Below are 60,948 nucleotides of genomic sequence, written 5' to 3'. Positions count from 1 at the left end.
AAACATCATGCACTGACTTTATTCTGCATGATCTGCAATCATCAGCCTGTTGTGTTTCACTTACTTTATGGTCATCTTCATAGCTTGGCTTTTATTGCCCTTTCACAGTACCAACAGCTGATGGTCATTTCAATTTTTCAATATTTATTCTTCAGTGTTTGTTCTTACTCTATTGTGTATTTATTCTACAGGACAAATGGGAAGAATCATTCAACTACTTTAAATAAGCCATGAAATGTAAATGTTACAAAATATCAAAAGGTAGCAGCGTAAAGGTGAATTTACAGGTTTTTAGTCACGTGAATAAGGGTCTTGTAGTGGCCTATTCCAAAGTATGTTTTACAGTTGGCGTGGCAACACAGCAGCTGCTGTTTAATAAGCAAAAGTGAGGTGTGCAAGAGAGTGACGAGCATGTCCGGGTAGAATATGTCAGATCTTGGCTGTAGTTTCCATGCCATGTGGCAACCTCATGTTGGAACAGTGGATGCGGTCTAAAAATGAGCTAAACGCTCTCAAGTTTAAGCAGCTCAGATTTAGGCAGAACCATGAATCAGAGTGTGGTTTATCCTTCTAAACATTATGCGTCACTAAGGAATTAATCCAACAGAAATCATATTCTTCCATTCTTCCATTACAAATGGAATGAAATTAATTATCGCCACTGGACTGATGTGGAAGATTCATACAGAAAGCATGACTGTTCGCTGCGGATTAATGGTCGAAGTTATTTGAGATGAACACAACTTTGAAAACAAGATTCCATACACCATAACATGGCTCTGCAGCGCTAATCTAACCACCAGACATATTCTGATTTTGCATTTCTGTGCTAAATGTGGAGCAACAGTGTCTCTAAGGCAGGATGAAGGCTTATGGAAGACACACTGGAACAACTGGATGTACAAGAGCAGGACAAGAAGCTGAACTTTGGACTTGAAAAAAAAAAATCATACTGGATGTAATGAAACTTTAATGAAGTTATGCAGAGATAGCAAAAACAACAGCTTGTTGATACAATTAGCAATTATGATTTTTTTCTTTCTGCAAATGTTCAAACTCTGGACCATTCATTGTCATTTTCTATTTGTTTATATTTATAGTTTATCCTCCAATACTCAATATGGTCAATTTCTTCACTATTGTACAATGTACAATCATCAACAAGTCCAGATACAGATTGGGAATTGTCCAAAACTAAAATTAATTAGGAATTATTTGCCATTTTAAAATGCTTCATAATCCACTGCAGTCTTTAATCTTTTGGTAGCAAACGTGAGGTCCACTTGTGACATTTGTGTGGTTTTATGCACCAAAAAAGTCATAATTAAATTTCTGCACAACCGTTTTACAATGCCTTATCATCTTATTATGGCTGTTTTTGTTACTGTGCCTTTAAGCCTTATGCATGTTAAGGACCTGCTTTGTATTGTGCCTCATTCAGAAAACAGTCCCCTTTTTCTCACTGCATCCCGCCGCACCGGATCTCTCTGCTCGCTGCTGGTGAGCAATTCTGCTACTGTACTGAGCAAATCTGAGGTACTAAACAATCTGATACGCCGTTTGCTGTTGCACAGACGCGTACAATGATACTCAGATACAGACATGTGCTCTTTATGCTTTTATTACTGTTTAGAATGCATAAGTCATTCACACAAGCTAGAAAGTTCACAAGCTCTCTCCATCTCACTAGCAAACAAGCTACCTTAGCTAGTAACCTACGAGCTCTGCATGATTTAAATTTTGCCTTCCACTCAAACCACGGAAACTTCATCCAAACAAACGTCTTCCCTCCAAATCCTCACTGTCAACAGCTCTGAATAAAAACATTTCATTATTATGGAAAAAATATCAGTGATTCAGTGAAGAGAAAGAGAGCTGCTGATACTCTACTCTCTGAGATTGTTGAGTTTGGCGTTCGTGATGAAGGCCAGTCAACCCTTGCCTGATTGGCTAAATGCAGTGCGGAGGCCGCATTCATTTGCATGAAAGTTGAAATCTGCTGACATTTTTCGCTGTACACTGAGGCAGATACTGCCACATCACAACCCATCACGCACCATGAGCTCTAGAGCACGATCATTTCAAACAGAATAGGGGGAGCTAAAGTGCCGTAGGCTGAATAGGCAGATATATGTAAATGCATTGGTTTTCATGACATCACAAAACATTTTAAAACTTTAACAAATGTCTGCATACAACATTAAACTCTTTTATTCCATAAAGCAAGGAACATTTGGTTTTGCCTGATTTGGGCCCTTTAAACCTAGTCTTGAACTACTGATATTGAAAATTTCTAATCGTCAGAAAAATATTTCTATTTTATTTGTTTGTTTTTTTGTTTTTTTACACTGTCAAAATGCCAGTTACCATACCACATTTGACAAACTAACCAACAGAAATGCTGCAAGATGACTTGGAATAAAATCCTGTTACATTTATAGTGCAGTGTTTAAGATTTAGTGGTATCTAGTGGTGAGGTTATAGATCGCAACCAACTGAATACCCCTCACTCACCCCTCTCTCTCTCTCTCAAAGCATGTAATGGAGCCTACGGTGGCCTGACACATGCTCTAAAGCCAGTGTTTGGATTGTCCTTTCTGGGCTGCTGTAAGAACAGGGCAGCACAACATGGCGGTCTCTTTTGGAAAAGGACCCACTTCCTGTGTAGATATGAAGGACTGATTAGTCACAAAACATGGTTTTGTATACTATATTCCATTTCTGCTAATAGATCCCCCTAAATCCTACACTTTGCACCATTCAGGACTAGCTTCCCATTTGCAATGGTAATTCTTCACTGATGATGAAATTTTGTCCAAGATTAGACTTAATTTATGTCGGGGAAACCAGGACCAACTTACATTAAAAGTTAAGGATGTTTTTTCTTTCTCCTGTAAAGCCGCAAATTCTTAAGTAGCATTCAGACAAGAGTTGTCTTACATTGGAAGATGATGTCCTAAAAGTCAGTTTTTATGCACTGTGCATTCAAGTTTACTAAAATAAAATTCAGTATTGTGCAAAAGATACTACACTTCAAAAAGAAAGTAATTTTTTGCAGTGATGCTGAATGTTGGCTCTACATTCCCAATGACAGTAATAATGACACACTGCATTCCCTTAAGACAGCCATGGATGATTTAACAAAATTATGATTAATTTAAATGTTTGAACATGTTTTCGACTTGTTAGCTCCTGAGGTTATTGCAAACGGAACCTCTTTTTGGTTTGATGTTTAAATAGTCACTCATCACTGTAATTTATGTTGAGATTTCTTATGCCATTTGAATCGATCATGAGTTCTGTGGTAACATCACCCCTCCTCCCCACGTAAAACAAATCCTGTCCAAATAGAACTTCAGCCTAGAAATTTCCACTAAATTTGTGCAAAAAAATCCCCAGAAAATGTCTTTCTTTGAAACATATTTGGCAATATCCATGTGTTCCTGTGAAATTCCTCATGCATGAGACCACCTACTAAACAAAACATTCCCTTTACTGGGAAAACTACACTTACAGTGAACTGCTGATGTAAAACAAGATCATTGAAAATAGTGGGAACTTTGAGTCACAGGTCTGCCGTGTAAATATCATTATCCTCTGAACACTACCTAAAACGTCTGAACAAATACTGACATTTAGATCATATTTGTGTTTCCTAAGGGAAAATAATCCAAACACATGACAAACATACCGCAACAACACCAGGGTCACTGGCACTTCCAAATGTTTGCTGACCGGAAAATGGCTCACGCCTTAAAACATGGAGCCCCCAGCATATCTCAACTTCACAATAAGCTTACAACTCCAAGTTACAAATGGGTTACTTCCTGCACTATTTCCCTCTGGGCTAGATAAGTTTAAAACACAAGATAGTTATGGTTAATTCTACCAAAGTTAAGTTTAATGCAAGATTTCAAACTAGTATCATACTAATCTTATTACTGTGCTCCACATATAGGCTACCGGTTCTCTCAGGACCGCACAGATGGCTGTTTGTAGAAAATCTCCATTCACCTAATGCACAAAGCAGCCGTTTTGCTTAATACGTCACAACTATGTGGAAACAGTATAATTAGTCAGTCATCAGCTCTAGGAAAGTACTGTTCCAGACCCATTTGCCTATTTTGTTATGCTTTTGAAACTTAAAAAGCAGAAACACATAAAAATGTTTGCTCCCCTTACTCACTGCTGACTGACTAATTACCCTGTTCCCTCTTCATGTCTGACTGGTTGGAAAGAAAAATGGTTAACTTGTGAATGAGGTAAACTGAGACTTTCTCTTATAAAACTGTCCAGCTCATCACTACATAATGTTAATCAAATCAAAAAGTAAGAACTTATTGTATCTGATATTTTCTGGAAACTCTTCTGGACCTAGAAAAGAATCCTAGGCATGCCATGCGAAACATGTAGGGACACATATATTCGCTTACTGGCCACAGTGAAAGAGAGGGAAAAGGTTAAGAGGAAGATCAGAGAAATGGTGTCAAGCTCCAGGGCATCCACCTGGAGTCAGGTACACCATTCCTCTCCTTATTCAGCTTTCCATCTTTCCAGTTTTGTGTTTAAATGTTAGCCAGCAACACTTTTGACATTTCACACCTTTTAAAGAGAAATTATAGTTATACTACTGTAAATGTTCAAAAGTCTGTAGACACCTACTCTTACAACATTTCTGTCATTGCAACTCATCTGAAATGTGTTCAGTGAAGAATCATTACTCCAACTCATCTGAAAGGTGTTAATTGGAGCTTCATGACAAACTCATCCCATGTGTTCAACTCCAATGCATCCCCAAAGTCTTCAGTGTAGTTTTATCAATCCAAGCTGATCCCCAAGGTGTTCAGTGGAGTTTAACAAATCCATGCCAAATCCCAAATATGTTCAATGGAGTTTCAACAGTCCTGATCATCTAACGTGTGTTCAATGAAGCTTCCTTCGACTCCAATTTATCCCAAAAATGTCCAATAGAGCTTTATAACTCGAGCTCATCCCAAATGTGTTCCATAAAGCTTCACAAATCCAAAATCTGTTCAATGGAGTTTCAACACCCCTGATCATCTGTGTTCAATGAAGCTTCCTTCGACTCCAATTTATCCCAAAAATGTCCAATAGAGCTTTATAACTCGAGCTCATCCCAATTGTGTTCCATAAAGCTTCACAAATCCAAAATCTATTCAATGGAGTTTCAACACTCCTGATCATCTGTGTTCAATGAAACTTCATTCAACTCCAATTTATCCCAAAAATGTCTAATATAGCTTTATAACTCTAGCTCATCCCAAATGTGTTCCATGAAGCTTCACAAATCCATCCCAAATGTGATCAATGGAGTTTCAACACTCCTTATCATCTAATGTGTTCAATGAAGCTTCATTCAACTCCAATTTATCCCAAAAAGCCCAGTAGAGCTTTATAACTCTAGCTCATCCTTAATGTGTTCTATGAAGCTTCACAGATCCATCCCAAATCCCAAATGTGTTCAACAGAGTTTCAACAGTCCTTATCATCTAACGTGTGTTCAATGAAGCTTCCTTCAACTCCAATTTATCCCAAAAATGTCCAATAGAGCTTTATAATTCTAGCTCATCCTTAATGCGTTCTATGAAGCTTCATCACACCAACACATCTCTACAGAGTTTCATGTGGCTTCAACACTCCAATCCTATAAATGTTCAACAGAGCCTCATCACTCCAGCTCACCTCAGTGTTCAACTGTGTTTTATCACATTAATATAGGGATTGCATGAATGGGTGCAGTTTGAAAGCTGTATCTGCAATGGAGGTGCCTTAGTTAGCTGAATTAATTAGTTAGAAGGTGTGTCTAGAAACCTTTGGACAGTGTAGTGTATATTGGCAGAAGAGGCAACATCACCTGACAGCAATTTAAGTATCAACTTGCTTCATCTTGCTAGGAGAATACAAGCCTTAACATAATTCCCATATATGTGCAATAGTGGTTCTCACATGTTCTCACACTTTTCTTAAAAAAAAAACTTAAATGATGAGGGCTTTTTGGCCTCTTAGTGAGCATGACCATTACAGTATAGGAGACTGCAATGTACAATACTCAGGTGTTTTTGATCTGCTTCAATTTATTTCAATACAATTTATGGCCTTTGCTGTCCAGTTGTTTTAAGCTTCCCCTAATGTCTTGTTACAAGCTGCAGTTCTCGACATTCTGGTAAACGTTCAGACTAAAACCAAAATCTCAATTAGCAGTGCTAAGCTGAGCAAGCCTTTGAAACCACTTATTTTTTTCCACTGAAGGATGGTGCAGTGTCATGGTTCAAGGCTTTATTACAATTTAACTGATATCAATTTGTACGAATTTCTTCCAGGCTTCTAACATACTTTAGATAAGGAAACAATATATTTCTAAGGCATAGTGGCCATGATTTGCCTCAACGCTAATTCTTGAGAGTTTTGTCGTTTTCCTGGATGCAGTAAGCAGTTGACTTAGCCAGCACTCATGCATCATATCTTTACAAAACAGCACAAAGTTCACTCCCATACATTCCCAGCAGCATTAGCTACTTGGCTATACAGAACCAGCATTTTTGTGTATATATCTGTTTGACTCTTGTCCAAGAGAATCCAAAAGTTCAGGACACTGTAGAGAGAAAATTAAACGATGATAAACAAAACAAGCAAAGTGGTAGCCCTGTCTGAGTTTCCTAAAACACTGGAGAAAGACAAGCTCTCTTCAGATGATTTACAGGCCGTGGCCCTGGCTGCAAGATGCAGCACCTATCAACACAGAGATTTAAACTGGCTGGATTGCAGTGCGGCGCAGTCAGGGGCTATTTCACCCCTTATTTATTTAAATTCCAGTTTAAACGACCATTAAGTAGAAGTTATTAATTTTTCAGGAGACATTTAGGAGGAATTTAGATATAAGACCCTTCAATAATTTGAATCAGATGTGCTGATGTCAGAATTTCACAAGTTCTTGAAATGACTGGAATGCACAGAGAAGTCAGGAAGTGAATCTGTGTTTTTCTAACTGTATTCTTCTAACCACACTTATTCCTCACAAACCATTTTAAACAATTCTCATGGATTTCATTGGTATTTGCACAGTGTTGCACTCTCTTTTAAAAGGTATTAAACTTGACTTTTTTGGGTACATTGTCCATTCCAAACATTTGCACGTTTCCAGTACATATATAATTGTAAAATGTTTTAATGCAGTTTGTTTGTTTGTTTTTTTGTTTTTTTTTAGTTTTTTTAGTTCCTGTCTTGACTAACATTTTTCTATTTAAAATTTTTATAAAAAGTTTCAAACATGTCTCCTTTCCCCTGAAAGCAGTGTACCTTTAGAAATCATTCAATGTACACAGTTGCCCTTAAGGACCATGATTTACCTTTGACGACGTTTACATTTTTTGTCCTTTCGGGGTACGTGTACACTACCAGTAACTTTCCAAGTGTTTATGCATGTAAACAATCAAAATCTCTTTTTATGCTGTGATCGCTCTACAAATGAAGCATGCAAAAAGTATGGAAACAAATGTGGCTTATCACTCACTCAATGTCAACAGCTTTACTGCTGCCTGTAGTATAACTTAAGAGTAACTGTGTTCTCTCTCCTGTCTGCTTGTGTATACACTGCACAGAACCATACGTTGCATGCAAAGCACAAAATATTTAACTCTGAGCAGGGACTGATGTCAGAAAGTTCAGGCAGCTCCAATTTGGTGTAGATGTCTGTTGCGTTGGTTAGTCATGCACGCCCTACCCCAGACTAAAGTGCTAAGACACTTTCTGCTACCCACCGAAAAAAACTCACGGTTTAAAAGTGACGTCTGATGCCTCCTGGTCGGCACGATACAGAAGAACGCAGAACACTGTCATTATGCTGTTTCTGCCAGATCAGTGAAACATTAGGGTTATTAGAACTATCCAAAGACAAAGGTGGGGCTGAGTCAGTGCCATTACTCTCTTCATACAACCCATAAGGCTTTAGAGTACGTTTACACTTCCATACTATATGTACTTCAATCCAATGTGTAAACACAAGCATGACCCCAAAAAAACTAATCTTGGTTTTGAAAATGAATGTGAAGCCAGTAATTTTCCATGTTTTGTTAATAATGTCAAGGCAGAGTCACGTTGTTACACGTTGTATCTGTATTAACATTACTACATATAATCCTCATGGTACACATCATGTCACATAGACACTACTATTATAAAAGACTAAGAATTTTCAGTGGTTAACTCCTCTTGGATGGCTTATCACAAATATATAAATTGATGTGCATCAAATGTGTTAGTATAGCACAGATTTTTCCATTAAAAACAAGGCTTTCTCAAAAAAACGTGTATGCCACAAATGAGCTTGAACCCATGGTTCAACACACAAAACAAAAAAATGCTAATAAGCATTATGATGTCTTGACTGCAAGCACTAACAAAGCTGCCATAATGTTTCAGATGTTTTGACTGTTTAGGTACCTAAAATGAATAAATGACTGCAGCACTGACAGTCTCCAACTTATATTCCACATGTATCTAATAAACTGTCAAATGTGGTTGTAGTCGCTTTCCTTGTTTGTACCAAAGGCTAACGCTAGCTTAGCGAGCCAAAAAAAAAAAAAAAAAAACAGCTTGACAACATAGGTTCAAATCCAGCTTACTGAAGCTTCACCAACACAACTACTGAGGGGTGAAGACTCAAATCTGAGACAGTAAATCATAAATAAATGTCAAAACTTGAGCAAAAATGAGTGGGAAAAAAAAATCTGTTATAAATACAGGTACATTTTCTTTCATCAAAGTACAAACAATGTAAACATACCCTCAAAGGTACAACAGTGGTCCAACTGTATACCTTAAATATGTTTTTCCAGGTGAAAAGTATTTGTATCTTTTCATAACCTGATGTTTTAAAACAGAACAATAAAATAAAAAGCCTGGAGACGAGACGGGGTGTGTGGAGTCAGTACAACTTAGAAAATATAATTTCAATGGATTATGGTACAGTTATATTCCCTGACTAAAGGTACTGAGATGTACCCTTGAGGGTCCCACCCCGGTGACAAGAGGGGAACTGCCCCAATGACAGTTTAGTACCTTTTTTTCCCTGAGAGTACGGCACTGCAAATTTCTGCTATTGCCCCTATGGGATTTCAGTAGTACGTTATCACTACGCAATTTTTTTTTTGGCTCTTCTAGATTAAACAGACATTTGAAAAAGTTCCACATTTTATTTGAAGCTAACAGACACATCATATTTTCATATTTTACCTTGTAGCAGTTTCACAGTGGCTCAGAGACCTGGCATAGAGCTGCTGCTGTCCATTTCTAACATGTCAAACGCATTATTAAGCCATATGGGACATATCATTATTACATAAAAATACACTTGAAGATGCCTTTTGGAGATTAATGTGGACAGTGCCCATGGGAGAACTACAAATCGACGAGATGTAATGTGCTACAAGAGCGGTGATTTTGTGCATTCATGCAGCTGTATCAAAATGCACTGCTTTTAAAACCAAAAATTAATCTTTCTTTAGGGACAAATTTGAGCAAACAATATTTGCCCAGTATAGATTCATATTGTAAAAGTTTCCACTCAACCCTCTGACCACTGAGCAAATCTTAAAACATGCAAAACAACAATAATAATAATAATAATAATAATAATAATAATAATAAACAATGTTTATTCATACAGCAAAGTGCTTCACAGTACAAAGTAAAAGGAAGAAAAGATAATCAAGAATATAAAAAAAATAAATAAATAGCAGAAAACGTATATATTAATAAATACAATTATAAAGCACAGGATAAAAGTGTAAACAAAAAAAAACAGTAAAAAAAAAAAACAACACAAACAACCAATGTATAGTTTATAGATGTCAATCCTTGGTGTAAAAAGAGTAACAGTGCAAGCAGGGAGAACAGAGTGAGTGAACGGGAGCAAAAGTAGGAAACACCTGAGTACCCCGAACAAACTTGTTTTGTGGACACAGATCATAATATAACAAAATGCCTACCGTGTCGTGCAACCTCAACGTTTTCTATCACATGGCCATTTTTAACAAGCCACAACGTATGCAATACAAAAAATATTTGCAAGAAGAGCAAATAATGTTGTGACAGGGTTCATTTAGGGAACTGCAATGTAAATAAACACAGAATGCAGTGATGTCCAAATAATTTAAACTGTATATTTAAATGGAAATAGTACTTAGACAACACAGCAAATGTAGAAACTGAAAATGTTATTGTTTTTTGAAACTTATAGGCCCATTTTCAACTTGATTCAAGTAACACTTCAAAAAACTTTGGACAGGGGCAACAAAAGGCAGGTAAGGTTGTGTAATGCTTAAACAAAAATGTTGGAACATCTCACAACTAATAAGGTTAATTGGCAACAGATCAGGAACATGACTGGGTATAAAAAGAGCACCCCAGAGAGGGAGTCATTCAGAAGTAAAGATGGGGAGGGGTTCACATTTCTGTGAAAGACTGCGCAAATAGTGCAACAACGCAAGAGTAACGTTTCAGCAAAGAACTTGAAGATTATCATCATCTCCGGTTCAGAAGATCATTAAAAGATTCAGGGAATCCAGAGTATGCGTGGGACAAGGCCAAAAACCAATACTGGCTGGCCGTGATCTTCAGGCCCTCAGGCAGCACTGCATTAAAAACAGATTCTGTAGTAGAAATCACTGCATGAGCTCAGGAACACTTCTCAAAACCATTCTCTGTGAACACAGTTCGTCACTGCATCCACAAATGCAAGGTAAAACTCCACCATGCGAGGAAGAAACCACATATAAAAAGGATCCTCAATGCTGCTGCCTTCTCTGGGCCCAAACTCATTGAAAATGGACTGAATCAAAGTGAAAAAGTGTCCTGGGGTCCGATTTTTTTTGGAAATCATGGACGCTGCTTCCCTTGGGCAAAAGGGGACTGTCACCAGCGCACAGTACAAAAAGCAGCATCCGTGATAGTATAGGGATGCATTAGTGAACATGGCATGAGTGACTTGCACATCTGTGAAGGCACCTTTAATGCTGGATGATTTATACAGGTTTTGGAGTAACATATGCTGCCATCCAGACGACGTCTTTTCAGGGAAGGCCTTGCTTATTTCAGCAAGACAATGCCAAACCACATTGTGCACGTACAACAGGATGGCTCTGTAGTAAAGGGTCCGTGTGCTAAAACGGCCTCCAGATCTGTCACACACTAAAAACATTTAGCACATTATAAAAAAAAATATATATATATATATATGTGACAAACGAGACCCCAAACCTTTGAGCAGCTGAAATTCTATATCAAGCAGGAATGAGAAACTTTTCACTTTCAAAACTACAGCAATTTGTGTCCACAGTTCCCAAACGCTTACAGAGTGTACTAAGAAAAGATGAGACACAGTGGTATACTTGCCCCATCCCACCTTTCTTGAAACGTTGCTGGCATCAAATTCAAATTGGGCATACATTTTTCCAAAAACAAAATCTCAGTTTCAACATTTGACATGTTGTCTTAGTACCATTTCCAATTAAATATAGGGTGTGAATGTATAAATGTATATACTGTTGACAGATTATCCCTTGTTTAATATAAATTTATTTGTACATAGCAGAGAGGATTTTTTTTCTCCTTACATAGGTCCCTCTTGTCTCTATACTTTGTGTAGATTTTGTGTATATTTAATATATTTCAGTTTCAGTATTTTCTTGTATTTTTATTTTTACTTTGTTTACTTTCTGTAGAGTGGTTACCTGAACCTCGCCACAAGCATTTCAAGGCATGAATGTCCTAAAATGATGTGCAAATGACAAATAAACTTGAAACTTTGAAGATCTTTGGGAGGCTGGGAGGTGTAAGGACACCCGGACCAGGGTGTGGAGAGTTTTCCTTGTATTCTGAAAAACATAAATCGCTCAGCTTTCTAGCCAGCATAAAAAATTAAGGAGCACTTTCGCAAGAGCTTTTCAGTCTTTTTTTCCATTCTTGAGTCTCCCCTGGTCTCTTTCATCTACTGAGAAAAGACTTCTCAGGTAGGCTGGCAGAAACATGACACAGGTGAATCTTATCAGTTATTCAGCCTGCTGGTTCGGCATGACTATGATAACTCTCCGTCCTGCATGCTGCTTGACAACAGCCCCTCCGCCACATAGGGTTTAAATGATTTATGCCTTATTGCATTCTATTTTTGTTTACATTTTTTCAGAGCGTCCCAACTATTTTGGAAACGTGTTTAGTAGACGTTTTTAACTTGCAAGCCAGCAAACATCCAACCGACACACTTCTTCCAGCTAGTTTAATTTTATTTCACCGTCTTCAACAACAAAAGATGTATTCTCATTAGACAACAGCTTGTAGCAGAGAGTATCCCAGAAAGTGTCACTAATGGCAGCTCTAAATGCTAAAGTTTGCTACAGCAGTAGTAACACTCCTCTGTAGTGCGATTATACGCAGGACTAAACAGCTGCAGTTTGTAACCATCAGTATTTCAGTGAATTACTACGGCAGTGGTAAACTACAACACTACAAAACTAACTCTTGTACCGTACTAATGTTAATGGCTCAGTGCTGCATTTATGATGAGAACTGTCATAACACTTGGAAGAGCTTCACTGATGTCCAGGTCAGATACGACTGCCTTACAACTTACAAGGTCTGGTTTGATTGGTCAAGCCAGGCGTTACAATTTTCCCTAATGCCAATCAGCAGAGGACTGCCATCTCCACTTATGCTAGACAATCTCTTGTTATTTGGAGCTAGAAAGTGGCTCCTGCACACAGAGCCATATCCTGAATTCTTACATCTGATCGGCTCACTGTGTGAATGAATAGTATGACCCTTAAAAGGTACATTTTTATGTTGTTATTGTCCATTTTTAGAATTTTGGGATTACAGATTACATTACATTGGACCTTATTCATCCAAGTTGTGTAAAACACAGAGCACAGATTTGATCAGTTTTAATGACGTACAAACTACTCTGCATCTGATACATGAAACCTTTGTACGTCAGGAAAACGAGCGGAAATTCGGGCACAAATGAACCAGCTTCAGTTTCTAAAGTCAAGCACCAGCCTAACAGCACCTCATTTACATATCATTTACATGAAGCCCACCCTAATTCATGAATATATTTCGACAGGAACCAATAAAAAGAATAAATGCCAGTGAGTGTGCTACTCCACCTACTGACCAAACTTCATAGCGTTAAAATTACGACCAATGGAAAGCATAAAATGTGAAAACAAATGTATTTTTTTAAGGTGATGTGATTGTGCGGTGTGATTATTTTCCTAAAATAAATTAAAACACTGTTATTGCAGCGTATGAGATGCTTCAGCACTAGCTGTGCCTTGTTTTTTGGTTGTCGTCTATAGTATATAACAAAAAACAGTGTAATAAAATGGAACATAGAATAGTTTCAACCTTTGTTTTTACCACTGCGCATGTAAAATAAATACATATATCACATTTATGGCATTTGGCAGACGCTCTTATCCAGAGTGACTTACAATTTGATCATTTTACACAGGTAGGCAACGACGGTGTTAGCAGTCTTGCCCAAGGACTCTTATTGGTATAGTGTAGGGTGTTTACCCAGGTGGGGACTGAACCCCAGTCTACAGCATAGAAGAGGTGTTACCCACTACACTGTACCAACCACATACACTTTTCGTACTGGTTTGCCATGTGCACAAATTATTAATATTATTGTTGGTTTCTACTATGATATTTTATATTGTAGAGGACACTGATAATTGGCTGGTTAAATCAATAATTTTTTCAGGTTGTTAAGCTTTTACACTCAAAATTACACACACTCCCACCAGACATGAGTTTGATCATACAGACATGCCAAATGAAACAATGAATAACAAAACTGTGGTGAAATCTGTGTGCACTCATTTTACAATCAGATTTGATCATATGCAGCTTTGATGAATAAGAGCCACTGTGTTTAATACAATTTTGTGTCATATTTCAGAGTCCACCCCTACTGCTGGTCCAGGCAATGCAAGTTAGCTCTATTTTTGGCTGTTTTTACTACAAACCCAGGCCATTTTTATCTGGAAAATGTATAAAAACAAGCAACCACACACACAAACATGTTCAGCAGAATCTGAAGCATTACCAGATGCACAGCTCAGACTGAATTCCCAAATATACCGTTCTGACAGTCTACAAAGATTTACGACATGCAAGTCTTCTGTAAGATTGGCTTTTATGAGGATTCCTTTTTTTATTTATCATATCACTCTGTTTGGGGTATACTGCAGCCTTGGGATATGATTTCATTTGGTTTAACTACAGCATAAGGTAGTGATGTCATGCCTGCATGTATGAACTTTATGTTTGCTCCGTGGGCCCCTTCAGGACATGCTGGAACACATGTGTTGTTCTGTACTGAACAGGTAAATGTAAAGCATGTGTAGACAGAAGGGTTAAATTTCCTGAAGTGGGTGCCTGAATAGGCCGCTTTGTCTGTAGGGAATATTTTGCTTATCGTTTGATTGACAGATGCTGTAACTAATGCTAAACACAAGTCCTGTCATATGGGCTCGCTAACGCACACAGCAGATACAACACAAAACATAAGGCCTCGGACATCCGCAGCAGTTTCAGAGTTTTGTTTCAATAGGAGAAGTTTAAAGCATCATTTCTCACTGATCTCTGCAGCTAAAACTATTCCCCTAGAATTACATAATCTCTGTGTGTCTTTATGTAAAGCATTTTGAATTGCCCTTCTATATGAAATATGCTATGTAAAGTTGCCCTGCCAATAGTAAACTCAAATGCTGTCACTGCCATAAAAATTCTGTAACTTTTTCATTATTTATTAATTTAGTTATTTGCTTATTTGTTTGTGAAATGTGAAAATGTATCATTTGAAAACCTCAGATGTCCTTTATACTGCGTGAAAATTGAATAATGAAATGGCACAAAACTCCTGGAAGTAAACTTTAACAGTAGCTTACATTAAAGTTTCCCCTTCTTCTATGAGGTTTTCTTATGGAAGCAACAAACTGTGCGCATTAATGAGATGCATAGTATAGGAATGGGACCGAACCAGCTTTGTGCCGCCACTGATACACTAAACAACACTGATACCTACTAAATGTAGCACTGCAGAATAGCTGAGTTTGCACTTTCTACTCTTCATACTTCAGCTTCCGTCACTGACAGATTTGTGTGAGTTCAGCACCTGCTCCAAGTGTGTTTCTAGAACATTGGACAAGCGCAAGACAAGTAAATAAGCCTTATGTTCACTAACGCAAGCTATACTTTATAGACACTCGCACAGTCTCAGTCAGTGTTATTGAGGCTGCAGAGATGAGAAAGTTCCAAATAGGAACTTTAATTTGCTGCTGTGGTGATGATCTTATGTAGGCCATAGCTGTGGCGCCATCTGCTGATTTATTTGTGAAACACTGAGATATACAGATCAGTTGGTAGTGGAGAATTTCAAAAGCTCTGTACAGCACATCATTCTCCAATTATTTGTCTTTTCGTCCTCTAGGCCTAATATAAAAGACATGAGTGTCAAAAACCGTCACCATTAAAACCTCAAACAAGATTAAATATCCTTACTTGACTAAATCATATGAAGTGTCTTATCCTCATGCATGTAACAATGTTCTCTCCAGGAAGGCAATATTTTCTGGTGCAATCTCCAATTTCAAAATACACATTTATGTAATGATAGTCATTTTGGATCTTAAATCTGTCTTTAAAGAGCATTCTGACTACACCCAGACAGATTCAGGGCTTTCCTACGCAATTGTTGGTTGACTACTGGTCAGATGTTAGGCATGCGGGCCAGAAGAGGGCAAGATGCTGGACAGCTTCATATGGTTTTGCCTTGTGTCTGTATTTGTGGGCCAATTCTGGCGTGAATGTTGTGGACCAACAATGCAGTTGGGCCGGATTTGGGCCACATGCATTAGTTCTACACGCATTACAGAAAGTGGGCCAGATCTAGGCCGAGTACCCAGACGTACGTCGAGCCAGAACAAACCCAAACATGTGACGCACAAGCGGGCTAGATAAATTTTGCTAACAGGGTAGTTTTGAAAAGAAACACTTTTGAAAGTAAAATATATGTTTTCCATCCCTGTAAAGAAGGGATGGAAAACTAAACTCTGCATTAAAGCAGATCTCCAGGAGGAGCGTTAGTGACTACTGCTGTAACGTGAGCCTTGTACACATACAAAGTTATAACCTGTCTCTTTGATTCAGTTTTGCACACTGCAATAAAATTTTGGTTTATCAAAAGTGTTCTTACATGCAGAGTTGTCTGCTTGTCATGACCCGATTTAGCATTTATAAACACTCACTGGCCACCTTACCTTGTATCTGCATGCATTGTCCATTTGATCAAATCCACTTACCATACAGGTGCACTTTGCAGTTCTAAGTAGACTGTAGTTCATCTGTTTCTCTGCATCATTTGTTATTTCCTCCTTCCAAAGAAAGAAGGGAGAAAACAGACAAATCTCATCACTTTCATGTCTGAACATTGATCACAGCTCATTTTTACTAGTTAGCTAAAAGCAGTTAACTTAAGATAAAAGCTAGTTAACTAATATTTGCGCTGGAATAAGGTTAGTGAGCAAGATACCAGTTATTTCTAAAATCTCAGCATTTTCATCTTTGCTAAAATGAGATAACCAAGCTGTCCAGCTAGTGATAAACATTTCTCCAGTTTACACTTTAACCTTAAAGGTGACATACTCATCACAGTTAATATGCTACAGCATGTAACCGTTGCACAACGGGAAAAATCAAACAAGAAGCTGGTGAATAAGCAGCCAACTTTAGCTTTGTCAAGATTAAAGTATAAAATTATATAACTAACGTATTAAATGTAACCGTAGAGCCTAGCCTGGCTAGAGTAGCGTCAATTAAGCTAGCTAACGCCAGCTAATTAGCCATATATATCAAGTTACAGCATGAATATCAACCGCTTAGGGCAAACGGATAAACGTTATAGGCAACATTTCGTCAAAATAAACAAAACAACCTTAGCTGTGTTGTTACCACATCAGATACCTATCCTGCTAACCGGCTGGAATATAATAATAGTCAGCCAATAGTTAGCTGTTGTATGTCAGAGACATACAACAGCTAACGTTAGCGTAGCTAACCTAACCGTTAACAAAGCGGTTAGCTGTAGCTAAGTTACAGCAACTTTGTCATTTAGATAGCAGGGGTTTCTTTTTAATCTGCATATGATAAGTAAAATTAAGAGTGTAGTCTCTGAAATGGCTAATCAGGTACTCAAAACAGCATTAAAGTTGTGGAGTCCGAGTCCTGAGGACCGTAACTGCTGCATCACTTAAGGTGGAACGGGAACATTTGTTAATTGATTTAACCCCTAAATTGCTATAAATGTAGACTTTTTACGGAGCCCTGCTACGGAGCACTACGGAGCCCCGCTGGTGACATCCTGTATAAATAAAAATAATGCGTGGCCACGACTTAGTAAGGCGTGGCAATGAGATGATTAAGTCGTGGCCACGCCTTAGTAAAGCGTGGGAATGAGACCCTGATGTGTGGCCACGACTTAGTAAGCCGTGATCTCGTTCCCACGCTTTACTAAGTTGTGGCCACGACTTAATCATCTCATTCCCACGCCTTACTAAATCGTGGCCACGCATTAGGATCTCGTTCCCACGCCTTACTAAGTCGTGGCCACGCATTATTTTTATTTATACAGGATGTCACCAGCGAGGCTGCGTACTTTTTTTCCTTCTCTACACGTTGTTTTCTCAGATATATACAGGGTGTCCCAAAAAACTGACATCATTTGAGATGTGAATATCTGGGTAACTACATGTCCTGGGCAAACGAGATTCATTTTCATATTCATTTTGGACTCCTTCGGGAGTGCTCTCTAGCGTTTGACAAACCTGGAAGACATTACTGAGAGGAAGTTCTCCTCACTATGCATTCTTTGACTAAATGCACCTGCTGGACATGCATTCTCACAATTCACTGCGCAAACAGTCTGAGCCGAGGTGAACCAAAGTGTCGAATGGAACTGTCGTCAATGGAGAGGTCTCTACTCACACGGCTTTAGCAAACTGTATTTGGTAAACCATAGCTAACACAAATTCGAAGGGGTTGGCACAACCTTACTTTGCAGTGTTGTTATGTTCAAGTTGTGGACTTTCTTGAGGTCTGAATTATTAATAAAGTGGATCAAAAGGCTTTCAGAACTGTCATTATCTATTTTATTTTGTGCAAGCCTGGCTACTTGCTCACAGTGGTGGTCCTGTGGGGGTCCTGACCATTGATGAATGGGGTGAAGAAAGGCTTCCAAGGCATATGAAGCATCACCACAACATTTCAAACTGCTGCTAACACAATGTCATTGCACAGCTCAACACATTTGGAGGAGAACGCTTACTGCCCGTTCTGTTCAGCATGATGTTAGCTGAGTGGTTGCGGGGAGAGGTAGGGCTGAGTCCCACCCACCCAGAGAGAGCGAGGTCAATTACACTCGCAAGGCCATGGCTGTGGCATCGCCAGAGATTGAGTTTTCGGATCTCTTGACGATAAGGCCAACAGTTAGATGGTTGCAGCACTCGGGTGCCCTTAAAAAAACTCAAAAACATTTAAAATCAACTTCTGACGTTCTACTTTTTACAATTTTTACAGTTTTTACAGTGTAAAGTCATTTTTGTCTTTTCCTCCAAAACGATGGAGGTTGTAGCCTGGTGCATGGATCCTGAAACCAAATGCATGGTGCACCCTTCCACTCACTGCAACAACATGTTGTAGCTTTAAGGCAAAAATAAACATGCTCTGAAAATTTATAGGCATCTTAAAGTAGAGAAGAAATTCCTTACAAGAGCAGGACTCTTAAATTAACTGACTCTGTTGGCAGCAAAATGTGTGTCATCTGACTCTGAATATTAAAGTGTCTCTTTATGATTTAGAGTCTGTTGAAGAAGCACGTAGGCTTCAAAGTTTTGTTTAAAAGCCTAGCATTAGGTTAATTGCTGATGTTGGGTGATAAATATTGATGCTTATTTGAACTGATCAGACCAGACTGATGAACTTTTCTACTGGCAGATTCTGTTTTTTTCTGGCCTTGACTGTTGGATGTCTATTAAAGAGAAAATAAAAGCTGTATAAATTCATTCTAGACAGCAGTGGGCCCGTCTGAAGTGATCATAATTTGCAAAATGTCTGGGTAACATGTGGGCTAAGTGTGTTTTGGAGTTAAAGCACAAAGCTATCACATTTTACTAATGCTGGAGCTAGTGGTGTATTTCTTTTTGTGCCAACTATAGTCTTTGAATATGAGCACACAGTGTGCTAAGGACCTTGCTGTGGTTCAGCTGATTGAACTTGTTTTAGAGATTCAGGCTTATCAGCTGCGCGTAAAACATTCTAAAAACAAACCATAAAGACAAACACATAATTTAAATGCAAACGGCTGAGCTCTAACCACAGCATGTTACAAATTAACTCACTACAACCAAACTTAACCACAAACTAAACTCGAATTCACTGACAAGGGACGAACAGGCATTAACAACAGTTGTAAATGATTCTAACTCCATTTATGTGCACAACAGCAGGTGACAAACTAAGGAATGAACCCTAAACTGTTATTAGTTTTTCTTTAGTAAGTGACATGCAGAAGAGCATTCTATCAGAGTAAATCAAGTATGAGAGAGAGTGGCTTATTCTATCAATGCACCCACATTTAAACTACTGGGATTTTTTGTTGCTTATAAATTCTAGTTTCAATATTCGGGCCTATTTTGTTAGAGGGTTGGTACAGACCGTCCAATCTGAGCCAAACCAATTAAATTAGAGCTCATTAGAAATCAAAATGAACCTCAAAATACACGCCTTATGGATGCACTGATATGACGTGCAGAAGAGACTGGAATACAACAGTGCTTCTCCTGCGCTGGAGTGGGATTTGTTTTCAGACTGGAAGTTACATGATGCAGACCAGCCTACCCCAAACTCTGTACACACAAACACACACACACACACACACACACACACGCACACACACAAACACACACACGCACACACACACATGCACAGCATTGCTTTAGTTTAGTTTAGTTTTTCTAAAATCTGTGCATTTTCATCTTATTTCTTATTCTTGTTTTATTCTTTATATGCTACATACTTGGAGAAAAAAGATGGTTCTTCAAGGGTTCTTTTGTAAAGACAATGGTTCTATTTAGAACCATGAGTTGTATGTAGAATCATTTGCATGCTTAAACGTTTCTTTGCATGGTGAAATGATTCTTCAGATTGATAGAGAATGTGTTGTATATGGTTCTGTATAGAACCCTTTTAAAAATGGTTCTATATAGCACCATAGAGGGTTCTGCTATTGTTAAGATGTCAAACTTGTAACGGTGGAAGAATCCTTTTTGGTGCTATATAGAACCATCTTCAAAAAAGTTCTATATAAAAAGTATTTTAATATTATTTGCCTTGATTTCTTGATCACTCCTTTTGAGAAAAAATAAAAATATTTGAACTTTGTTACTGATGGTAAATGATTTCTCAGTCATTGCAAAATCATCTACAATTCTAAAGCAACTTTATTTTTTTTTCTTTAAAGCAAGATGAGCATATTAGAATCGTTTTTATACACACATCTGCATGCAGATTAATTATACAGCATTGAATGCATTGATTCCAAACTTTTAAGCAAATGTGTCTTCAAACTCTCCAGAAGATGGTGCCTCATTTGCAGTTATTAATCGGAATTGGGAACAACACAAAGATTAATTGAGAAAACCTTGTGACATAGAGTGCACTCTTGTAAGTGGAGTTTGTTAGTCTGTCACCTGCCAATTTACAAAGACTGATGAAGGATATATATATATACACGTATGAATGAATACATATCTGACCAAAAAAGTGATAAAAACAAAGCAAACCTCATATTTTTAACTGTAAAAGTTAGAAGTTCCAAACATGCTAAACATTTGTACTTAGAGCAAATGAACAAACAAAGAAAGAAATAAACAAAATATTAACTCGTGATTCTTTAGATCAAAATGTGTTAAAGAATATGACAATACATACATTCGATCAGGTGTGTGCAAACTTTTAACTGAACTCTTATTTTGACAGCACAGCACTTATTTCGCAGCCCGGCTTTATGTGATCTATATATCATAATGCGGTGCGAATCAACGGCGAATCAGATTTGTAGATCAGCGAATTTGCGAAGCCCGCCGCGTTGTCCGCGGTGTCTAATGTAACGGCAACAGAGTTTGATTTCAGTACGAGCCCTTCAGCTGTCAGATACAGAGCGGACAGAGAAACTGCTGGCCAAGCTTTACTCCGCTCTCTTCGTTTCTGGGCAGGAGCTCATTCCTTGGTGAGTTCAGTCTTTTTACAGACTAAACGGGTCACATATAATTTGTATTTTATCAGATAAAAAGCCGAATAACTGTCAAGTGCGCAGTTTAACTGCTAGCTGAGGTAGCTAAGCTAACCTTGCTGTCGAGCAAGAAGACACCTAGCCTGTTAGATAAGATTTAACTCGATGGGTTTCATTGTGAAACTTTACCGAAAGGTCAGCTTACAGATTAAATGAGGTTTAGACCAGCTTTAGACTGCTTAACGTGAACGTAACGCTTCCAAATGAAGTGTCAGTTTGCAAACTTACTAGCATATTTTTCGGTTTGTATTCAAGTGGCGTTTCACGTGACAGCTATTGTGTTTAAATGACTCGATCAACTTGATCAAAGGCCCTGATAAGTTTAAGTTAGATAACACATCATTACTTAAGCGTTTATCTTGTAATCGAGTCAGATAGGTGTTGTGTAACAGCATGTTAGTTTAGTTAAGCATTACTGTAAACATACTGAAAGGATTTCAGTGCCTGATGTATAGAAGCTCGTTTCTGACACTGAAAAAAAATTTTTAGTAAGTCTTAATAATGAGAAGGTTTTCCATAATTATGAGTTAACATCTCATATGACTTAGTGTCTCTTAATAATGAGGAAATTCTCATAATTATGAGGAAGTAAGTCATGCTTATGAGATACTAAGTCATAATTATGAGATACTAAGTCATAATTCTGACATAATATCTCATAAAAATAATAATGACTTAGTAATAATTAGTGATAGTAATAATTATGTGAACGTAAGTGATATTTTATTTCCACGTTTATTGAAGCTTGGCTGCTGCCAGACTTCTCTGTTGCTAAACTGTGTCTGATTCAGTTGGTCCACATAGTTTGAATAACTTTTTTGTGATGATGGCCTGAATGACGTTAAAGTAACACCACAATTGCTGTGTTATGTTGGGCATGATGTTTTACGTCGTAGAGGGTGGGGAGAGCAGGTCTTATTCTATCAGAGTAAATAGGGTGGGGAGGGCAGGGCTTATTCCATCAAGGTATAGTGGGTGGGGAGCGTGAGCCTTATTTTGTCAGAGTAAAACAAGCACGAGAGAGAGTGGCTTATTCTATAAATGCACCCACATTTAAACGAATGGGATTTTTTTGTTAAGTTGCTTATAAATTCCAGTTTCAATTTTTGGGGCTTATTTTGTTAGAGAGTTGGTACAGCCCTTCCAATCTGAGCCAAACCAATTAGAGCTCCATAGAAATCAAAGTGAACCTCATAATATGTGCCTTAGGGATGCACTGATATGGGAATTGTGGCCGATTTAACATATCTGCTAATGCCAAAACGTAAACATTTATTAAATATAGGGTTTGGGACTAAATCCACATTTACTAACATTACAGAGAAATATTTTTTGTAGGGTTCCAAATGTAAAATGAATAAAATGCAGATGTGTATATATATATATATATATATATATATATATATATGTATGTATATATCCTCTGTCTGCTGGTACCAGTATGATTCCAGTGTTGTTGTGTATCACTAATGTGCATCGTCACAGTTTGGTAACCATGAACAGTTGCGTTATTGGAGTGGTTGGTTGCTGTAGCAAACAATAGTGACTTCCTCTTTATCCCTTTCAAAACTGTATTCACAGGCATGGAGAAAGCAAAGCAAGATGCCTTTGACAGAGCCCGACTCCAGGTCATCAAAGACGGTTATGAAAGGGCATTCGAGTGCATTAACAAGGGTCTCTCAGAGGACGAGGCAGGAAACAAGGCACAGGCTTTGGAGCTTTACCGGCAGGGTCGCCAGCACCTCCTTAGGGCACTCAGCGTGCCGTCCCGGGGGGAGGAATGTGTAGGCTCCTCTTGGGATTCGGCCCGGCAGATGCAGCAGAAGATGCAGGAGACTCTAGACAACATCACCACCAGATTAGCAGTGCTGGAGACCAGCTCAAATTCTGTTTCCAATGGTTCTGTCCCTCAAAATCTCTACCCTGCACTCCCTAAACAGAGGCCAGATAGGCCGGCTCCACCCAAGGAGCTGTTCCCCAGCGCCCCACCCATAGGAGCTGCATCTGAGGTGCCTTCAGCAGCTCGAGGAGCAGCACCTGTTTCACCTTCACTGCCACACAACATCTCCTGTGACCAACCACCAGCCTACTCCCCGAAAGCTGCTGATGGACACCTCAGTATTAGCTATGGCACTGCTGCAGGTGAGCTTTCCCTGGTTGGGGATGAATTCTACAGTCATACCCCCAACTCTGCTCCCTCTCCTCAGAGCCTCGGGGAAGATGGAGAGGAGCTGTTTTTTCTACCCCATGGTGTGCAGATCTTCTTTGTCACCCCTGATGGACAAGTGAGTGCCCCCTCTTATCCGGGCTACCTGCGAATAGTTAGGTTCACCAATGAGTGCTCAGAAAGAGTGCCCAGAAGACCACCTGCCTTTCTTCAGGTAAGAAAATCACCTGGCATGGCAAATGATTTTAAATAATATGGTAATGTAAAATCTTTTAACCCTTAGAGTTATGGCCTTTGTTTGCTTTTCAAATGCAATTATGTAATTATAAGTGTGGGCAATAAGTTAAGTTACCCTTTATTAGTCCCACAACGGGGAAATTAACCTCTGCATTTAACCCATCTGTGCAGTGAAACACCCACGTACACACTAGTGAACACACACACACTAGGGGGCAGTGAGCACACTTGCCCGGAGCGGTGGGCAGCCCTATCCACTGCACCTGGGGAGCAGTTGGGGGTTAGGTGCCCTGCTCAAGGGCACTTCAGTCACGCACTGTCGGCTCAGGAGATCGAACTGGTGACCTTCCAGTCACAAGGCTGGTTCCCTAACCACTTTATATCCCAATACCTTTCACAGTATACAGTATGCATCATGATGCTTAGTTTTTCTGAGGTTTGTTAAGTTGGAACAGACAAAAAAGTGCCAGTACTGCCACATTTAAAGAATACTGTCAAAACTGACATCACACACTGCAGTAAGTGTAATTAAACAGGCTTAATTATGCTCTCTTGCAGTTGTTTGGTGTTCTTCAAATACTAATGATATCTGCAATATTCTTAGAAAATCATTTTCTGGTTTAATTATCACAATAACGATAAATATCACCATATTGCCCACTCCTACGTAATTACATATTTAATTACGCACAACTGATTAGCATATACATTCAATATACATTCAGTATCGACTCCCTTCAAGTCTTATTTTTGACATCAAGAAATGTTTTTCATTCTGCTAAAGAATGCTGTACATGCAAAAAGATATTGCATGTGTTTAAATGAGCTACGAGTGAAAAAATATGTAAGATCACATCACACCATGATCATGTCTTTATTGTTTAATATTGTCCCCTTTTAACTGAATATTTTATTTCAGTACTCTTTTACAGTAAAGCTAAGGATAGATTCCATTTAATATGTGGAAGAGACCTAGGCCCACTTATCTTGTTCAATCTTAACTGAATGCCTCTCAGACTAATAAAGTGTTTTATTGCATTACAGTTGTTTTGAAAGGGCTGATTCCATTTATAAGGCCCTTTAACTTCCTTTCACAAACAGTTGGCCTAGTTTCAAGATATTGTAGGCTTAGTTAATGAGTGCGTTCCCTGTGCCCTAGCTGTCATGTGTCATGCTTGTACTCACTGTTCTCAATCCATTAGGATTTCTCTGAGTGAGCTCATCCTGGGAAAACCCCCTGTATGGTATATGGCATCATGTGGTCAGGGCTAAAGATGACAGCATAGTCTGGGTAAAGTGTAAAGTCTCAGAAATGCTCATGTCTGTTCTGTACCCAGAGATGGATTTTGATAACTTAGCCTGCTCTTGGTTACAATCATACCTCAGTTAGTTTTGCGTCCTGGTTTTGTCAGATTTGTTTGATATGATATGATCTAATGCCTGATTTGATACTTCAGAGATGCAAAATACTACACAAACATTTAATTTAAGATTAGTGGTCATAAACACAAATAAGCTAGGGAAATACCCTCCACAAGAACATTTATTGTGCCTTAGACTAACAAGAGCTTCATGAACAGCTGCCTGCTGTATAAAGCTCTGTCCTCAGTACATGGCAAAGCTGTGTCACCTTCGTTCCAGTGACCATAAAATCTGCTAAGGGTCACACTGGGTTTACTGAAGGGGGGATCAGAGTGAAATGACTGGGTTTAAGTTCTGTTAGACAGTGATCAGAATGATCATGTACAGTAAGTACAGTAAGGTTCACATTCTCAGGGTGTCTGTGAAGAATAAAATACGAAGCTTGCATGGTGGTGGTAATTGCAGTAATGGTGGTAGTTTGACTGTGTTTATTAGTTAAGCCTCCTGCATTTACACTGAATACTACAGGTGAGTAGTGAGGAAGTGAAGTGAGGAACCTCTCAAGCTTGAATAGAGTGAGATCACTTCTTCAGTGAAAGTAGAACTGCACATTAGGTCATCGCACTGAGAGTGCAACCTCCAGTTGTTGTCCTTCAGGCCTGCACTTTAATCCAATTTAATCTGTAAAGTCATGGGATAAGATGAATGGTGTGACATGGAGACTGTCCAACTGAAATGACTCTTTCGCCTGGTCACATGCCTCAAATTGTTGGGGGGGGGGTCTAGACTCGTCCTCTCAATTTGCTCATCGAATGTCAGCCTGATGTTGTGCTCTAAACCTTATGTTGGTTTTCTGATAACAAAAAAACATTTTAGTATTTAGCATTTTACATCGATTATTGCTTTAAATCAAGTTTTCATTGGTTCCCTGGCAAAATTGTGGTGGAGTCTCTGTGGAGAATAATTTACTTACACTTTCATTATGGAATTAAATCTTACTACACTTTTATTTGAGAAATATTTACGATAATTTAGGCTAAGAATCTATTTAGAGCCCAAAAGTTCAGAGATCTACAAGCAATCCCTTAGATTCCACACAGTTTGATGAGTTGTTTGACAAAAAGAAAGTGTCACCCTTCTAGCTAATTTGCAAGTCTAATGCGAGATGCAGTGATAAATTATTTAAATGCTGTGGCTGCTGGAAGTCTGACTCAGAGCCACATGTCAAAGAGTTTGAGACTTTTTTCACTTCTGTACATAAACTGTACTGGGAACTAGAGCTGTATCGGTACCACTTTAGAATAAGACCACCCTCAGCGGTTTATGAATAGTTTAAAATGAGTTTATTAATGGTTATTAATTAGGTCGTAAACACCTTAAAAATCATTAAACAGTTATAAAACAGTAAACAGTTGTAAAACATTATTAAAAGGAGAAAACGTGAGCTGTTCTATCTGATGAACCTGACAATTTCAATGTTGACTGATGGAGAAGACAAAGTAAGATAAGCAATCAGCAAGAACGGCAGATCACTGTTGCCCTTTTTATTTGTGTGTTATAACTGCTTATTAATGATTTTTAAGACGTGACCAAATGCTACTACTAAATACATAAATGCAAACATTTACATATTTATTAGTTGTAGTGAGCAGGGTTGAAGATGAATAGCTTTCATATTGACATTGCAATGTGAACTAGTGCAACTTTCAAACAAAAAGTTTCTAAACTGCCTGTAGATGAGAGAGACCAATCAGAATCAACCAAACATCCATGTGCTATGAACAACACAACCAACCTGGAAGTCTGGTGCTCTACATTCAGCATTTATGCCTCAAGCCAGAGAAACTGGATGTTCTGGTCTTCATTGGCACACAAACCTGGACTTTTATTTATAGATCACAATTTAGAACACAGTCACAATATTGGCAAAAAACAAATTCCAATTACTTATTTTCTCAAATATTTTAGCCCTGGTCGGATATCATATCTGAGCAATAATAATAAGGTTTTTTTTTTTATTTCTCCACAAATACTAAATGAAACTGCTTTTGTAACCAACACGAATGTATTTTGTCCTGATTTCAGGTGTGTGACTGGCTTTACCCCTTGATGGCCACCGACTCGCCGGTCCTGCTGTGCAACACTGGAGTCTATATGTTCCCTGATATGATGGCTCCCTCCCCAGGCTCCTATGTGGGAGTGGTGCTGTCCTCAGAACTGCCCCGCTCGGAGCGGGAGCTCTTCCAGGACCTCCTGTCTCAAATGACAGACCTGCGAGTCCAGGTGAGCTTCTCCAGTCCAGCCTCAGAGCCCCAGAGGTCGTCTGCTACTCCACCACAGGTGTGGGACCTTAACATTGTTACAGTATGTCTGCAGCCTGAATCCAAATCATTAGATGTCAGACTGATTCCTGCCCTTTTGGATTGCTGTTGAGTGCATACTTTATATATTAAAACAAGCTAACATTAAGGCTGTTGCTTGGTAACAATCCGTAATTACCTGTGATTGTGATTGTTCATTATGCTTATGTTTCATTAAAATTGTGGAATGCATGTGAATTTTGCTTATCATTTAGGGCTGTCGGATATCACCAATAATGGCTTTAAAAAAAAATTACAAATTAAAAAAAAAGGTAAAACAAAGAACCCCCGCCCTGAAGTCCCAGTTTAACTGTTCATACAATACACAACATGCACAAAGTACAGAAACATACTGCTTGTCTCTGGCACTTTTGAATGTTATTTGAACAGTACAATTTGTTCTGTCAGCTCTACCATCAATGCATCTGTCTGCTTTAATAACGCCTTGCCTTTTTCACAGATTTCAGGTGTTTTTGAGAGGTTAAGAGATTTGTTTAACCAGGTACAAGGCTAAAGATTGTAATACTGTTGAATGGCAAGTGCCTTTGTATGGTCTATTTAATATTTTGAGCAACATTAAAAGTTTCCACTGAAAAAATGCAGGTAATATTTCTGATATCTTGGAATAGATATCAGTCAAATCAAGAGATTTATACTGAATACAGTAAAGGCACTTGACACTTCACGTGGTACTTACAATACCTTTAAGCTTTCTGTTGCTTGCATTGTTCAGAAGTATGTTCCACCTTGGGCCTGAAGGCAGTGCAGGGTAGAATTAGCTCTGCTTTTGAGCTGGCGAGTTCTGTTGTTGTTAGTCCTCGCCGCTGCAAATTGGGGATTGAGAGCAGAGCAGGAAAAGGCTAATTAATTAGGCTGCCCTTAATGCTCTTAGCGTGACAGGAACGCTGGTTCTCTTTTCACTTCAGGCATCTGGCTGAATGAAAAGGGAGCCAGCGGCTCACTGTGATTCATCAGTCCTCATCAGTGCGTCACACCGCCAGTGCTTTCCATTAACACCTTAGTTAAAAAAGACCCTCGACTCATGTCAGTTGTACCATAATTGTCTTTGACCATACAATCCTTTTTTGAAACTTGCGAAATGCTTTGTAAACAAACATTCTTACGTAAACATTTCACAATGCAAATGTAATTGGGTTTGGGGCCAAGTGTCACTGTTGCTCTTAAAGGTGGGAGCAACTACAAACACTCGCTTTGTTTTGGTGATAACAGTTCTTTGTCCAAAGTCTTCTGCCTGCTGACTGACTGTTCATGCTCAGACAAGCACAAAGGCCTCAAAGAACTGTTGTTTGAGAAGAGAAAATTTTGAATTTGTGATTTGAAAAACTTGAGCAAAGCCACCATCCACAGAGCCACCATGCGTAGTGCAGCCCCATCCTCACTTACCCATCCTCCATCTTCATCTTTCACCATTTGCTTGTAGTGAGTGCACTGGCTAGTATTTGTAGCAATACATAATGCTTTGTTTTAACTGTTATGCACCCTGCTGTCTTTCTAAGGCATCTGATGGAGCAGCAGATACCATTAACCTGGGCCAGAAGGTGCCCATGGGGCCTCCAGAAGAGGTGGTGCCCCCTACTGCTGAGGAGGAGGAGGAGGAGGAGAAAGTCCTTCCAGAGTGGAGCGAGAAAGTAGCTCATGGAATCCTTACAGGTGAGACCTGGAGATAAAATACTTGATTATACTTGACAAAACAGAAATGACTCCTAATATCTCAAATGACGGAGGAATTCCGGATCTTCTTACTTATCAGATGATAACCAGGGGTGTCAAATGGAGTTCCTCAGCTCTGCAGAGAATAGTATTTTCCCTAATCTAATTCAACTCATAAAGGACTTGATACTTACTTGATGAGAGCAATCAGATATTTTTAAAATGTGGTTGAAAGCTAAACACTGTAATATTGTGGCCCACAAAGTCTGGAGTCTGACACATGCTCAATACATAATGTTTGTTTTTAGGACTAATTATATCTACAGACCGCATTAGATCTATTTTTCATTTTAACGTGTAAATAACAACAGAATGTTTTAGAGTTTTGAAACATTGTAAACAAAAAAAAAATGCCAAGTAAAGAAGTAAAGAAGTAATGAAGGATAAATATTCAAGAATCTATTTGTGACATTGACCATGTTAAGGCCTTTGTACAAGTCTCATTTCGTCCACTGAAGCTCATGTTCAGACTATTTGGGTTTGATCTACTCATCAGAGGGCTTTGCACAAACTTGTGAAGTTCATGCCAGCTCTAGTGAGCACTGTCTTCAAATCAAAAGGTGAACATAATTACATAAATAAGAAATTCTGAAATCCAAATACTTAAAAGATTCTGCTTTTTACATACATTGTTATGCTGATAATAGAATTTGTAAAGAGAAACTTTGTATTAAATTAGAAAAGGATGTCAAACGGAAGCATTTTTACCAGTGGTTTCCCCCCTATATGTTATACTGTACTTATACTATAATACTGTGATATACAATACGAGTATATTATGGTTTGCCTAATAAGCTTAATGTAAGGTTTTTTCCTAAAATTGAAAGAAGTAGCATTACTGAGTCAGGAGAAAAAACTATATTATGGTGCCTGTGCAATGCTGTCTGTCGCCCTGTAAAGCCTGACATCATTCAAGTCAGAAGTGTTGGGTCGAGTTTTTCTGACCACATTATGTCTTCATGGATCAACGTTACATGCACAGGATCAAAATGAATGTCCAACTCGATGTTTAGGTCTCAAATGAAAAATCAACATTATATACTGTGAAGATATGATGACAAAAGTAATTCATAACTATTCATTCAATTCATCCACTCAAGGAAGGGGTCCAAAGCATAGCCCACATTGCAAAATATTTTTCCTCACGTTACATGTCACACATCACATTTTTTCCCCAAGCATGTTTGCCCTATGGAGAATTATTTTTTACACATGCAGTACCTTTTTTATTTGGTTTGAGAAACTACACTGCACTATTTACAACCCGTGAGTTCCAAGTTTTATGAGAAATTCCCCCTCATGGAATCCTTATAGCTGAGACAAAGTGACATAAATACTTGATAGTGTTTAACAAAATCTTTCTCAAACTAAAATTAGATGCAGTCCAATTATCAAGTGCATCATAAAAAAGTTTCTTTACAGTTTAGTACTTTTCTAAATGTACTCAGGCTTTAAAATGACAGCTTATTGTCAGCTACAACCTGTAAGGCCAGGCAGTACAGTAGCCATAATGAATCCAGTAAATGACAACATATGTTTGTCAGTGGAATCTGAATCTGTACTTTGTACCAAATGGGACAACGTGTGTTGTAGTGCCCTTATGAACTCTCAGGGAGTTTGTTTAGAGCTAGCATTCAGATATGCTACACAAGAAGTGTGGCTGATCTGCTGCTTAAGCTTACGTCACTGTTTATAAAACTTTTGTGAGAGAGTTTGGAGCAGTTATACACTTTCACTGTTCTATACACACTCCATGATTTTTTTCCCCTGACTTTCATTCCATTTTCTTCACATTTGATCTAGAAATAATGTTGTAAATGCAGTACATGTGGTTAATCTAAATCTGTTAACATATGCTAGTTCATAAAGTTTCAAGTAGTGTGAAGTAGTGCATGAAACTGATCTCATTGCTATAACACCCTCTCAGGGGCTTCCTGGCTGAGCTGGGGATTAGTGAAGGGAGCTGAGTACACAGGGAAGGCCATCCATAAAGGAGCATCCAAACTGAGGGAACACATCACGCCTGAGGACAAACCAACACAAGTCAGCCCCACCGTCACCAAAGGCCTCCATGTAGCCAAGCAGGCCACTGGAGGAGCTGTGAAAGTCAGCCAATTTCTAGGTAGAGAACTGCTTAACCATTTACACAGCCAGAACATATTTGTTCACAACCAGTATCTGTGTTTCAGTAGGAGGTGTGTTACTAAGGGTGTAAATATCTGAACTTCACCACAGTTTGATTTAGATGCTGTATTGAGAAATATTTTTAAAAATAAATAGAATACCCAGATATGGCTAGAGAGAAATTTGCTCAGTAAATAGAAAGTGAAGAGAATATAGAAAGGAAATGAATACAGAAAGTGACAACAACAATACATCAAGCTTTTTTTGAGGATTGTTACATTTAAAAATAGTCTAAGGTATTCATAAGGAGGTATTTTTAACGAAACAATGAGCACACACTTTATTGAATATTATTGTAATTGATTCTGATATCTCAAAATTGATGCAGTTGAATGGACATCTTGACATTTATACATTGCAATGCATTTGTACACCCCTACACTGTCAGAAAAAACGTTACTGGACATTTTTGTCCCAAACAATCAGTGTAACTGAAACATGGTCCTAAAGGTCCAGTGTTGCACCTTTAATTGCATACAATGTAATCGCTTGCATTCACTTAGCATTCACTTAGTATGTTTAAAGGCCTCAATTAAAGACAGGCATATAGATACACAGGTGTAAAGACACGCAAATACACGCACACACACACACATAAATATATATATATTTGAAGATACCTCCCCAGTAGCAACATTGGTACTCCAAAAAAGCACAGTTTAGTACCATTTTTGAGAGTGTTGGCTTTATTGTGGGGGGGAGCCTGCACTGGCAATGCTTTTAATTAGAGCACTTTTTGTGTTTGCTGTATTAGTGGATGGGCTTTGCACGGTTGCTAGCCATGTGGGCAGAGAGTTGGCCCCACATGTGAAGAAACATGGGGGTAAACTTCTCCCAGAGTCCATGAAAAAAGACAAGGATGGACGGTCCAATATTGATGGTGCCATGGTAGTAGCTGCAAGTGGGGTTCAAGGTAAAATCAAGTATATACCTGACATTTTTAGTTAATTTCAAATTCCAAATCATGGGACACATCTTTTTGTAATAGCTTCTTACTGCCATTTATTCCAGGTCAATGTTTTGGAAAAAAACATTGATACACATATTTTCTTACTTTCTGATTCACTGTTTGGCAGGATTTGCGACTATGTGGACAGGCTTGGAAGCTGCAGCTAAAAACATTGCAAAGAGCGTTGCCACAGAGACAGTCAACACTGTGAAGCATAAGTGAGTAACTCAGGAAGTATTGATTTCCAGATATCTTAATATTAATTAACTTAATATTAGATATCTTTGGAGTTCACAAATGCAGTTACACAAGATTAAATCTGTGTAGTATATGATCTTCATATACTAGTCAGAATTCTTTTGCTAGCTTGACACTGTTTCACTAGCATTGCACTCATGTCCTTTAATGGAAAATACACAGCACACTTACACTCTCTTCCCTCTATTTGTTTACAGATTTAGGGGTCTAGAGAACATCTTAGAGCCCCCAAATGAGAAGCAGTAGCTATATTGTTTCAGAGCTCTTACTCACAGTTAACCGTCTAAAGCATTGCTTTGGCTGATTATGTCCATGATTCACAGCTGTTGCACTTGATAGTGGTTATTCAGTATATTTCTGATTAGACACATTCCTTTATAATTACTAGCTGTGCACACTGATCCCTCATTCAGTGGAATGAATGACCACTTCTAACTGTATTAAAGACCCTCTCCAGGCATTGGTGAAGCCCCTAGAAACACCTCTCTGTTCATCAAAATGACATTTTTTGAAGTTATTTCCAAGAAAAATCCCCTAATGCCTTAAAAGTAGTTTAAATGGAAGTAGAATAGAAGCTTGCCTTTAGGGCTTTCTGCCAGAAAGCAGCTTTCTCCATGTTTCATATGTACTTGAATTAGCTAACCTCATTTTACCTAACCTACCTTTTGTCAGAATTGCTGTAATGAATATAGCTATTATCTAATTCAGTAAGCTGAGCTATCTGACAAACTTTTTGAACAACGTTTGCCCTAACTTTCTAACTAACATCCCGAAGTTGTATAATGTGTCCTGTCAGCATTTCACACGAATCATCGTGTGCCTTGTACAGTTAACATTGTCTAACATTATCTAGCTCTTTGCAGATTTGTTACGAGGCTGAAGCAAGCTTCTTATTTGTAACTGTCTAGTTCGAATTTCCCGTTCCACCTTAAATGGTGCAGCAGTTACGGTAAAATTCAAACAAGAAGGCCTGAGGCGCCAGAATGCTGCACTGCTTAAGGTGGAACCAGAAAATTCGAACAAGAAGCTCGCGAATAAGAAGCTGACTTCAGCTTTGTAGATTTGTTTTACACAGATTTGTTTTACAGATTTCATAGATTTGTTTTACACAGATAAAACACAAGAAAAATAAACTTACCGATTGGCTTGTACTCGCTGCGTCCCCAGGATAAATGGAAAGAACAGCGTCTACCTTCATTATAAGTTTAGTGGCAAACTCCACCTGTTTTTGAGTACAATTTACAAAACAGTCCTCTGAAAAATGGCTACTGCAAACCCGAATTTCCTCTGGAAGTTTGGCTGGGACAGTTTAATTTTTCCAAATAAACTGCATCCATTTTTCACTGATTTTCAGATCCTTTAGGAAACTAAGATACACATTTTCTTCTTTAACTTTTCATCTGAAAACAACGCCATCGTTTTGAAAAGAATGCAAAACTTAGCTTGTAAAATATGACGCATAGCTACACCAGACTATGATACACCTTGTCCCACCTTTTTGGGACTGTCACTGGTGAACTGCAGTTTCAAAGCGGAAATATCCAGCCACGGCATTGACTACTTATTTCGCTCATGGTATGTCTTCTAGCGTATAAAAGACACCACATGGACACAATAACAAGTGTAAAAACTTGATTTTCACTGGAGGGGGTCTTTAAGCATTGTTTTTTCCTTTTCCCTTTGTACTTCACCTGTTGTTTTTTCAAAAAAGGAAACAACTTTATAATAATTATGGCAACAAAACAATTTAAAGGTGCAGTAAGTAGTATTTTAATGCAATGCTTTTATGTATTACAAGCTAATTGCTACATTACTTGAATATCATTAACCAAAATGGACAAAATAAGAGAGAATTTCTGAGAATTGTAGGGGAGAACAGGGCACAACCCAGCACGTTTTGTTTTTTGAAAAATAATTTTAGAAGTATAAATATCTTTGCTCTTTTAAAAACATTTTAAAGCAACACTGATCATTTTAACCTACACATCTCTCCTCACAATAAACATGTTATTCATTTTCAGCAAGGTTACAAATTACCCACATAAGCAAGGTTCATTGTAACTGGAGGGGGTTATTTGTAACATTAGCAAAAATGTTGTTTGACCCAGACCAGCTTTCCAACCTAAATACATAAAAAATATGCATCGGGAAAAATAGAAAAAATATGATTTGTGAAAAGCAGTTGTGTCAAAGATGGCAAATTTATTTTTAACCACAAATATAACAACAAATATAATCTCAATAAAATATATGAAATATATTTTAGTTACGTGACATCTACAGTATGTTTCTGATAAATCTGTGAATAAGCATGTACAAAAATAAACTGTTTTGAATTTATATGTGAAAGATGTGTGAATTTATATGTGAATTTCTCTCATTGTTTAGTTTAGGAGGATTAGTTGTAAAAGTGTGTTACAAACTAAGCCAGTAGACACTCTGCTTTAACCTGACTAGTTCTCACTGCAATTGGAATCGTTACTTCAAAATCATGCGATACGCCATGCACCAAGTAGACATAGGTGTAAATTCCTAACATAGTTGTAAATTTTGTGACTTGTAGGCACAACTCAATAATATTTGAAAAACAGCTTATGATGAAAAAGCTACTTTCATAGTACAAAATTAGGCTTCAGAGTGAGAAAAATTTGCAGAAGAATACATGAAACTAACCAAAACCATGTTCTACTTAAACCTGCTGAACTACATAAATCTCATAAATATCAGTGTAACATTTTACCCCATGTTAGGTTGTGCCCTGTGTCCTCCTGCACTTTTCTCCTCTTTTTGTAAATATGAGGTGCCTGCTACCAAAACGAACTAACTATTTTACAACATTACATTAAACAGTTGCAGGCTAAAGTTTGGATGCCCCTGGTCAAAGTGAAAATAGGTTAACATTCTCTACAGAGAACACACTTCTGCATAGTTTAATACACAAATATAATTTATTTGCTGAATTTAAGTAATAAAAAAACTTAAGTTTATCCTGTTCAAACATTATAGCACATGTCATATTGTGTTTTTGTCTTAAACTCAACAAATAAAATAAAATTAGCAGAAAAATGCCACATTTAAGTTGTTCTCTGTAGAGGATGTGTTTACATAACAAGACATGAATCATCTTAATATATAAACATTATAAAGTTATTAAAATACTACTTATTGTAACTAAGAACAACAGAACCAGAGGTATGGGTGATTGACAGTGTATTTGGGTCACTTGGTGATGTATTTTATCATGTGAGCCACATAATCATAAACAAACCGCCCTTCTCTCAGAAATAATGAACATTTTCAAATTGGGTAAATGGAATTTGAATAGTTACACAGTAAGATGATTTCCTCAATTTCTCTTTAATTTGGTCTAATTCTGCTTTGTACATCTCCAAAGCTGTGAATGGACCCCTGCATGTGTGTGGGCTCAACTGCTTTGCATGCATTATCCCTATTACAGCATCAAAACGGCTGCTACTTTGCTGTTAATTTGAAAAATATCCCTTTTTTTTACCTAATCTTGATTATCTGTGATTAAGGTATGGGGCAGAAGCAGGGCAGGCCACAGACCATGCTGTCAACTCCGCTATTAACGTGGGCGTCACTGCCTTCAACATCGACAACCTGGGGATCAAGGCAATTGTGAAAAAGACAGGCAAAGAAACTGCCCACGCCATTCTGAAAGACTACAAAGTGCAAGAGAGTCCAGAGACTGAGAAACAACAGGAGAAAAACAAGGACCAAAAATAACTGACGCTGGAGCTCCTTCTATTTCAGGTGTCTGTAAAGACAAAAAAATGGAGGGTTTTGCTTTAACAAGGTACTGAAGAGGTTTTACATACAAAGTAACCATCAAGGCACTGAGATATTTGTGCTACTGACCTCTACACATACATCCCTAGCTTATATTTAGCCTCAAAGATGTTCTTATACAACTCTTACTGTAAGTATTTACTAACATGCTGCCTATGAAGAATATTTTGAGTCTACTTTTGTTAGGGTATAACTGTACGTGTGTGCTGCTGTGTGAGCTCACTGACCTAACGCCTTATTTTACACCAGCTCTAAGCATATTCCCCACTGAATGAACAGGTCTGCCCACTAATACATAGTGAAGTAATTCAATTCAGGTGTCTCTTAAAGAAGGTCACCTAAAATTATATTTATAAGCCAAAGTATTATTTTTAAATGACATAGAGCCTTAATATGAATACTGTCTTTGTCACAACTTTCTACTGTGTATCTAAATGCTGTACTAGAGTGTCTATTTAAATGCTCTATTTATAATGAAATGTTTATATTTGCGGACTAGTTTGCTTGCAAAGCTTTTCAAAAAGTTGTCTTTTATGGTTCTAATATATTTTCAAGCACTTTAACCCTCACTATGGGGAAAGAACATTTCAGAGCTTGATATATGAGTGCAATGTTGCATATTAAAGACTAGCTTGATTAGAAGAAGCCAGGCAAAGTCAAATTTCACTATTTGTCCAAAAATCTGTAAACACCTATGTGTTCAATGTTGCTTCTGAAATTTTTGAGAGTTTGTGCCCCTTTGCTGCGGTAACACCCTCTGATCTACTGGGAAGGCACTAGATGTCGGAACATGGCCGTGAGAATTTAATTGCCTTCAACCACAAAAGCATTAGCGAGGTCAAATACTGATGTTGGATGATCATTTCTGGATCACAAACATCATTCCAACTCATTCTAAAGATTTTCAATGGAGCTCTATCACTCTGGAGAACTGTTCTACTGCTCTACAGCCCAGTGCTGAGGGGCTTTATACCCCACTAGTTCAGTGGTTCAGTGGTTCAGACCTAATCTCTTTAAATGTGGTCCACATTTTTGCTCCTACCCGTCTAGCAATACATAGGGCTAAAGAAAAAATGTGGACTGCCTGAGGGTTCCTGAGATCCACTGCTTTAGCCAGTGAGCTTTGGTCATGGTGGCTTTAGGCCAGGGATACAGCCCTAGTCCTGGAGATCTACCACCCTGGAGAGTTCAGATCAAGCACACCTGGCCATAATGTACAGATGCCACTGAATGCCTTCATTACATGGATCTGGTGTGATAGATTAGGATTGAAGATAAACTGTGCAGGGTGGTTGATCTCCAGGACCAACCAGGATTTGGCACCCCTGCTTTGGGCTTATGTGCAGCTGCTCCAGAGGGTCCCACTTTATTTGAAATGCTTTTCTATGGAGATTAGACAAGCTGCGTGTCTGGAGTTGAACACCTGGGTCAGCAGTGAAGCACCTTAAAGTAGCTGAATTCACTGATTAGAAGGGCTGTCTTTTGAAGATATAGTGTACTTTGTCCTTTTGGATGCTGGCAAATGAGAGCAAATAGAAAGGAGTAGGATTTAAATTTTCTGGAGATAGCTTAAAGATGAAGCTTTTGAAGTTATGCTTAATAATTTTTTTTCTACTAAAACTGCTGCATACACCAGTTATGGAACATCATCCTTTGCTGACATTACTGTGCAGTTACTTCACTGCAAGTCTGTATTAATGCCCTGTAAACTGATATGGATATAACTGTTTGATAGCCATGTGATCTTGAATTGAGTTGGAGCAGTTCATAAAAGGTTTTTAGACAGGCATTCAAACATGTATAGCTTTACTTGTCTTCAGTAAGTCTGCTGTTTTACACAATCTTGTTAGATTTAACCACATTCATAGCTATTTCTACAGGCTCGGCCTGATATTGTGTCTAAACAGACAAATCGTGGCGAGTTTTCAGAAGTGTTGCATAAGAGAGTAGAGCATTGTTTGTTTTTAATCCTCTTTGTAACATTTAAGATGTTTGAAATGTGTTTTCCCCCCACAGTTTTATGTCTGTTAGGAAAGGAAAACTGGAGAAAAACAGGCTGCTGGCTGAATGCAGCCTTACACTGTCATGGAAACCCATGTCTGTACCCAGGAGATGTTTGTCAGATCAATTATAATGTCTCTCAGTGGTACTTACTTCAACATGTTCTCACTGTCAGTGATGTGAAAGAGTCAGGTTTAACCACTTATAATATATTAAAGGGTTTTATCTAACATGGTTACATATTGATGTAATTATTTGAGAAAATAAACCTTGATTTTAAAGGCACAAGCTTTGTGTTTCGGTGTGTTGTAATTATGTTTTTCTGTCTGTGTTGGTGTTGTAATCCATCCTGGGTGCCAAACTTTAACCTACTAAGCAGCTGCTTTTTTCAGTAGTGCCCTCTTGTGGCAGCAGGTCCCCATAATCAGCAAAATGCCATTGTGCTTCATGTTTATTATGTTCATTCAGGGCAGGAGAACAGGTTTCTTGTCTCCTTTTGTAATAATTAAAAAAAGGGCCTCTTTCACCAAAATCTTCCTAAGTTTTTTCTTAAATGTGTTCTTGAGAAAGATCCTAAGAAAAAGTCTACGTCAGATTCATGATGTGTTCTTAAACTGCAGAGTTGTTCACACCTTTGTGCTCTTGAGTGTGTAGATTTTGTTCTTACCTCAGAGCAAATCCCAAATAAGAAAACATTGATGAATGTCAGAATATTCATAAAACGGTGTAAGTGGGTCTTAAGAAGAAATTTCTTCTAAAGAATGGTTGGACCCAATGAGTCTTAACTATGAGAAAAAGGAATAAAAATCATCAGACCTTTCTTGAGGTGGGGGGGCTATCCTGCTCTTTGGAAAAGGGGCAAAAAAAGGGGCCAAGTGAAAAAAGCATGATTTTTATTTTTATTTTTTTTGGTAAACCAGTGAATAAGAATTGAACAACCAACTAAATACTGAAGCAACACAAGTTAATGCAGAATAGCTTTTCCTTTAAAAAGCAAAGTCTTTGAAACTGCAGCTGTAGAAAGCATTTTATATATGCCTGTGTCAATATTGTTTCATTCAGTTTTTATTGTCTTCCACAGTTGGTCAGCAGTGGAAACCTTTTGTTCAGTTAATTTGTGGTTAAAGTGAGACCAGATGTTCTCAGTGGGGTTCAAATCTGGACTTTGACAAGGCCAAATCAGTAGATTAATGGACCATCTCTTCTGCTGTCTCTTCTGATTGATGACCCTTTGCCCTTAGACTTTGCAGATGCCCTCTGGGTTGATGTGAATAATAACTGTTTTACGCTGTGCCGCCATTCTTCTAGATACAGTTCAGTGAGATGAGGGTCTTCTATACCACCAAAAAGGGTTCCACCATCATTATGTATCATTTTTCAGTACTATGTAGAACCCTTTTTGCAAAGAGTGTAGAACTAAAAATCAGTTATAATAAAAACAAGACCTTTGTGGATATGGACAGTCATACCTAATTTGGGATTATTCCCACATGTGTTGGTGCAGGATGGGGCCAATCACCATGAACTAGTTGTGCCATTGGAAATACGATGAACTAGAGTGTGTTGGATATTAAATGTCTACAAAGTGTTTTATGAATGTGCATAAAATATATATAAAAAAAAAAACACATTTTGCTTTGTTGAATAATGACAATGACACAAACAGACTGTTTGCATGAGACAGCACTTTTGATAAGAGTTTATTTGAAGGCTACCTACATAGGACCTTAAGTACACCATTAACTGGAAAAAACCTCCATACCTGTGTAATGTATGGAATAAATGCCCATCAGTTTGGTTTAAAGCCCCTTACGACCCTGCACGGCGATTACTCACATACACTCTCAGAAAAAAGGGTATGACACTGTCACTGGGGCAGTACCCCTCTTGTCACAGGTGTGGTTCCCCTTAAGGTTACATCTCAGTACCTTTAGTCAGGGAACGTAATTGTACATAATTCACTCCACACACCCCGTCTCGTCTCCAGGCTTTTTATTTTATTGTTCTGGTTTAAAACATTAGATTATGTAAAGGTACAGATATGTACTGCTCCACAGCCCAATGCTGGGGGCTGATTTGAGAAACATTGCTATAGCTGACACTTGTCACTGGATATGGTGACCTCAGGCTCAGGGAAAAACAACAGCTCATTGATGAAGCAGTAGATCACACAAACTCACAGAATGGGGTTGCCAATTGCTAAATGCAATTAAATCCTTTATTTAAGTAAATGTAAAAATAGTGAGTCAAATGTTGATTGGATATATTTTGCATCACTCACTACAGAGCACCAAACTGCCTCTGGATGCACACAAGCCTAAGATCAAAATGCACAATGCCAAGTGTTGGTTCTTGAATCACGCTTCACTGTCTGACACTATCTGATGGATGAATCTGGGTTTGGCGGATGTCAGGAGAACACTACCTACCGGAATGCATAGTAAAGTTTGGTGGAGGGATAATGGGTTTGGGCTAGGCCCCTTAGTTCCCTTAGTGATGTAAATGCTACAGCATTCAAAGACATTCAAAACAATTAAAATGCTTCCGACTTTGTGGCAGCAGTTTGGGGAAAGACCTCTCCGGTTCCAGCATGACTGAGCCCCTGTGCACAAAGCGAACTTCATTAAGACATGGTTTGACGAATTTGGTGAGGAGGAACTTGGTGGCCTGCACAGACCCCTGACCTCAACCCCACTGAACACCTTTGGGAAAAGTTGGAACATTGACTGTGAGCCCAAAATCAATGCCTGACCTCACACCTCACAAATGCTTTTTTGACTGATTGAGCACAAATTCCCACAGACACACTCCAAAAGGCTGTTCTAGACACAAACAAGGGACCAATTTCAATATTAATTGCCATGGTTTTGGAATAGGATGCCCAACAAGCACATATGCACTCCTAGAAATGAAGGTTCTGTGCAGGTACGTTTTTCATTCATCAAGGTATAAACAATGTAAATGTTCCGTCAAAGGTGCAACATTGGTTTTAAGATCCAGTGGTGTAACTTAAATATGTTTTTCCCAGGTGAAAAGTATATATTTGTATCTTTTCATAACTGAATGTTTTAAAACAGAACAATAAAATAAAAAGATGAGATGATTATATATATATACATATATATATATATATATATATATATATATATATATATATATATATGTATATGTGTGTGTGTGTGTGTGTGTGTGTGTGTGTATTCTTTTTTTTTTTCTTTACAGACAAATAAACTGCTATTAAACTAAAACTAATAAACACAAACTAGTAAATTAAAACTAATATTCACATTAGAATTCACATTAGTGGAATCTTCTCGCCCTCTGGTGGCGAAGCAGGGTAATGCAGCAGGGTGTCGCTTAAACTGGGGGGATGGAGCCATGCAAATCAGGGAGAGGGGGAGACACACCAGCTGCAGCCCATCCTCCTTCTCCTCCTCCTCCTCCTCCTCCTCCTTCTCCAGGAGCAGCCTGCAGGGCACAAAGGCACCACCACATGCACGGCCTCTGCTAGCCAAATCCCCACCGAGCAGCATGTCCATGGCATGATCATCACGCACACTACACGGTGCGACTGGGAGCCGACCAAGCCCACGGATACCGCAGCTTACCAACGCGAGGAAAGTGAGTTCAAAACATTATTTTATCCTGCAACTATTCACACAGTTAGATGCAGCATCTGGTCCTGCATTTGAGTGGATCGGGTCTTCTTACGTGAAGTCTCCACCAAAGCAGGTACAGAAGGTTCTAGGTTTGCTCTCGTTGTCCTTTTATGGGCGGCGGTGGGCTTGAAGAACTTCTGAATCAGCGACGAATTCGTGTCTCTGTAGAAAATGCCAGATTTTACAGACAGTAATAGCGACAAAAGAGCGTGTAGCGTGTCAGTGTGGTCCATTTGTTACAATGACAAGGTGTGCTGCATATCAATAGACTGCCATGTTCATAAAGCGCAGTGTAGCCATCATTTTCTGATATTGTTTCTGATGAAAAAATGTGAAATATTTGCAAGATGTTCGATTTCCACAGCAGTGCAGCTTTTCTTTTCAAAGCTTAAAGCATCCTCTTTCCAACAGCCCACTGAATGAAACAGATATGTGTTATTATTGGCTGTCAATAACGTCTCCATAGAGAGAAAATATAATAAAGTATTATAACTGATAATACAGTTCATGTTTTTTCACTCCACCTCTGTTCTCACAGAAGCACAACCAGGTGGCCGAAATGGAGCTGGAGCATTTTGACGAACGGGACAGAACACAGAGGTCCAGCCGTGGGGCGTCCCGGGCCAACGGGCTGCCGAGCCCCACTCACAGCGCCCACTGCAGCCTGTACCGCACCCGCACCCTGCAGGCCCTCAGCTCGGAGAAAAAAGCCAAAAAGGTGCGATTCTACCGTAATGGAGACCGATACTTCAAAGGCATCGTCTACGCCATCTCCCAGGACCGGTTCAGGTCATTCGATGCACTGCTGGCTGACCTCACCCGCTCTTTATCCGACAATGTCAACTTGCCCCAGGGGGTCCGCACCATTTACTCAGTTGATGGGGCCAAGAAGATCATGAGTATGGAACAGCTGGAGGAAGGTAAGGTTGGATCACAGACCTTCTGTCTTCTGTCTGACTTTTTAACCCCTTAAACTTTAGGGAAAACTCTGTGGTCTGTTCCTCACTGTTATAACTGAATAGTAACACGGTCATTTTAAATTGTTTCCCATGTAGTTACTGAATAAAAGGGCGTATTTTGCAAATCATTGCACAATCAGCACAGGTTAAATCAGGTTAAACACTTGATTCATCAAATAGGTAACTTTAGACAGATAGATAGACAGTCTCAAAATTGCAAAACTGCAGCAGCAACAAACAAAGGTGCATTCCCAGAAAAAACTTTTTGTTTCAGATTTACCACTATTGTAGCATCGCATTACATAAACAAATACATTTTATGTTGCAAACCCAATTCCACAAAAGTTGGGACAGCAGGTAAAATGGAAATAAAAACAGAAAACTGTGATTTATGAATCTACTTTGCCCTGTTTGTGAACAAAAACAGTACAAAGACAAAATATGTGATGTTGTATCTTATCAACTTCGTTTTTTTTTGTTGCAAATATACATTTGCTCTAAAAATTATGCCTGCAACACTGCTCCAAAGAAGTTGGCACAAGAGCAATTTAAGACGGGAACATAGTGAAACGATCAAAAAGCATCTTATAAAAATAGCATCCAGGAAAGGCTGAGTCCATTTATGAGTGAGGATGGTTTGAGGCACATCAAAAAAAAGGGCAGCAAAAATCCAGCAATTTAAAATAATGTTCCTCAGCTTGCGATTGCAAGGATTTTAGGTATTTCACCCACTACAGTGCGTGATATCACGAAAACATTCAGGGAATCTGGATAAATCTGTGTGCGTACCGGACAAGCACGAAAACCACCGAAGAATGCCCATAACTTTCAGCCCTCAGATGGCACTGCATTAAAAACGGGCATGTTTCTGTGATATCACAAATTGTTGTCAATAAATGACATTTACAAATGCAAGTTAGGACTGTACTGTGCACAGTGGAAGACATATGTCAACAGCATCAAAAAAGGCTGCAGACTTTCTTGGACTCATGCTCATCTGAAATCGACTGATGCTCAGTAGAAACGTATTGTGGTCTGACGAGTGAGCTTTTCAGATTATTTATGGAAATAATGTACGTTGTGTTCTCCAGGCCAAAGAAGTGAAGGACCATCCAGACTGTTACCAGTGTAAAGTTAAAAATCCAGCATCTGCGATGGTGTAGGGGAGTATTAGTGAATACCTTGCACATCTGTAAAAGCATCATTAACGCTGCACACATTTGGAGCAACTGCCTTTTATATACCGTCTTTTTCAGTGACGTCCCTGTTTATTTCAACATGACAAAATAAAGGAATATCCTGGGTTGTGGCTGTGTAAAGAGAGAGTTAATGTGTGTCTTATTAAGCTCAAAATATGACAACAATGGCCCCATACAGCTGTATGGCTGAAAACTTGTATACCACAAGACTGTCAAAAAATAGCTTTCAAAGCAGGATTGTCTGGTGTCTTTAGTCCCCTTATGATTATTAAGTGCTGTTATAACAAAAGATGTAATATAGTGGTAAACATGCTCTTGTCCCAGCTTTTTTGGAATGTGTTGCAGGCGTCTAATATTGAAAAAGCCTATATTCACAAAAACAATGTTCATTAGTTAAAACATCAAATATTGTGTTTTTGTACTGTTTTCATTGTAATAATACAGGTCAAACAGGATTTGGCAATATTATAAAATGGCTATATTTGAGTTGTCCATGTTGTGACCACCACTGTAAAGAAATCCAGGTCCTCAAGCTTCTCTACAATGAACCATTTCACATCAAACCAATCTGAATGACTTTGTTTACATCTCATCTGCTGAGTTAAGCAGAAATTTTGAAACAATTAGTGGAATTCCCCTGTAAGTATTAATAACATTGATAACTTTATCAAAAATGTTGTTGCTGTATCAGTCAAACTGAACTAAGTGAAAAGATCTTGTTTTCATTAATTAGGCTTTAATTTAGAGCAATACATTTCTTGCATTTGTTTGTTGTGAACAGATGCTCTTATTCAGTAAATTGATGGCCACATATGGAACCAACTGAATCCACTTAAAACCACTCATTAAAATATGAATTACCATTTTACAGCAACACCACACTACCCTTTTTCTGTCTACATATGTTTGTATGTTATTGTGTAGACTGATAAGTGAATGATTCAAGTCCATTCGGCATGCAGGTGTTTGTCTTCGACTGTAGATGTACTTGGCTCTGGTTTATGAACGAGCTGCTTCTAGGAGTATTTCAGTGGAATATTTAGGCCAGCCGTTCGTTCATGCTCAGACCTGGAGTGCTTTCATTGCCATGATAAATGTGAAAATGAGACAGACTTGGCTGATTTTGTTCTCATCAGGGCAATTAACCTTGACTGAATGGCCTCTCAAGCCATTCTGCTGCTCTGTTATTACCAGCTTTGGTTGCCCATCAGATGAATGTCTCAAAGCACAGCAGTAGATGAAAGACTGTATTCTTTGCTTGTGTTTTTCTCTGTCCTTGACACTATACTGAAGCAGTGTTGGGCGATACGTTGTCTGCACTGCTAAATCGGCATTGGTGTCACAGAATAGCATTGATTTTTAGTGTTAGTTTTATTGAGATATATTCATAAAATAGTTAACTGTACTATCATTTGCTGGGTGCTTCAGATTGTTCAGAATAAATAGTTTAAAATACATTAAAAAGCTAAATAAATATCAAGTTTCCTTCCTTGAAATTGAGTTTCTATCCTGTTTAACATTTGCAAAGCTGTGCAGCGTTTCCTTTCGTAATTAAGTAAAGCAGAACAGCACTAAACAGTCCAATAAAACATGTCAGGTCTGTAAACGTAGAGTAACAGTGTTCAGGAAAGACTTTATTATGCAAACTTATGCCTAATTCCATCAGTACTGCCCAGTGCTAACTGAAAGAGTGCTAACTTGCATGTTGCTATTTATGTAACAGGTGAAAGCTATGTGTGTGGATCAATAGAGCCCTATAAGAAACTGGACTACACCAAGAATGTCAATCCTAACTGGTCAGTCAACATGAAGACCACCGCATCCTCACGAGCTCCACCCTCGTTGGCCAGCGCCAAGGCCTGCTCCTTGGACTCCAAGGAGACCAAGGACTTTATCCGGCCCAAGCTGGTAACCATCATCCGGAGCGGAGTGAAGCCTCGCAAAGCCGTGCGGATCCTCCTCAATAAGAAGACGGCTCACACGTTTGAGCAAGTTCTCAGCGACATCACTGATGCCATCAAGCTGGACACAGGAGCGGTCAAGAGGCTGTACACAGTGGATGGCAAACTGGTAGGAGTCCAGTTTTATCTTCTGATGCGGTTTCATTTTAGGACATGTTTGGCCTGTAAGGGGTGTAACCATCTAAACTCACTAGAATTTGACTCGATTATCAATGACTCGATTAACAAATGATCTAATTTTCAATGTTGTGAACCAGCCCACTGTAGGCAGGAGCAGACCAAAGTACACATGAAGAGAAATCCCACAAATAATAAATACTCTAAAGAAAGTAGAACAATCGCTAAGTCATATATATAAACAATTTAAAATCATAACGGTAAAACAATTAAAAGAATTAAGTCTTTCTAAAGAGTTGGGAAGCAACCGATCACGTGAACAACACACAGATGGTCATTATGGCGGAGGCTTCAGTCCGGCGGCCACAGCTGCCCAGCAAAACAACAAAAATTACTGTTCTGTGGTTTAATTCCTGCTCTGTGTTTACTGGGAAGTAATGGCGTTTGGTGAAGTTACTCACAGTGAGCCTGATGACCACGACTGCCGTGTTATTTCAGCAGAGAATAATGTGTTTGTGAATAGACTGTGTTAGATACTGGATGTCAGTTCATCTTGTGCTGTGAGGGTGGGAGCAGAACCAAATATTTTGGTTGTGGACAGGAATGGGACAAATGTTTTGGGAGTGGGCAGGAATGGGATGAAATCTTGAGGGAGCGGGACTCAAAAAACAGCCCTGTGCAGTACACTCTTGAAAATGATGGTTCTTCGAAGGTTCTACAGTAAAGAAAATGGTTCTATATAGAACCCCTTGCATAATGAAAGGTTCTTTGCGTAGTGAAATGGTTCTTCAGATTGATGGAGAATGTTCTGTAGATGGTTCTATATAGAACCCTTTTGAAAAGTTCGCCTTGATGGAACTGTGCAGGCAGGAGCAGAACCAATATTTCAGTTGCGGCTGGGGATGGGACAAATGTTTCAGAAGTGGGCAGGAATGGGATGAAATCTTGAGGGAGCGGGACTGAAAAAACCGTCCTGTGCAGTACACTCATGAAAATGATGGTTCTTCGAAGGTTCTACAGTAAAGAAACCCCTTGCATAACAAAAGGTTCTTTGCATAGTGAAATGTTTTTTCAGATTGATGGAGAACGTGCTGTAGATGGTTCTATATAGAACCTTTTTGAAAAGGGTTCTATATACCACCAAAAAGTGTTCTGCTATTGGAATGATTTCAAGCTTGTAACAATAGAAGAAACATTTTTCGGTGCTTTATAGAACCCATTTTAAAAAAGAACCATGTACAACACATTCTCCATCAATCTGAAGAATCATTTCACCATGCAAAGAATGGTTCTATATAGACCTCACAGTTATAAATAGAACCATTCCTTTTACTAGAGAACACTTAAAGAACCCTACTTTTTAAGAGTGTGCAACTCAGTATTAAAAGTGCACTGAATAAATAACTGTGACTGGAAGATTTATAACAGTAGTGGAATACAGACAATGGACCAAGTGTTTTTTTAGTTTTTTTATGTTTAAAAATAGCCTTATAGTTTTATTTTGGCCAAAAAAGAAGCGCTCACTTTAGTGTACATTACTATATAACTGTATATTATAATCTAGTCTTCTTACGTTCCAAAATTGTTGAATTGCCACCTTCATATGCATCGATGCAGTTTTACACCCCTGTGCTCTGTGCATTTGTTAAAACCGTTTTGCAGAGTGTTTGATTTCCTATTGACTGGTGAGAATATATGCTGTCAGCTTTCAATCCAGTTCATTTGCCAGCCACTTACATAACCAGCACATCCACACATCCATTGAAGTGACCCTAGCTTTTTGTATTGAGGTTACAAAGCAAAATCAACAAACATTTGTTTGATCTCCAACTCTGAATCTGAATCTCTGAAATCTTTGTGGCGCTCCTGCTCAGAATTAAAATACGCATTTCAGACGTGTGGCCTGGTTTCTCAGAGGTGAGGCTGTTCATGCGTCATCATCATCAACCCAAACAGGTCACACTGTTCCCCCTTCACTGACAGACCAGCGCTAAACTGGTGTCCTCGCTTTCTCCTCTTTTCCTCCTCAAACGTGTCCTGCTTTTCTCCAGCCGTTTGGGAGATATTCTGTGAGGCCATATTTAGAAGCAGAGGGTCTCTACATTTGCATCAGAGCAGCTCAAATTCGCAGGAAAAGGTGAGAGAGGATAGAGAGACAGAACAAGACACCGGGACAGAGAGAAGAGAAGGGGTCAGCCAAAGGGTGGCAGCCATATTGTGAGTGCTGACAGGGAGAGTGACCTTTCCATTTCTCCACAGGAAAGGCTGAGCAGTTACCTGCTGTCACCACAGGCCTGTGGCTTCATCACTCTCTCTGCCTGTCCTTATTTGCTGCACTACAAATGAAATATAATGTAAACATATTCCGACATATTCTATTTACATTTCGGAAAATATTGGCAAGTTGAGATATATTCCATTTTCCTTTCAGAGAGCATGACCTATATGAGTTTTTGTTACCGATACGGATTTTAAGGTGCTAAAAGTTTTGATGCTTTGAGCCTATATAATTTAACATCTTTTCAAGAAAGCCGTAAAATGCAGTTTCTGCCTGTTTGGAGGTCCCTCGGTTGGTCTAGGCAATTTTTTTAGTAATTTTGATGGAATATATTTGTATGATGGAAATGTGCATGATTTTCATTTTGGAGATGAGCATCAAGTCAACATCTATACAAGTGTTTTTGTGTTTAAATGCTCCTTTTTTATTGTATACACAATGAGTTGTACACGACATTATAGACAGTTTTGTTTTCACTGCAGGAGGTTCTCACCCCTCCCCTTTCACCTCTCATTGCTCACTAGCAGCTCAACACAGAGTCACAACATTTCAAAACACAGACAGTCAATGGTGTCCTAGTTACTCTGATAACAGAGTTATAGGTAAAAATATATTATTTGATTATATTGATTAAAAGTATCATAGTAGCCTATTTCCACTCCGCTGACAGAATGGCCTGCAGAAAGAGGTAAATATGGAGTTTTAAAAGGCCTGTATCCTACATTTTTCTTGTATTTTATTTTCTTCCCCACTGAGGTCCACTTATGGGGTTTTGTAGTTTTTTGTATCAAAAGCAGTTTTTATTCCTGAAGTGAAACAGGATAATTTTGTTACTGTGACTTTGAAACTGATATATGTAATGACCACTATTCCGATTGGCTGTCCTTTAGCGTGCTATATTCAAAAATGTGGTCCAGCCTGAAACACTCCTTGTAACGTCAGCGTGAATGGGTGTGGCTAAACTGCTGTAGGCTGAATAGGCGGATATGTGTAAGTGTGTCCATTTTTGTGACATCACAAAAACAATGAATTCCAAATTGGCTGTTTTTGCAGCTCAGGCTCCATGTATGGACTGTATGGACTGAATGGTCTAAATGGTACATTTTAAAACTTTAACAATGTTTTATATACTATATCTTATTTCAAGTAAGAAATGAAAATCTGTTTTTCTGTGATATGGGCTATTTAGTAACAATAACAATAATAATAATTATTCCGTCCATTCATATAGTGCCACACACTCAAGCACAAACCGCTGCTGTCTTGAAGGGATGCATGGCTTCCATATTTTCATGTAAAGGTCAAACAAGGCCCTGTATTAATAAAGTAAGTTATTTAGTTGCTGACCTTTTGGTTGTTTATAATAAACATAATCACATTGCTGAACATGGTTTTCTTATATAACATTTAAAGAGTTATAATCAGGCTTTATAGGGCAGGATTTCTGCTGATCCCAGTAAATCTGTGGAACTGAAATGTTGGCTGATTTTATCATCCAAAAGATATATGTGTCAAGCCCTACTGTGAACACTCAAACATGCTGGACTTTCACATCTTAATCGAGTCCACTGGCATTTATCTCAGCAGATTTGATGGATGTCCAAAAAATATTGCATCTCCAAGCATTTTCATTTTGTCTTAGGAAAATTTAAGAGGATTTCTGCGTCTAGACTGAGCGACATCCAAGAGATAAAGAGTGAGTGAAGCAGAGATTGGCAGGGGTGGTGATGTCAGAGAGGATGTTCTCAGGGATTCACTTGTTGGATTTTGCCATTACAGTGCAAGTAACAGCTTTGCTAATCGTTTGAGAGATGCCTACAGTGTTGCTTCAGTGGCAGTAATGAGGAAAGCAGCCTGGAAAGAAAAGAAAAGAAAAGAAAAGGAAAGAAGGAGTCTAATAGGTAACACACGCCTACTTTACAATCTTGTTAACCATCAGCCATCTTTCCCTATTTATAGACTTTCTTCTGTCTGCTATATTGGTACCATTTCAAAGAAACATTAGCAACCTTTTTCCCTTTTTTTAAAGGCCTCTGTCTGTTTCCATGACGATGAGGTTGCCGGAGCTGGTTGCTAGGAAACAGCCTCTGCTGCAGAGGGGGTGCAGTAGTGGTGATGTCGCAGGCCTACCGGCTTTCACTGAGGTGCAAAGCAATTTCTGGATGGCACGTTGTGAATGATCTGAGCTCAGTCATGCTGTAGTGTATTTTGATGCTTTTACTCTAAGGATTTAACACGATTAATCGATTAAAAAATATAATCAGTGAATCAACAGTGATTATTTGGGCAGTTTGCATGGTGATATAGATATAGAGTTTTCCAGTAAAAACAGAGCCTAATAGACACACCTATTTATGGTCAGTCTTTTTGGTAACAACCTGATGCAAATTAATAAATTAATACATTTTGAACCAAGTTTATTTCTGAGTTTGTTAATACAGCATTAACAATTCGCTACAGAGACACATTCAGACTGATAAAGACCCCCCTCCCACCTCCCATAGTAACATTCAGGGAGTATACGACATAAATTACACATAAATAAATAGTGTAATCATAATTAAATATAAATGAATAAATACACACATACATACATACATACATATATAAAGATAAGTCAGCAGGGGCCTAAAACAATACATCCTAGGGGTGCGGGAAAAACTCGATTCTTAGATGCATCGCGATGCGGACGTGAACGATTCTGAATCGATTCATTCAACGTCAAAAATCGATTTTCTAAATATTTAATTTGTAACGTAATGTTGACGGAACGCAAAAGGCTGAACTGGAAGTGGGTAAGTGCAGCGCCTGGACAGTCTGTGGCGCCACATAACAAAAACAGGTTAGGTCAGGAGTCACAACACACATGATAAGAAGAGCCATTTTGCCTTTCAACGAAGTCAAACCACCTTTGGAGCCACAACATGTAATGCCCAGTATGTCTCAGTATGTGTAAATGTCGTAGTATGGGCTAAAAATATAAACGAGAGCGCAGATTTACTTCGCTCTGCTTTAAGCTTTAGCTTTAGCCGCTTTCCTCCCATCTCCGCCAGAAAACCTTTCTTCAAAACTAGAAGAGTTTCTTGTAAAATGTCTTAGCGTCCGGCTGTTTTACGAGGCTGAAGTCGCTTCTCATTCGCCAGTTTCTCGTTCTAATTTTCCTTTTCCACCTTAAATTCTGCCTTAGGCGCCGAATGTAAATGCGGCACCATTTAAGGTGGAACGGGAAAATACGAAAGAGAAGCGAGTTAATTTTCACAACTTTTTAGAGAAAGACAGTCTCTCAGCAGATTTAACCAACCGCGCTGCTTCTAAATGCGAATAAGTCCTCCAAATGTTCGTCTTAATCTGTTTTTTCGTTCGCTACTGGCGAGGCCAGACCTCGGGGCTATGTGACCTGCTGTCTGCTGTCTGTTCTCAGTCGTTGAGAACCAGGGCTTTCGCGCTCTGCTGCACACTTTGGAGCCGAGATTCAGCGTCCAGTCTCGAAAATAACCCCCCACTCTCTACAACGAGACCAAAAGGGTGGCTGTAACGTACTGCGTGGACACCCATTGCCACTGGATCTTATTTCAGGGTAACAGCGCATTTTATCGCAGATGAGTGGCAGCAGCGTCTCTGAATGAGAGCCTTCTAGTTCACTTGCCACATCACTTCAATTTGATTTATTAATAAAAGGTATTTTAGATAATTAAAGCAAAGTATTTGTAATGATCCGTAATGCATTTACATTATGGATCATTACAAATACTTTGCTTTAGAAACTACCAAGTCCTCAGACAGTGGGAAGATAAAAATCATGTATAGAGAAAAAAGATGCATCGAGATGCATCGATAATCGTTTTATAATCGCATCGCAGCCCTCTGAATCGTAATCGAATCGAATCGTGAGGTGCCTAAAGATTCCCACCCCTAATACATCCTATTATCTAAGTCACTTAAATATATACAGAATACAGGAGGAAGAACCTGACGTACTTTTGCGCTAGTTTTAGATTACGTTTAACGATACGTATAAAAATGTGAGAGGATCGCACACAAAGTGAGTTCAGATATTACTCATATGAGTTATTACATATTCCACTCAGTCTACTAAAATTTGAGCAACTCATGTTGGTCACTTTTTTGTTTATTTTCCTCAGCCTTTTAAAACAAAGCATAAATTTGCCTTAGATTGTCAAAAGACGTGTAGTTGAGAGCCTTATTTTAACTGTGGAATCAGGCACAGCCACTACACTGCAAAAATGCTATTCACAAAAACTAGAATAATATTAAAAACGAGATCTGAAAATCTGCCAATAGTGTAAGCAACATTTACTTACAGATTTCTTGAAATAAGTACCAATATCACCCTATATAACCTTTATAGTAAGCATTGTAGCATCTTACATATGAGATAAGTGAAGAATATTCTGTTTCCAAGCATAATGTTTAGATGCAGGGACTCCATTTCTCTCAAAACCTGCTAAAATCTGAGAATCAAAATATTCACAGTGTAATAAAACTATTGTGAGCTGAGTCTGCTCACCAAACGACAGATCAGAATTTATTTCCATTTTTAACTATACACAAATTAGCCCCCTAAATTTCAGCACTACGAAGGCTCTCAAACAACATCAAATACCATCTCAAAATCCCTGTAAGAGGAGGCTAGTTTGAAACAAGTGAAAATGCCATAATTGTTGACACATTAATCATAATAACCTGATGGGTGAATGTTTGTTTGAATGTTTGTACCTTACAAAAGTACGATTTTAGTTTAGCCTCTAACGTGTGCTGACAGAATATTTAAAAGCAGTATAAAACTGTGTAAACTTCCCAGAACAGGTGTACATATGTAAAAAAAAAATGTAAATGAAGCAGAGATTGGCAGGGGTGGTGATGTCAGCAAGGATGTTCTCAGGGGTTCACTTGTTAGATTTTGCTATTACAGTGCAAGTAACAGCTTTGCTAATCATTTGAAGATGATACAGTGTTGCACCTCTGTAGAGTGTTTTAGTGGGTAAATAATGTCATTCGTTCATTAATAACATGTCTTATTCTTCGTCAGTGAACTTTCGTTTTCTGTTTTCACAGCTCCAGTATTTCACTGTCAGTTTTAAACTCTACAGTTAGTGGGCAAGACTGCACACAGTTTGCATGATCAGCTTTCAGTTTCACTAGATAAAATGATCTAAAACAAGTAAAACTGAATTAAGATAATCGTACAACAAAAATATTCGTGCAACGAAATGAGAAAAATTACATATATTGACTAGATTTAAGATGAATTCGCTTGCCAATATATTCGTTTTGTTTTTGTAGTGTACGAGTGAGAAATACCTAAAAGTGAATTGTGCTGCAGTCTTAGTAAATTGCATGTTAAATTCAGGTGCATTGTGGGTGCATATTGTCGTGGCATTAATGCACATTTTTCGCTGTTCCTGCACTTATATGAACATCTGTCCCATATTGTTTTTACATTTTTCTCCTAGTTTATATTGTTCAGAATTTTGCAGTCTTTGAAAGGCTGCCTGGCTTTCCAAGTACATTTTAGTGTCCTAATGTACAATCTGATTACTCGATTAATTGTCAAAACCATCTGTATCTTGCTTTTATAAGCAGCTACTATGTTTATCCACAAACAGACAGTTCCAGTAGCTTCACATAATAAGATTCTTCACTGTCTGTATACAGTACACCATGCAGTTTGCAATGTATAACTCCATTATAGGGGAGTGTTTACAGCAGTCGGATGCATTTCTGTGCCCTGAGCTCACATTCATCACTCAGCTGCTCTAAATGTTTCAGCAGGAGCAGCTCTGAATGGCATTAGGGGGTCATTAATGTTGGATATGTATCGACAGGCATTTGTTTGAGACACTCTTTGTTTAGAGCATGAATATGATGACTCAGGGCCTCTACATGTGATGGTTAAGTGCTTTTGATGGATAAGTGAGAAGTTCATAGCACAAACAGTGTGCAGCTGTCATGACATTGGAGTTATGGCTGGTTATAGTGGATCACCCCATTGTTTCTGCCTTACTCTCAGACTAAACCGTAGAAGTTATTATTGTCATTGTTAAATAGTATAATATGCAAATTCACAAAAAATAAAAAAGGTAGTATTTTTAATGACTAATTTTACAGATTTTTACCATCATTAAGAAAACATTCTTTTACTGTTAACAGGCTATTATAACCTATTTTTCCATGTTTTTTTACTCATAATTGTTATATTCAATATTTTTATGTAGACAATGTCATTCTATTGACAGATAATTTGCTTGTTTTAATAAATAGTGTTTGAAGCAAGCAACATTATCCACTATTTTTATGTAAAATTATCTGTAAAATAAATCAGTTTCACTAGATAAAATGATCTAAAACAAGTAAAATGTCTAAAATTAAGATCTTATAACAGAATTGTTCTTGCAACGATCTCAAAATGAGAATTATTACATATATTGACTAGTTTTAAAACAGTTTTGCCTGCCAGTATATGCTTTTTTACAGTATAAGAGTGAGAAATGCTTAAAAATGAATTATGTTAGCAATGATTTATTTTTTAAGGGTTAAAAGCTTACCTTTAGGGTGCTGTAAGATGGCCTGAAATCCAGCCATTTTCCCTCTGGTTTTTTGCATATTTACTGCAGCCTTGGCTGAATCAAGCTGCAAACTCCCATTGCAGTCACACTCATACATTAGTCTGCATGCTAATTGGATTTCCTGAGGCAGCGTTGGATGCAGTATAAAGGCCGGATAGGGCTGACTGGCTGAGAGTACATGGCTCTTCTCCTCAGGGGGTGGAAAGCGTGTCAGCTCTGCGATGTTTTCTGAGTTTGCGTGGGTTGCGGCTTTAGAGCTTTCTGAATGAGCTCAGCTGAATGGAAGTTTAGGCCGCAGCGCTTCCTCCTCAGTCGTAGCTGGAGCTGAGTAATTGCTCGCTGTCGAGCTATGTAATGACTCAGTGGCCCTTGAATGAGCCAAATGCCAGTCAGGACAAGCTCCTGGCTCTGGCTTTTACGCACAGTGTGTTTGTGTACAGCTCGGGACATTTCCATGAATGATTCGCTCCCTTATTGTGTCTTAACTAGGGACAGCTGCTTCATTTGGTATACACAGATTGTGTTCTTAATGTAATATGGAGCCATTTTCTGTCTCTGAGTGGGACGTTTGTTGCCCTGCCTGTCAAAACATACCCGTCAAAGAGCTGAGATCCATTTATGCCAGACGACCTTGACTTTGCCACTGGCGTATTGCCTTTACACAGCTTTATCTCTGACCACAGAACAGATGAGTGATGTTCCAAGTAATATGGAAAATACTCTCTTATTTCCACACTGTGTATATTGCAAATATCCAAGCAATGTAATGACAGGAGGGGGCATATATATACCCTGTATATATTGAAGTGTTCTTTAAAAAAATGTCAGAGGCCAACCTTCATTTACTCAATTTCTAGTCAAATAAATAGAAGTTATTCATTTTTTTCAGGGGATATTTCTGAGGAGATTAGATATATCATCCACTTGCATAAAGAAGAGGAAGGTCAAAGGAAAATAAGTGAAAAAGCAAGAGTTTTCAAAAGTGAAGTACAAAAAAATAGTAAAAGATACAGAGAAAATACATCTTTCCACTATGAGAAGATGACTCAATGCTACAGGTCTGAAAGGATGTGTAGCTGTGAAGAAGCCCTTACTGAGAAAAGGAAATTTACAAATCAAACAAAGGGATTTCTGGTGTTCTCAGAACACCAGAGTCCAGAACTAGACATCATTGTGTTGCAACCTCAGATGTCTAGGGAAAAAATTACGCTATCCAACTGCCAGACCAAGACACCACCAAATAATGGACCAATTATCAGCATTGATTTCTTTATCTTGTACAAGTTAAAGGCACCACCTTGTAAAAAGCCGGTAGGTCTACCTTTAAACTGGTCAAATGCAGGTGAGCTTATTGAAGAGAAAAACAGGGCGTGAGCTAATGCCAAAACAAACTAGAAACCAAAGATAACTAAACTCATCTAACACAAAACAAAATTACAATTTTAAAGCGTCCTCCCTGTCCCAGACCAGGAGAAAACAAAGTACACTCACCCCCTTACTTACAAAGAGAGAGCTTTACAAGTATTTAGGCAAATTTATACAACAGGATAACACATTAGTTCACGAACAAAGCTTCGGGTACTTGGTCTGGTCAGGAGTCCTCCAGACGTTAACCCTATGGGATATGTGATGAACGAGAAAGAGAGAGCACAAAAGAAACACCACATACCCCCAGGATCGTAACAGTTGAATTTGTTTGTGATTGTTTGAGTGGTCAGAAGCAGAAAATGCAACCAACTTTTAAGACTCTGGAGGTGTGGAAAAATATTCCTGTAGATTTCTTTAAAAAAACGTGAGTCTCCTGAAAAAAACTAAAGCTGGAAAAATGGCAAAAGGTGATCACACTAAATACTGAAAACAACTTTTAGGAGTTGAGGTGAGGTTTCTGACTTTTGCACAACCATGGCCATATAGATACTCTCTCTCTCTCTCTCTCTCTCTCTCTCTCTCTCTCTATATATATATATAGTAATATATATGTAGTATACTAAGTATTATTATTATTAACTATCATTATTATTATTATTCTTTATTTTGATTATATTTTGTTGGGGAAAGCATCTGCACTGCTTTACAATTGATCACACTTTGCTTTGGCATTTTAAGAGTGGATCAAAAAACAAACAATAGAGCCTAACGAACTTCTAAAAAGTTCTAAAAAGTTCCACTGCAGTTCTGTAAATCACTCGGTTCGTGAGCCGTATTTTTGTACTAACAATTTTATCCTTAGCTTGTTTTTTGTAAAGGTAACACTAAAGTAACACTAAAGTAACAATTGTCTTACAAAGGGTACCCAATTCTGGTATAATTACATTTCAGACCTGTACTAAAGTAGGTTGTAGTGTCCATACTTGTCTTTTTGTTGGGCTCACACTATACATTTCATAACCTTGAATCTGTCTGTTTCTTTTGGAGTAACATTAGTTCACATTAATTATTAGAAAGTTGCAAAGGGAAGACAGAGACAAGAGCAAATCTCCTGCACTATTTGTGCTTGTAGGAGCATTTATTATCCTGTGGATATATTCTGCTGAATTCTTTGGTAATTCCAGCTAGAAGAGCTTCATTAATCCAGGCTGTGGGCCGAGAACCACCCCATCATCCATTTTACTAGTTTACTCTTTCAGTTTGAAGCACAGGTGCGTGCAGAGCATAGAGAAAAGAGCCTGTATGCACTTTCTTGTACAATACCCCCACAACTGACACAGGTGCATTATTTGCCCCAGATGGCTCTGTACTGCAGCGCTCTCAGCTGTCATTGTGATTATGTCCCATCATTATATTTTAATCAGGGTTTGTAAACACTTTCAGAATCTCATAAAAGAGGCTTTAGCACATAAAAGCTCTTTAGCGGTTTATGAGGCACTGGGTCATTCGCCATTTTTTAATGAGCTCTTCGCCTGAAGCTCTGACTGAGTAATGTGGGAAAATATGTTTTTGATGATTCAGAGATTATTTCAAACAATGTTGGTGAGATGGATGAGCTACCCTTTTTACAGGGCATGTCTGTTTGATGCCATCACATCTCTCCTAGACCTGGGATTCAGTCAACACTGCTGGATCAGTGTAGTCGGCTTCTAGTAGTGTTGCACAGCTTGCAGTATGGCAAGGATATCAGCCTAGACCATAGATATAATCATTCTACCAAATTAGTTCAAACTGCGGTCCCACAGTAAAAAATAGATTTACACGGATTATGTTATGTTCTGTTCAAACTTTTGATATCAATTAAGATAGTAATAAGCTGGTGTTCCTGTGCCCACTACAGCCTCAGCCTTCTGTTCTTGGCTGACAGAAGTGGTGTTGTAGCCCATCCACCTCAAGGTTAGATGCGTTGTCCATTCTGAGATGCTTTTTTGCTCGACACCAATTGTACAGAGTGGTTATCTGAGTTATTGTAGCCTTTTTTTGTCAGCTCAAACCAGTCTGGCTGTTCTCTGTTGACCTGGTCATCAACAAGGCATTTCAGTCCACAGAACTGCTGCTCACTGGATGTTTTTCTTTACTGCACCATTCTGACTAACTGAGTAACTCTAAAGACTGTTGTGCATGAAAATCATAGATCAGCAGTTATAGAAATACTCAAACCAGCTCATCTGGCACCAACAATCATGCCACGGTCAAAGTCACTCATATCACATTTTTCCCCTATTCTGATGGTTGTTGTAGACATTATCTGAAGCTGCTGTCCCGTATCTGCATGATTTTCTGCACTGCTACCACTGGATTGGCTGATTAGATAATTGAGTGAATGAGTAGGTGTACAGATGTTCCTAATAAAGTGCTCAAATAATCACACCAAGTCTTGTAGTTTTAGACCTGAGAAGATCAGTAAAAAAAAAGCTTTCTGTTTTTTTAATATACTGGCTAAATGAGTCTCAGAATCAATACAAAATCCTGTTGTACCAGAGCGTCTCTACCTGCGTTATCCAGAAGTAAGTTCTTTGCTGTTCAGATGTGACACTGATTTGTCCTGAAAGACTGCACTCACGAGGACATTTGAGCATCTGTCAAAAAAAAACAAAACATTGATACACATTGCTGATTTGTTGTGATCATGTTTGTGGGCGGAGACTGATGTTTTTTCCCATGTAACCGGTAATCATGCGAGCAGGAAAGTCACTCAAATGTATGCAAAAACTGCTGACTGCTATGGGTTCCCTCTTACTTCACAGAAGGAAGCAAGAAAGACAAGGCTCCCTCTGAGCTGTCCTTAAAGATCTTTAGAGTTGGATTGTACAGGATGTGAGCTGACTGCAGCAATTAGGTTAGTGTCTCCTCCAACTTGCTCAACAGCCACATGGCTGACTGCCATGAAGGCCCAGCCCCATGTCTTACTAGCTGATGCATGAATACATCACAGTATAAGACTGTCTGGTGAACCTTTTCAACGTAAAACAGATTGTTTGCTCATCGGCATACGTTTGTTGTCCAACAGCAAGAGGTGCATCATTGAAGAATACCAAAATGCTATTGTGAACACAGTCAAAGGCTGTGTTCAAAACATTGATATGGTAGTATATTGTGAACAGACTCTTGTGTAGAGTAGAATCAATATGGTCATGGCTATATCAATATTTCCGATTTACACAGGTGGTTTACGAGATGATCTGCTATTGCATTTAGATCTGAGAGAGCATTTCTAATTTCTAATCTTCTGAGACATTAGTTTTTGTCCTCTGGAGAGTTTTGTAGCTGTATCACCATATTATCATAACAACTGTTCATTTCTTTTAAGAGTAGGTCATGGACTTTAAAATGCTACCACATGTTTTGGGGATTGGATCTTGTGAACATGTATTTTCTAAGATGGTCTAGCATGATCTGAAAGAAGCTGTTCGCCCCAAAGAATCTCAGAAATATCAATGGGCCTCATTTACCAACCATTCTTAAGAAGAAATTTCTTCTTAAAACCCACTTGAGATCTGCTCTTAAGTAAGAAGAGAATCAACACACTCAAGAGCACAAAGGTGCGAACAGTTCTGCGGTTTAACAACACGTCATGAATCTGACGTGGACTTTTCCTTAGGATTTTTCTCAAGAACAAATTTAAGAAAAAACTTAGGAAGGCATTGGTGAGTGAGGCCCAATGGTTGAAGACAGGAATTCTACCAAACTGTTGAGCAAACATGATCAGCTACAGTTAACTTTTGGTAAAGTTTATTGTTGCTAAATGAGGCTCTACAACAAGGATTTAATACTTTTTGTAACCTAGACTGTAAGTGTTAACAGTATTTTTCTGTATGACAGAAGAGTATGTGCATGTGTTTGTAGTATAAAAAGAAAGTGTTTGCTGAAATCTGAGTTGTTAAGTTTATCAGCCAAAATATTGCTTATGTCTTGATGTTTTAATCATTCAGGATTCCCCTTTAGGAGTGCAACAAAAAGAGTAAATAATGTAAATAAGCAGTTCTATAAGTTACTCTGTACTGAAGTAGTTTTTGTCCTGCTATATCTGTACCTGCACTCAAGTTGTTTTTTTGGAAGCATATTTTAGTTTTATTATCCAGTGGTTATATATATCGCTGCTGTTGGAACAAAACTGGAACACTAATTTGAAAGTGCTTGTTGTCTTTTACATTGTGTGTAAATTCCATTATGAATAGACCAAAACAAGTGGCCCAAAATAACTTTGAAAAAAGTCTGGTTCCATTGACTTACATTGAAAATAAAGTAAGTTTTTTCCTTCACCTGTAAAA

The 60,948-nt window shown here is 38.4% G+C and overlaps 2 protein-coding genes across 5 annotated transcripts in view; both read left to right on the top strand.

The window, feature by feature from the left end:
* The first annotated feature begins 21,254 nt into the window (after nt 1-21,254).
* On the top strand, nt 21,255-38,774 carry spartb (spartin b). Of its 4 annotated transcripts, none has more exons than XM_036564975.1 (9): nt 21,255-21,367; nt 23,012-23,811; nt 27,282-27,479; nt 29,074-29,227; nt 31,215-31,409; nt 32,226-32,384; nt 32,548-32,638; nt 32,876-32,920; nt 36,215-38,774. In XM_036564975.1, the coding sequence occupies exons 2-9, from the start codon at nt 23,014-23,016 to the stop codon at nt 36,423-36,425; spliced, it is 1,851 nt and encodes a 616-aa protein (XP_036420868.1). In that variant the 5' UTR covers nt 21,255-21,367; nt 23,012-23,013; the 3' UTR covers nt 36,426-38,774. The 4 variants fall into 4 exon arrangements, with proteins under 4 accessions (XP_036420868.1, XP_036420861.1, XP_036420873.1 ...); XM_036564968.1 differs by having other exon boundaries at nt 27,282-27,536; XM_036564980.1 differs by lacking the exon at nt 32,876-32,920.
* A 3,193-nt stretch (nt 38,775-41,967) lies between these two features.
* The window catches only part of dclk1b (doublecortin-like kinase 1b), a 62,071-nt gene continuing 43,090 nt past the window's right edge, over nt 41,968-60,948 (top strand). Inside the window, exons 1-3 of the mRNA XM_036564967.1 lie at nt 41,968-42,110; nt 42,687-43,068; nt 46,030-46,376. Coding sequence (XP_036420860.1) covers nt 42,708-43,068; nt 46,030-46,376 — 708 coding nt within the window. The 5' untranslated portion in view covers nt 41,968-42,110; nt 42,687-42,707. The remainder of the gene's footprint in view (nt 42,111-42,686; nt 43,069-46,029; nt 46,377-60,948) is intronic.

Source organism: Colossoma macropomum, unplaced genomic scaffold (genome assembly GCF_904425465.1).
Source record: "Colossoma macropomum unplaced genomic scaffold, Colossoma_macropomum, whole genome shotgun sequence".
Classification (NCBI taxonomy): Eukaryota; Metazoa; Chordata; class Actinopteri; order Characiformes; family Serrasalmidae; genus Colossoma; species Colossoma macropomum.
The sequence above is the reverse complement of the archived record's forward strand: the minus strand, read 5'-3'. Positions and strand labels throughout refer to the sequence as shown.

Coding starts and splice junctions, on each gene's coding strand:
- spartb (XM_036564968.1), top strand. CDS start 23,014: ATGGAGAAAGCAAAGCAAGATGCCTTTGACAGAGCCCGACTCCAGGTC. Junction 32,385..32,547: donor AGCTGCAAGTGGGGTTCAAG/GTAAAATCAAGT, acceptor ACTGTTTGGCAG/GATTTGCGACTATGTGGACA. Junction 32,921..36,214: donor GAGCCCCCAAATGAGAAGCA/GTAGCTATATTG, acceptor TCTGTGATTAAG/GTATGGGGCAGAAGCAGGGC.